General features: G+C 54.7%; 3 protein-coding genes across 8 annotated transcripts; all 3 read right to left on the bottom strand.

Annotated features, from left to right (window-relative positions):
• Positions 1 to 2,513: 2,513 nt before the first annotated feature.
• LOC124246544 (keratin, type I cytoskeletal 13) lies at positions 2,514 to 6,725 on the bottom strand. Its single transcript, XM_046674760.1, has 8 exons — positions 6,219 to 6,725; positions 5,060 to 5,142; positions 4,717 to 4,873; positions 4,371 to 4,532; positions 4,157 to 4,282; positions 3,844 to 4,064; positions 3,144 to 3,169; positions 2,514 to 2,847 (listed from the first exon to the last, which is right to left on the bottom strand). The coding sequence occupies exons 1-8, from the start codon at positions 6,723 to 6,725 to the stop codon at positions 2,786 to 2,788; spliced, it is 1,344 nt and encodes a 447-aa protein (XP_046530716.1). The 3' UTR covers positions 2,514 to 2,785.
• A 7,220-nt stretch (positions 6,726 to 13,945) lies between these two features.
• On the bottom strand, positions 13,946 to 27,907 carry LOC124246542 (keratin, type I cytoskeletal 19). Of its 6 annotated transcripts, none has more exons than XM_046674754.1 (9): positions 27,413 to 27,890; positions 17,025 to 17,107; positions 16,753 to 16,909; positions 16,127 to 16,288; positions 15,915 to 16,040; positions 15,516 to 15,736; positions 15,032 to 15,057; positions 14,402 to 14,467; positions 13,946 to 14,328 (listed from the first exon to the last, which is right to left on the bottom strand). In XM_046674754.1, the coding sequence occupies exons 1-9, from the start codon at positions 27,830 to 27,832 to the stop codon at positions 14,234 to 14,236; spliced, it is 1,356 nt and encodes a 451-aa protein (XP_046530710.1). In that variant the 5' UTR covers positions 27,833 to 27,890; the 3' UTR covers positions 13,946 to 14,233. The 6 variants fall into 6 exon arrangements, with proteins under 6 accessions (XP_046530710.1, XP_046530711.1, XP_046530715.1 ...); XM_046674755.1 differs by lacking the exon at positions 27,413 to 27,890 and adding an exon at positions 18,007 to 18,605; XM_046674759.1 differs by lacking the exon at positions 27,413 to 27,890 and adding an exon at positions 17,706 to 17,995.
• Positions 27,908 to 58,382: 30,475 nt separating this feature from the next.
• Positions 58,383 to 66,441, bottom strand: KRT9 (keratin 9). The gene is given in 10 exon segments (XM_046676315.1): positions 58,383 to 58,683; positions 59,583 to 60,208; positions 60,592 to 60,815; positions 60,939 to 61,009; positions 61,012 to 61,063; positions 61,775 to 61,936; positions 62,218 to 62,374; positions 62,495 to 62,577; positions 64,158 to 64,747; positions 66,420 to 66,441. Coding segments are annotated over 10 exon segments (2,001 nt in total). The 3' UTR covers positions 58,383 to 58,669.
• Positions 66,442 to 69,063: the final 2,622 nt, after the last annotated feature.

Raw genomic sequence — 69,063 nt, forward strand, 5'->3', positions numbered from 1 at the left:
GTTGGGGGCGTCTCCTCCCACCTCCCCGTCAGTCTGCAAATTCCATGAAGACAGAGGCTGCCTTTAGGGGGCCGGCCCCATGGCGGGCGGTTAAGTTTGCACTTTCTGCTCCTGTGGCCCGGGGTTCACCGGTTCAGATCCCGGGTGTGGACGTATGCACCGCTTGTCAAACCATGCTGCAGTAGGTGTCACACATAAAACAGAGGAAGATGGGCACGGATATTAGCTCAGGGCCAGTCTTCCTCAGCAAAAAGAGGAGGATTGGCAGCAGATGTTAGCTCAGGGCTAATCTTCCTCAAAAAAAAAAAAAAAAGACAGAGGCTGCCTTTGGCCTGTCTCTTTCTCTCCAGGACCCATCATAGTGCCTGGTACACAGTGGGTGCTCAATAAATAGCTGCTGACAAAATCGATTCATGAAGAAGGTAAAGCATTCGAGGAGTGGAGGCCATGCCCTGTTTCTCTTTGACGCCTTAGCTCCTGGCCCAGTTCTGGGCAGGTGAACTCGCACTGAGCCCGCCTCCTTCTGTAGTGGGGTAGACGGGAGGATCTGGAATGAGTGGAGGGCGGACACCTTCTCTGACCCAGTGAGCTGGGGGGGCCATGTCTGAGAGACGCCTGTGGGACTAAGCCAACTGCCTGGGGTCCGCAGAGAGGCTTAGGGTGGAGGAGGAGAAGGAAGACAATGAATGAGGGACTAAACTGTGCAGGGAGCTGGAGAGGGAGGGGAGGGTAAATGAGCAGGGAGCTGTTGGCACGTGGCAGAGCCCCGCTACCCTCTCGCCTAAAAGCTCATGACAAAAATCAAGTGGCATCTGAGAAGCATTCCCCAGTTCACACAGTCATCTCTTCCTTCCACAGGCATTGACAGCACCAGCAGGAGGCTGGGCCGCAGAGAGACAGACACAGCCCGCCCCTCCAAGTGCATGGTCGACACTGGTGCAGGCGGGCGCCGACATGCGAACACCTGAGGGCACCCCACACAATCCAGGTGCCACAGAGAAGGGGGTGTTCACCTCAGTCTGAATGTGGAATAAAAACCTGGTCATATCCAAAAGAACAAAGATGGGGGTGCAGAGAGAAAGAGGGAGAGAGGGGAGGAAGGTCAGATCAGACTGCGGTCACTCACTGAACAAGGGCCCAAGGCCCCCGGCCACAAGCCTCAGTCACAGAGAGCAGTGTGGAGAGCAGGACCTCACAGCGGGCCAGGGCAAGGTAGAAGAGCAGGGGCTTGAGTAGAAACCAGGACAAGAGAGGCAGGAAGAGGCCAGCCAAGGTGGCCTCTTGGCCCGTGGGGAGTCTAAGCTTTCCTCTGTGGGGAGAACTCATGCAGCCTCTCTAAGAGGGAGGAAAACTTTCCATCTTCAGCTGTGGCCCCCACTGGAGGGTGGAGCATGGATGATGGGGAAGCTCAAACTGGAGGCAAGGAGGCCAGGGAGGAGGCTGTGGCAACACGCCCAGCAAGTAAAAACAGGGAGGTCGTGAAGACGTTCCAGCTAACAGCATCCACGGGATGGACTTGTGAAGGGGTGAGGGGGAGAGGAGGTCAAGAGGACTCCCAGGCTCCTGGCTTGGGATTCCAGGTCCTCTGGGATAGGGGACCAGGAAGGCACAGATCTGGGAGAAGATGGGTGCTCCTTCGGAGGAAATGGATTTGAGGAGGCGATGGCCAGTGCAGTTGGGCATGTGACTCTGGAGAGGAGGAGAGAGCCCTCACTAGAGAGTCATCAGAATATACTGGTAATTGTGACCACGGACATGTCCCCAGGAACCAAAGGGGAGAGTAAAGAGGAAAAAGAGAAGAGCGCTTATGCCGGAATCCAGGGGACCAGCCAACATGGAAGGAACGAGCTGAGCAAGAGGAGGCTGCCAGTCTGAGCTGGGACATCCAGAGAGGCAGGGGGACAGGGATGCAGAGGGGGCGGGGAGGAAGGTCAGTGCAGACTGAGGTCACTCATTGAGTCATGACATGGCTGGTTCACTGGGTGATTTGGAATGGCAGGGCCTCGGGGTGGCGGGCACTGCCGTCTGGATGCCCATCATCTTGAAAGGCAGTGCTCTCTGCAGGAAGCAGGAGGCAGCAGGCTGGGGCTGGGGTAATTGTGCTATATCCCCTTCTCCCCCGCTCCCAGCCCCTCGCAGCCTGCTCCGGAGCACTCTGTACCTCTTCCCTCTGTCTCCCCTCACCTGACTCTACTAGAACCCCACTGCTGCCTTATTGCTAGACACCCTATAGGGTGTTGAGTTGAACTGGCTCGCTGCCCTGCGTGTCTCTGGTTGGCCCCATTTGCCCACGTTTGCTGGGTGCCATCATCTCTGAGCCACCTGTGTCCCTTGTGTTTGTCATTGCTGCACCTGAGTGCTGATGGTCAGCCCAGGTGCCTTGTGTCCTGGGAGGCCCCCAGGCCGGGCTTTGTCACAGTTGAGCCCCTCGACCCTGCTGCACCCACTCACCCACAACCCCAAATCAGGGTCTTGGCAGATGTCGCCCACAGAAACCAGGCCAGAATCAAAAATACATTTGCAAAAAGGCAAGAAACTTTATTGAGTTTTCTTTTCTTTTGAGTAGAGAAGCTGAGAGGTCAGAGGAGCTGGGTCAGGGGGAAGAGGAAGCCAAGCCAGAGGGAAGAGCATGGAGTGCCCGCTCTTGGGAGAGTGGGGGGCCGGGGTCCTGGGAGCAGGGGGACAGAGCCTCGCGTCCTGCAGCCCCTCGCTCCCTCCTGCAGGGCACTGTCAGCTCTCTCCTCCTCTGGGCGCCGAAGACAAAGGCAGGGGATGCCGGGCACGTTCAAGGCTTACGGGTCTCCGAAGTGCGGCGAATGGAGGTGGTAGTTGTGGTACTGGTGTTTCCTGGGAATGGAGGAAGTGAGAGACACTCAGGCTGGGGAAGACCCCCCTCAGGAGGGCCCCAACCCCTAACTGCTCAGGTGGGGCTGAACTGCCAAAGGTGGCTTACTCCAGACAACCCAGGCTCCACTGGGCAGAACCATCTATTTTGAAAGAAAAACTAACAACTAACGAGCGAATGACCACTCCTGCCCCAGCCCCCTCCCTCCCTACACTGGGGGGCCCAGCCCTGCCCCCCACCCACCCCCCAGGGCAGTGAAAGGAGCCTGCCCACCTCTCACCCCGGGTGGTTTCCTTACCTGCTGAGGAGATGAAGCCGGTCATCCTGGGGGAGAGGAGAGAGGCAGCCATGAGCCGAGGGCAACTGGGACAGGTGCTTATCTGTCCTCCGGATGCAGTGACTCAGACCATCATCTGGAGCCCCTGGGTTGGGTGTTTTTACCTAGCTGTGTTCCCAGCCCAAGCGGCAGCAGCATCAGGTGCCTGCCAGGCCTGCCTGTCTGTCTGTCTGTCTGTCTGTGAGGCTTCGGGAGGAGATATTATTTGCCCCAAGATCCAGGACATTTGCCGGAAGTGTTGTCCTCCTCCTGGTTCGCTCAGCCTCCCCCTACCCCCCCACCCCTGGGCCCACAAGGATGGCCTGGTCTCTGCAAATGGCCTGAAGCAATTAAATCGCCATTTCAATAGCTTCGTTGGGCTGACTTGAACCAAGCGAATGTTGTTCCAATATGAGATGTCCTCTCCGTGGTCCCCACTCATGCCAGTCTAATCCAGAGGCTCAAACGAGAAAGTTTAAAGGTAGTGACTCTGCCTCCTGCTGAGGAAATGCCCCCACAGCCTGGTCCAAGGGGACAGCAGAGCTCTGGTCCTGGAACTTCATCCAGGCTGTTTAAGCCCAGACGGGTCCCTCCCCTCTGGGACACAAAGAGGCTCATCCCAAAGGCCCTTCCCGAGGGTCCTGCAGACACTTTCCCAAGAGAGAGTCCGGTGAGGACCTACTTGGCGTCCTGGCCCTCCAGCAGGCTGCGGTAGGTGGCAATCTCCTGCTCCAGCCGCGTCTTGATGTCCAGCAGCATCTTGTACTCCTGGTTCTGGCACTCCATCTCACTGCGGAGCTCGCTCAGCTGGGCCTCGATGCTGCTGATAAGCCCCTGGATCTGCTGCAGCTGCAGGGCGTAGCGGCACTCGGTCTCCGCCACCGTGCTCTCCAATCCGGCTTTCTGGTGAGGCAACGGAGAAGAAGTTATGAGGGGAGCCAGGCCAGCAGGAGGCCTAGAGGTGGTGGCCGCGGGGCAGGGGTCAGCAGGTGTACCATGCTAAGCTGGGACTGCAGCTCGATCTCCAGGCTCTGGAGAGTGCGCCTGAGCTCCGTGATCTCTGTCTTGCTGGTCTGAATCAAGGCAGTGCTGGTAGACACCTCTTTGTTGAGCTCTGCACTCTGAAATTCAAGCAGGAGGAGGGTGATGGAGGAGCCCGGCTGGAAGGCTCTGCAGCCCCTGGCTACGTAGGGTAAGACGGCCGGGTACCTTGCTGTGGAACCATTCCTCGGCATCCCGGCGGTTCTTCTCCGCCAAGGCCTCGTACTGCTCCCTCATCTCCGCCAGCACGCGGGTCAGGTCAATGCCCGGAGTGGCGTCCATCTCCACGTTGACCTGGCCTACCACCTGGTTGCTGAACTCCTTCATCTCCTGTGGGGATGGGAAGGGAAGATGTGTGAAGCCCCTCATCCTCCCTCTCCTTGGCTCTGAACGCTACTGGAGTGTTCCAGAAAGGGCTTCCAGGTCCCACAGTCCCTAAGTTTGGCTGCAGCAAAAGACTCCTCTTTCTCACTGGGGGTGACTCAGCCATGGCAGGCCCATGATCCCCTCTCACCTCCTCGTGGTTCTTCTTCATGTAGGCCAGCTCCTCGTTCAGGCTCTCGATCTGCATCTCCAGGTCGGACTTGGACAAGGTCAGCTCGTCTAGCACCCGGCGCAGGCCGTTGATGTCGGCCTCCACACTCTGGCGCAGGGTCAGCTCGTTCTCATACCTGAAGGATGTTTTTAGTTGAAAAAGCAACACAGAAATGATATTAGACCTTTCCCTTGCCCCTGCCCTGCACTCAGCTAGTTTTCCAAGACCTTTCACTCCTAGGATGCTCCAGTTTCATTGTTTAGATGAGCATTTGTATAAAACAAAAGACGCTGGGAAAGGTGAATGAGGCGAATAAACTCACTTGAGCCTGAAGTCGTCCGCAGCCAGCCTGGCATTGTCAATCTCCAGGATGACCCGGTTGTTGTCGATGGTGGCCGCCAGGATCTGCAAAATACAGAAGGTGGCTGCTGGAGTGGAGGGATCCACAAGCTTGGGGAGGAGGACCGAGAATACATGGGCAGGACTGGTTGTCGTCAGCCTCTGCCCCTTCGCTGTCCCCATGAGCTGGGCCTCGGTTCCTCTTCTGTCAAGTGAGGGGCGGGGCTGGAGCCCTTCCGTGTACTGTCACTCTAGCATTCTAGGTCTGGTGGTGATGGGGAAGACAGGGATTCACATTTCAAAGGAACAACCCCCCTGAGGACATCCTTGGCTACTCATGTCTCCACAGCCCCAGACTAGAACCTCTCCAGGCCACTGTCTTGAGAGCCTTCTCCTTCAGGTCGGGAGGGAGTCAGCCTTGCTCCACTGTTCATAATAACCTCACGGGAGCTGGCCTCCCAGCTGAGAAGAGGGGAAAACCAACAAATACTCCCATCCATTTGATTCCTTGTTTAAACTCTTATATTCCAAGGCACTTAAAATCCATCCCACATAGCTGGGACTCAGCCTAGGCAAGTGGACTTCTGTTCTAACAAGCTGGCATCACAGCGTGATGGACAGGCCCTGACGGAAGGAGTCTCCATTTAGCGCTGCCTGAGCCCCCACCGCCATCTCCCCAACCTGGTCATAGCCGATTGAGAATATCGATTTAAATGGGGCCCCTACCAAACAAACTAGTATTCCCAGAGCCGTGCGTGAAAATGTATCCCTTTCTCTGTTGATTTTAGACGTTCTTAGTGGCTTTTAAAACTGTCATGGTTTCCAAATAACTCAGGAGGTTAGGATTATAGGGATTGAGTCACTAATAACATAACTGTTTAGCAAGCAGTAAAAATGTTGACATGAGTAATAACAACAATAAAAATGAATAGCGAGAGGAAAGGCACTTAGGAAGTATGGGCAAGAGAAAGCCCATCAGAAGTAGAGATGCTCAGCAGTAAAAGGCTAGAACTTTCCCCAGCAGGAAGGGTGAGAATCCCATCCACACTGCCTCTTCTGGCCCCCTGGAATACTGTGTTGTCTCCTGGCCTTTGTGGCTCTGCCCTGCACAGAGGAGCCCTCCTTGACAACGAAGGTCTCACCTTGTCCCGCAGCTCCTCGATGGTCTTGAAGTAGGGGCTGTAGTCACGCTCCGGGCTGGTGGGGCTCTGCTTCAGGTGCCAGTCTCGGATCTTCACCTCCAGGTCGGCATTGGCCTCCTCCAGGGCGCGCACCTTGTCCAGGTAGGAGGCCAGGCGGTCGTTGAGGTTCTGCATAGTGATCTTCTCGTTGCCGGAGAGGAGGCCACCATCGCCACCACGGAAGTCACCAAAGCCACCGCCAAAACCCCCACCACAGCCACCTCCAAAGCCACCTCCAAAGCCACCTCCAAAGCCACCGCCGAAGCCACCGCCGAAACCACCGCCGAAACCACTACCAGCCCCTCCACCGAAGCCGCAGCTCACGCCACCCCCGTAGCCTCCAGCTGATCCCCCGGAGACACAGCGGGTTGAGCAGGTAGAGACACTGCGGCCCCCTCCCAGCTGGCAAGAGCCACCCCCGAAACCGCCCCCATAGCTGGCGGCAGAGCTCTGCAGGCGACTGGCCATGGTGATAGCAAGATGGAGAGCAGGAGTGGACACGAGCTTGGCTTGGCCTGGGCCGAGGACTGTGGCTCTGCCTAGAGCGGATGCCTTTTATACAGCCTCCACGGGGGGTTGGACAACTGCCCCATCTTCTCTCCTCCCTTCCCCACCCTCTGACTGGTGCCAACTGCATTTTTTTCTTTCCCACAAGCCCAGTCACCTCTGCTCTCCAGGGTGGGTTGTGCCTTTGGTGGGGTGGCTTTTTTTTTTAAGCCTTAACAAAAAGGATGATTCAGAGGGAACAGAGTTCTGCCTGAGACTCTCCTTTTGACAGGTGAATTCTGTTTCACCTCTCCACTTAGGGAACTCACTCCCACAGCCTCTCAGCCCAACCCAGTGTCCAAGGGGGATCGAGCTGCACGGGTCTGCCCAGGAGCCTCTCGAAGGAAGGGCTGGCTGCAAAGTGGCCCAGTGTTTGGCGAGGTCTCTGCAGCCCTCAGCCTCCCTTCTTTCTACTCCTAAAAGAAGACTGGAATGTTCTGCATCCTTCTTAGCATTTCGTCTACTCCACTGCTCCTAGAGACCCTGATGACAAATTTCACTTGGTCCTGTGGAATCAACTACCTTGAAAGTGTTTAGGCTGAGAAGAAAATGGCTCCAAGAACATCAGATAAAATCACAGTGGCAAGGAACCTTAGAGACCATCCAACACAGCTGGGGAAAATGAGGCATAGAAAGAGGAAACCCCCTGCACATTATAATAGCTATCCTCTCAGATGCCCCACTACAGGCAGACACTGGGCTCGAGCTTTACACGCACCATCTCACTTCATCTTTGCAGCAGCCCACTGGGGTCCTACTATCATCCCCATGTTACATGTAGAGAAACAGAGCCTTAAAGTATGGGACTGGAACCCAAGTCTGGTTCTGTCTGACACCAAGGCTCATGTTTTAGGTGTATGTTTCATACGTGAAAATGTACAACTCACGTGTCCAGCTTAATGCATTGTACCTCTGCATGAAGTACTCAGCGTGTGTCCACCCATGAAACCACCACCGGGCACATTCCCAGCACCCATAAAGCTCCTTGTACCTTTCCCCAGTCAGTTACCCACACCCGAGGCCCCTAACATAACCCTGATTCCAACTTCTGTCACCACAGATCTATTCAGAGGCTCTCAGCCAGGGACTATTTTGCTCCCCAGGGGACATCTGACAATGTCTGGAGACACTTTGGTTGTCACAACGGGAGATGCTACTGGTATGTGGAGGATAGAGACCAGGGATGCTGCTTCACGTCCTACCATGCACAGGACAGCCCCCAAAACAGGGAATTCTCTAGGCCGAAAGGTCAAGGATGCCCTGGTTGGGCAGCCCTGAATCAGCCTGACCTACGTGTGTAATCACCCCTCTACATCAGCTGCCTCAGAGGCACAGCAAGTCCAGAGAGAAAGTCTTGCAATACCTGAGCGGGGCCCCTTCTAGCCCCCAACCACATGACATCTGTCTTAGCTCATGCGTGTTTGACCAAGAGACCATGTAGGAGACTATGACCCAGGGTCTCTGCCGAGGAGCCTGGGACGTGGCTGAAACTCAGGCACTGCTCAGTAACCCTGCCAGAGGAGGCCTCAGCACTCAGGCAGGAAGAAAGGGGCCTAGAGGTGGCCTCTCAGAGCCCAGGATGGAAGGAGAAGTTTCCAGGGTTGAGAATGGGGGGCCTGGACTCAGGCTCCCAGTCTCCATTCACCAAGGGGGCCAGGGTTGCCATGAATGGCCTTCCAGGAGCAGCCTTCTGGCCTCGAGCAGCCGTGAGGGTCCAGATGGGACCAGACCAGGGGCTGGGGTGAGGTGGCACAGGCTTGAGGTTATCCTAGAAACCACTTCACTGATTCAGCAAGCAAGACCAGAAAGGAGGGCTCTGAGTCAGGGCTTCCTTGTCCTTTGTTTTCCAAGGATAGAAAGCAGGCCTGTGCTTTGCCCCGCGGGTGTCAGCACCAGGAAGAAAGCCAGGGCCTGCTGCGGGTGCTCAAGGACCACGGCGAGGCTGGGACTCGGGCTGACCCCAACCCTGCCCGGCCCTCCTGCTGCAAACTGATGGCTCAGCTCTCTCTCCAAAAAGCTGTGATTCAGCCCAAAGCAGGAGAGCTGTCTTTCAATAGAGGATCAAAACTGACAAGAATTGACAAGAATTTGATTGATGGAACCAGCCAGGCCTGGAGTGATGATCCTCCTGGGGCTGACGAGCAGGTTCAGGCCAACGCCTCTTAGAGGAACAATGCCACAGATCCTCTAAAGCCCCAGCAGTGCAAACACGGGTGGCCGTGACATGGCAGTACAAAACAGAGTAGCCGTGGCATGCTCCCCCTGGCGGGGTCAGGGCACGGCCCCTCCCCACCCCGCCCAAGCAGGGACTCGTGGTGCCTTGACACAGGAATGCCTTCCTCTGACCCAAGGTGAACCCCGGGGCCCACGGGGCTGGGGGACACATGCCAGGCCCCCTAGAGGGAGCTGGGTATAGACCGGACCTGGAGACCCAGTTCCCTTCCTCCGGCCCTGTCCCAATGGAGACAGGACAGAGGGCTGGGCCTGAGGCACCGCCGGCTCCTCCTGAGCTTCCTTCTTTGCTTTCTGGCAAAATCACGTCAAACGCAGTCCCCTCCACAATTTCCAGGGAAGGTGGGGGAAGCTGCACCCATGAGCGCCCCCTGCAGAGGAGGCTGCGCTGAACACACTGTCGGCACCACAATGGAAGAGGGGGTTTGGGACCCATTGTATAGATGAGGCAGTTGAGGTTCGGAAAGGCCGAGTCACTTGCCCAAGATCACTGTGAAGTCGAGATTTAAACCCAGCCCCCAGCTCTCTCTTGCCCACCTGATGGTGTCTTGGAACCTTGCTGTGAATTCAGGGTACGATCTCTGAGCGTTCCCTCCTATATGTGCTAAATGATAAGAAAATAACCCTAGCTCACATCTCCTGAACACTGTGTTAAACGCTCTGCATGCGCTACTTCATTTGGTCCTCAAAATAACTCTACGGTTTTTATCATACCCTTTTTTCAGATGAGGAAACTGAGGCCCAGAGAAGTCAAATACATCGCCCAAACTCAATTGTGTCAGAGCCCAGATTCAGAACTCTGCCTCCGGGTCTGCGCCCTTACCTACTGCCCAGTAAATCCCGCTCAGGCCAGGGCTAGCACCATCCCCATCTGAGCAAGGGCGTCCTCTGTTGCCCTCTCCATTCTCAGGCCTCTTGTCACCACAGGCCTGGCCGATGGATGGTCCCGCTTCCCACAGTGGCTGGGTGTGCACAGCTGATGGCCTGACGGCTCAGCCTATCCACTGTCTGTCCTGGTGTGAGCTCCAAGTCTCGCGGGCTTGCCGGGGTACTCACTCAACGCAGAACGTCAGAGCCGGAATCCTCGTAGAAATTCTCCCACCCAACCCTTTTATTTCCCATGTGGGGAAACCGAGCACAGAATGCCAAGGCCCAGGGCAGTGGGAAGCAAGGAGAAAGGCATGGATTTCTAGCTCTGCCATCAACCCATCCTGGGCCTTGTGTTGAAATGACTTCTAAGTGTCCTTCAGCAATGCTTTTCTGAGTCGCTGCTTCTCAAAGATCTGTCCAGAGTCACCAGACTGTTCATCTGCGGAGCAGAGGCTTAGATCCTTGCCCCCAGCTCCTAACCCAGGGCTCCTCACTTGGATCTTGGATCAGGCTCCTCCCGCCTTCCCTCTCTACCTGGACCACAAGGGGCCTGGAGCCCAAGATGGCTGACCCACCTTTCAAAGGGTCTCAAAGCTCCCCCACAGGGGAGGGGCCTCTTGTGAAAGGCAGCACTCCCCAGACAGGGGATTCAGACCCTCTGGGCAGCCCCCCACCCTCAGAGGCACCTGCTTGACACAGCTGTCCTCAGGAGCCTTCTCCAGAGCTGCCTCAGTGTCCCAGGTCCTTCCCTTCCCATAGTACCCAGCTTCCTAAAGTCTCTGTCATACCACCCGGGAGTCCTGAAACCCAGCAAGGTCAGCAAAGGCTTTGAATCAGGTGTTTCAACCCTACATATGCCATCGACTGGCTGTGTGACCTCGGGAAATTTACTCAACCTTTCAGTGCCCTGGTGGCCGCAACTGGGAAACAGGCACTAGATGAGTTGGTACTGGAAAAACACCTGACACACAGGAGCACGTGGCAGGTGGGAGGTTACTGTTCCCTCCCTTTTGCAGATGAGGAAATGCAAGCTCATCCTCGTTAAGGGGCCTGTCCAAGAATTCTTCTGGGCCTCCATCCTGTGCCAACTTGCCTTGCCTCCCTCTCTGGTCCCTGCAGCTGGCATGGTGCCCACAGCAAACAGACAAGTGACGAGTAGTGGTATTCCTATCTTATTTCCCCTACTCAGCTTTCCGCCCCCTGAAGACAGGGTCTTTATCTACCACCAAATACTGCTGCCGACAGAGGAGAGCTCTCCATGAATGCCGAGAAGCTACTCCAGGGTACTGTGTCTGCTGGCTCTGGGTGAGAAAGAATGGCAGACAAGAGTCATATCCAATGGGGTCGCCCCAGCTGCAAATCTCATGGGAAAAGCTGCCAACTCCTTATTTCCCCTTGTGCTGCTGGCTGCTCAGAGGGACAGGTGACCACCAGGAGGGCACTCGCCCAAGATGCTGGTGAACATCCAGAGCTGTGCCTAGGGCAGGAAAAAGCAAAGGAGAAGTAGGTTCATGCATAATTCAACACATATTTACTTAGCTCCCAATCTGAGGACTCGGCAGCATGTGGAGTGACACAGCCCCTGCTGCCACAGATCTCAGGGCACAGGTTCCCCTCTGAGGTCCTGGAATACAGATGAACTCAGAGAGAACCTCGAGATCATCTCATCCAGCCAGATTCCTCAATTTAAAGATGGGGAAACTGAGACCCAGAGAAGCACAGGGACCAGCCAAAGTCCTCAGGGAGATGGCGGCAGGCAAGACCCATGCTTGCTCTGGGAAGCGCAGCCTGAGCAGAGGACACACCCAAGACCCTAATCCCTAGTCCCAAAGGCACCCTCTCTCTGGGGTGAGAAGGGAGGCCTGCCCCTGCTTCCCGGATTGGCTGGAAACCAAGCCCAACCTCAGCCCAGGGGCAGGCAGAAGGCGGGCCTTCTCGGCCCAGAGACTATTTAACGGCTCAGTCAGGTGTGAACTATTCCTGGGCGCAGGTTCCTCACTCCAGGGTCGGGAGGGGACAGGACTTGGCAAGTTCCAAAGACCTCTGTGCCTCTCTCACAGCCCCTGCCGGAAGCCCAGGAGAGCAGGAACAGGCACTCCTGGGAGAGAGCCGCAGCTCCCCCCTCCCCAGCCCCGGCTCCTGCCCTGCCTTCCGGCACCATTGCAGAGGTGGTTACTTTTGCAAACCGAAGCCTGAGAAAACCAACCTTTGTGGGCTGCTTAGAAGGCCTGAGAAAACCAACCTTTGTGGGCTGCTTAGAAGGCCTGAGACTCCTGGACAGAGGCCCGGAGGTCAGTGAGGCAGGAGCAGCGGCCAGGCCATTGGGTCCGAGAGTCTCAGGAAGGGGCCTAGCTGTTCCCAGGATGTCACCTGGTGCTTTGGGCCTCAGCAGGAGAGACCAAGGCTAGATGTGCGGAGAGTCTTTCTGACTGGGATGGCCACATGATGTTTGTACAGGCTGCCCACACAGGTTAAGAAAAGGGTTTCCAATGAGCAAACCCTCGTAAGAAAGGTGTTGCCCGCTTCCGTCATCCTCATGACGTCGAGGGGAAGCACAGGCCCGGAGTCAGAGACACTGATCCCAGACCTAGTCTCACTGTTCCCAGCTTGTGGCTCCATTCATATTATTTAACTTCCCGGGGACTCGTCTCCTCTTCGGGAAACGGGCGCTGGAGTCTTCACCCCAGTGCAGCTGCCTTCACAGAGCTGCAGGAGAGTAAACGAGATGCGGAGCGCTGAGTGCCCCGCCCGGAGCCTGGTAGACGTAAATCCGCTTCCTTCCTCCGGCCCCGGGGGGAGTCTGGCTCCAAGTGTGGACTCAGGAGACGTGTTCTAGGTCAAATCTCCTCGGAAATAACGAGTGCCACCTTCTCTCCAACCAGGGCTGCTGGCAAGGAGTTTCACCCAGCGAGCGCCATGGGGGCCCTCTCAGAGGGCCCACTCTCCCTGCAAATGACCTCCTCCAGCCTGCTCTTCCCAGCAGGACTAAGAAACCGGTTTTCCCTCTCCCCTAGTCCTCACCCGAGCCCAGCCCAGCCACAGCACCCAGAGTTCTCCACTTCCTCCTTCCCTGCCCTCCGTCTGGGGCTGTGAATCCCAGAGGACTCAGCCCCAAACCAGGGGCCACCAATCAAGTGTGCATGGATGTGGCTGCTCCAGTGAGCCCGAGAGTGGAGAGGCAGGCGATGGGGAGCAGGAGCAGCATTTGGACTGAGGAGGCCAATAGGGGTTGGTGTTGCTTTGGATTTAAGCTTGGAGAAATCAGGGAGGGCTTCCTGAAGCTGGTGTCTTCCCCTCTGGGCACTTTAAGTGCCTTGTTGGGAGGAGATGGCAGCTTCAGGGGGGATGGAGGCCAGCTTTGCAGGGATGGGAACAGGCTCCGCAACCCTGAAGTTCAGGTGTGCCCAGCTGGGAAGAAGGCAAGGTTCAAGGGGAACAGGTGGTGAGGGCCAGAGCAAGGAGGAGGGCCCTGGCAATGAACTGTGAAGGGCTAGGGCCTGGGGTCCTGGAACAAGCCCTGGTCTTGGAGTCATACAGCTGTGGGGCCCCGTCCCAGCCCTGCTGCTTACTATCCATCCATGAGGCCACTGGGCAAGTCACTCACCTCCCTGACGTTGTCATCTCCACGTTTCTTCATCTCCAAGATGAGTGTAATAAACCCTGGCTGCCCACTGTCGTCAGTACTAAATGAGACCCATGGGGGGTGTGCCGAGCCCGGTGCCGACCGTACAGTGGTGACCCAGCACCATCCATGTGGTCAGTCATTCGGTGAACAATTAGTCCACGTGTCAAGTTCTGTGCCAGGTGCGCCAAACTGCCTTAAGGAAATCCCCCGTCCCCTGCTCCCACGATCGCTGAACAGGGTTAGCCAGAGAGCAAGTCACCCGAGCAGCCTGGGTCTGTCCCAGCTGCCCGAGGCACCCCAAAGAATGAGTTATGACCACGCAGGGAAGGGGCCAAAGTCGGGGGAGACATCACGTGTGGGTTCTGGTCCTCCTCAGAGGGTGCCAACAAGATAAACGGGATGTACTACCAAGAGATATTTGCAAAAGGAAAAGCAATTCTTTATTGCATGGACAGACACGGTACAAATGAGCTTCTTACACGATACAGCTGCTTCCTTCACCTCCCTGCTCTAAAGGAAGCAGGAAGAGCCGGAGAGGGGAGGGAGGAAGAGTGGGAGAAGGAGGGACCCTCCTGAGCCTGAGCGGGACACCCTCCGAGGGCGAGGGCGGGGACTGCAGCTTGCTCTCCCGCCCCTCTGGCCAGCTGTCGGCTCAGCCTGGGGAGGGTGGGGTGGTGAGGGACGTCTCTCCTGCCCTGGGTATTTAGACTTCTCTCTTGCGGGAAGAAACCACCTTTCCGTCCACTGACTCCTCAATGTTGATGCGGACTTTGCCGCCGCTGCCGCCTCCCAGGGAGACTGTAGAGAGAAGGAGCAAGCTTTAGAGTGGGGGACCCTCCCCATCCGCCCTCCCTCCCAGGGAGGCCAGGACCTTGGGTGAGTTCCAGGAGAACTGAACAGCATCCCTGAGAACAGCCATTGGCCAATCCTTCAAGAGCTGCCAGGAGAGCCGGTGTCGAATTACTCATCACAGAGATGGGTGCTGGCCGCGCAGGCATGCCCCGCAGTGAGCAAGAACCTCAGGGTTTTAACTGCACGCGAGCAGGCGGTAATTGTAGGCATCTGAGCATAAGTGCATGGAGGTGGGGCCTGTGGGGAGCGATGCCCCGGACAAAGCCTGCTCAGCCTGGAAGCTTCTCTATAAACCTTCAACCCCGGCTCTGCTGAAGCTGATAAGGAGCCCAATGGGGAAGAGGCATCGACTGGAATGGCCTGTCCCCGCCCTGCTGGGATGTTTAGCCTCTTCCTCCTTCCTCCTCTGAAGGCAGGGACTGCAGCTTGCTCTACCGGCCCCTCTGGCCAGCTGTCGGCTCAGCCTGGGGAGGGTAGGGTGGTGAGGGATGCCTCTCCTGACCTGGGCGTTTAGATTCTGTCTTGTGGGAAGAAACCACCTTTCTGTCCACTGAATCCTTGACATTGATGCGGACTTCCCAAGGGGAGTGGTGGCTTCATCAGCTCCGAAACGCGCCCCCCCCCCCAAGAAAGAGTTAAGCTTTCCTACCTTCTCCAGTGCCAATGCCAGCCAACCTGAAAGAGAGGGGGAAGCAGATGTAAGCAAAGGGCAGAAACTCAGGCCTCTCAAGGGGAGAGCCCAGCGGCTGGCTAAGCGGTCCTCCCCAGCCTGCACACCATCACCACCCCCACATGTGACTTCTGTAGAGGCTGGGACATCCTGAGAGCCTGTCCTGACCGGCCACCCCGAGTAGGTAGATTCTGACCTACCTACAGTAACACCCTATCCATTTCATGCAGGGAAGGGAACCAGCATGAGCCCAACCACTGCCATTTACAGAAGAAACACAGGCCCAGAGAGGTGATGCGACCTGCCCAGGGTAACAGCCAAAGACAAGAGTGCAGGGTACAGAGCGCCTTCCTTCTTGCTCAGTTCTCTTCTCACTGTACCACACTGCCGTTCTCCTAAGATGACTCTCCATCCTGACAACACCGACCGCTCCCACCTTCCTCCCTCTGCTCCCTGCCCGTACCTGGCATCCTGGCCCTCCAGCAGGCTGCGATAGGTGGCGATCTCCTGCTCCAGCCGCGTCTTGATGTCCAGCAGCGTCTTGTACTCCTGGTTCTGAGCTTCCATCTCACAGCGGAGCTCACTCAGCTGGGTCTCCAGGCCGCTGATGAGCCCCTGGATCTGCTGCAGCTGTGTGGCGTAGCGGCACTCAACCTCTGCCAGTGAGTTCTCCAGGCCAGCTTTCTGGTGGGGCAACAGACCAAGAGACACCACATCAGCTAGAAAGGAAGCCGCTGAGGGCATGAGGAGAGGCATTGAGTGGACGCAGGGAATCCCCTCTACAGGGGCTTGGGAACCCCAAGGCTTAACCAGCCATGGAGGATGGGAGAGGCTGAGGTGGGGGGTGTGCAGGTAGCCATACCATGCTGAGCTGGGACTGCAGCTCAATCTCCAGCCCCTGCATTGTGCGTCTTAGCTCTGTTATCTCCGTCTTGCTGGTCTGGATCATCTCTGTGTTGGAGGCCACCTCCTTGTTTAGCTCCTCCGTCTGTAGGACACACACAAGAGAAGTGAGACCCACAGGCCTCCTGGGAGACCTGGGGAGCTGGGGCGGGGCTGGGAGGTCAGGCCCACCTTACTGAAGAACCAGGCTTCAGCATCCCGGCGGTTCTTCTCCGCCATACCCTCGTACTGCTCTCTCATCTCCGACAGCACGCGGGTCAGGTCCACGCCCGGTGCCGCATCCATCTCCACGTTGACCTGGCCGGCCAGCTGGCTGCTGAACTCCTTCATCTCCTGCAGGGTGGGTGGGGCCCAAACCAGTCAGAAAGCAGAAGAGAGAGCCGAGAGTCTGGGGCCCCACATGTCAATCCTGGCTCCATCCCTAACTCACTGCATGACCTGGGCTCTCCCCCGTACCCCTATGCCCAACCTCTGTTTCCCAGTGCACATGAACGGGTTTGATCACATGGGCCCCTCAGCTCTGGGGGTCTCACTTCCTCTCTAGGTCCTGCCAAGGGAGGACCTCAGACAGCAGGGCCCTTATGTGAGCTCATGTAGCAAATCGGGACAGCAGTTCACAGTGGCCACCTGGCTTAGCTATGGATCAGAGGACAGTACCCCTTCTTCCCCATGAGGCCCCCTGTTTTGGTGTGTGTATGCGCTGTGTTTCTGAACCACTAAGCCTTTCAGCCAACTCTGAGGAGACAGCAGCGGCCCCACTCTGCCTCCCACCACCCCAGGCCCTGCCCAGCTCTCACCTCCTCATGGTTCTTCTTCAGGTAGGCCAGCTCCTCGTTCAGGCTCTCGATCTGCATCTCCAGGTCGGTCTTGGACAAGGTCAGCTCGTCCAACACCCGGCGCAGGCCGTTGATGTCAGCCTCCACGCTCTGGCGCAGGGTCAGCTCATTCTCATACCTGGGAACAAAGAAAGAACTCAAAGTGAAGGAGGGTGAAGGGTCTGGGCAGCTTGAGGTGGGGGAGGGAGAAAAAGCCAAGAGAGAGGGGAATGCAGAAGAGGAGAGGAGCACACTTGAGTCTGAAGTCATCTGCAGCCAGCCTGGCATTGTCGATCTCCAAGATGACCCGGGAGTTGTCAATGGTGGCCGCCAGGATCTGCAGGAGACAGGGAGTTAGTGCCTAGAGGACCCCTCTCTCTTCCCTGCTGCTCTCCCCACCTGTGCCCCGTCGGACCCCTCACCGACAATCCCCCAGCTGACACCACCAACGGAATCCTGTAGGGTCCCCAGGGCAGAGTCTAGCCTACCCTTGAGTGCCACTCCTTAGTCTACCCCACACCACCCTCTCTGTTACCAGGGTGTGAAAAGCTCAGGAGCCAGGATTGCCTGGACTCCCCTGTTGGAACTGCCTGGCCAGGAGTGGCATGGGTGAGTTGTGAGGGTCTCTGATAATACCCCTCTGGGGGATACCCCCCCAGCCTCCCATGTGGACAGGTCGTGTTCACTGCACACTTGGACACAGCCATGAATCTACAGAACATTCCAGCCAGTAGGAACCTGGAGGGCAGCTGAGGAAGGCATTTAACAGCTGAGAAAACTGGTCCAGGTGAGTGAAAGGATGAATGAGTGTGTGGCAGAGCCTCTGACGAGTTCCAGGTATCCTAAGTTTCAGTAGTGATTTGGCACCAAAGACATGCTCAGACTTTGGCGAAGCAGGAGGTCCCCACACTCCGGGCGCCTGAGGCCACACTCACCATTCTTGCAAAATAAGCAGAGGAACACTTTAGGCAGAGCCCTGCAGGGTGTGTCAATTGCCCCCCTCGGCCCCCACGGGTCCCGACAGGACCAAATGCCCAGGATCCCCCGGCACCGCCAAGTCGAGCAGATGTCTGCCGGCCTCCGCACCTGGAAAGCATTGCCCACACTCCAAGTTTGCCGAGGTTACACCCCGACAGCCATCGCCTGGGCAGGAAAGGATTTCCTTGAGGCAGCAGGAACACTAACACTAGAGACGTGTGCAGGGCACCAGCCACCTGCTCCCCTCTCTCAGCTCACCTTGTCCCGTAGCTCCTCGATGGTCTTGAAGTAGGGGCTGTAGTCACGCTCCGGGCTGGCCGGGCTCTGCTTCTGGTACCAGTCTCGGATCTTCACCTCCAGGTCAGCGTTGGCCTCCTCCAGGGCGCGCACCTTGTCCAGGTAGGAGGCCAGGCGGTCGTTGAGGTTCTGCATGGTGGTCTTCTCATTGCCGGAGAGGAGGCCACCATCGCCACCACCAATGTCACCAAAGCCACCGCCAAAACCCCCACCATAGCCACCTCCAAAGCCACCTCCGAAGCCACCTCCGAGGCCACCTCCCAGGCCTCCACTGAAACCACTACCAGCCCCTCCACCGAAGCCACAGCTCAAGCCACCCCTGTAGCCCCCTCCTGACCCCGAGGAGACAAACCTAGCAGAAGAAGCAGAGATGCTGCGGCTTCCACCTCCCCCATAGAGACTCCCACCACCAAGGCCGCCACCCCCAGCCCAGAGGGACGCCCCCTGGGTAGAGCCACCCCCAAAGGTGGAGGAAGAAGTCTGCAGAAAGGCGGTGCTCATGGCCAGGCAGCAGCCACGAGTCCTCAGTGAGCGCGAGAGAGGCCGGACAGAGGCGCGGGCTGGACAGAAACCACAGAGCTGCGCCTGTCACCCCCCAGCCTGAGGCTCCTTATATCCCCCTGGGAGGGTGTTGTGGGACCATGTCTCCTCCCCCAAAGGGAAGCCAACTCCTCTGCGTTCCTGACAAACCCTGTTGCCTGCACATCTTGACACGGCTGCTTTTTCTTTTCTTTCTTTTTTTTTTTAATGCAACAAAAGAGATGATTCAGATGAACGGTGTTTTGCCCCAGGGCCATGATTTTAACACTTGGATTACGGGGTTCGTCTCTACCTTATGGGAGAATGCGGAGAGCAGCAGGCAGCAGGCAGCAAACTGCATCACGCCCGGCTCCCAGGCCTCCACACGGTACACTGGGGGAGCAGCTCCGGGCATCTCTGCCCTCGGCCGGGCTGCTCTGCTGCCCCCAGCCCAGGACCCCCCCCCAAGGTGGCCAGCTCCCTGCTGTTAGTTTGGAAGTCTAATTCCCATCACTGCTCTGTGTGGGAGCCGCCAGGGCTCGGGGAGAGGGGCGGCCTCCGGGGATCAGTGGACAGAGAAACCTGGAGGGATGCAGGGCCGATGGGGACAAGCTGAGGACACGAGAGGGATCTTGAGTCAAGTTCCTGCTGAGGTGACACAAGAGGCCAGCATCTGTCAGCTCTCTGAACCTGCAAATGAACTCTCCTCCTCATCCCTCCCCACTCCTCCCCCCTGCAGCCCCCTGCTTCTCCAGCTGCCCCCAGCCCCAGCCCCATTGCACTGGCACTCTCACAAAAGCCAGCAGGCTCAGGGCTGACAAGGAGTTGATTGATAATCCCACCACCTGCCAACTGCACATGTCACCGAACCCTTCCTTGCTCCTGGAACACGTTGGGGCAGACTCTGCAGATAAAACCGGAGCGTGTTCCAGGAAGCCCCTGCCTTCTGCAGGGAGAGGCACGTCGCTGCACTGCAGGGCCACATTAACCCCACTCGTCCTGTCAAGCGATGCGGGGCTGGAGAGGGACCCAGCCCAGAAGGCTTTACGTGCCTGAGCATTGTGGGGAGGGAGGAGATAGGGAGGCCTGGTGGGCAGACTGGAACACACATCAGAGATCTTGAAGGCCAAGGCACCACGTCACAGAGTAGGATGCTGAGGCCAGAGAGGGGAATCGAACACTCAGGACAGCACTTTTCTCTGCCACCAGCTCAGGGGCCAGCTTTCCAAGGGTACCTGGTACCTGTGGGCAGCGCCACATGGAGGCGTGAGGTTGGGGAGGTGAGCAAGATTGAGCTGGAGGTGGAGGAGGAGGATTCCCGGACCAGGGCTGCAGCACGGTGAAGCGGACAGGGCTCTGGAGTCTCTCAGGCCTGGGTTCGGATCCTGGCTCTGTCAGTCACTGCTTGTGAAACCTCGGACTTGTTACCTATACGTCTCAGCTTCCTTGTGGCAATGGGCACCCTCAGCTCTCACTTACGGAGAAGCCCTGAGGCCCAAGAGCCCCCAGCCTGCCTCCGCCTGGCTACCCATCTCTGAGGGGCTAGATAACGGGGTGCATATCCAGGACCTGAGACTTCCAACTACCCTCACCAGGAGGGACTTTTGTCCTTAGGCATCAGAAGATGCCCTGTGAGCAACATTGTTCTTCCATAGTCTGCCACAGCTAGTACCCAGGTGGTTGTCATTATTGCTGTAATAACTAATCCCTTACTTCCACCCGCACTTCACGGTTTACAAAGCACTTTTGCATCCATTGCCTCCACTAATCTTCACCACACAGAAGATGATCCCAGCCCTTGTTTCAGAAGGAATGAAATTGGAGCTCAGAGAGGGGGAGCAATTTATGCAAGGTGGCACAGCTAGTAAGGGGCATCACCAGGGCCTCCAAAGGGTCCTCTGACCCCACTTCAAACAGGGTACAGAAAAAGAGGGTTCCTCCCACAGACCCTAGATTCCTGCGTCTGAGCTGGGGTGGTGGGAGGGGTCTGCAAGCCTAGGGGGCTGGGGGTGGACTCTTCCTCACCTAGCATCGCAGTGAACCGGGCCTCAGAGTGCTGGACCCAGACAGTGCTGTATTGTCTCATGGGTGGGAGGATATTGTGTTTTCCTCTGAAAGAAAAATAATCAAAGTCAGATCAGCCATAGCTCATTAAAGCCACTGTAGACATTACGGCCCCAGCAATTAACACGGAAAGAATTATGCCCATCACCCAGGAGTGAGGCAGGGCTGGACCCCAGCAAGCCCCTCTTCTGCACCCTGACTCCCCTCCAGAGGCCCCTCGAGGTGGCCCATGCCTGAGGCGGCAGCTGCCCCAGTCGCAAATCCCTGGCTTCCGTCCAAACACGTCCTGTGAGCTCAAGGCCTGGGCAGGGCTCCCGGCCTGCTCATTAGCACCAGGTGGGGGCGGCTGCAAAGGCAGAGACCCAGCTCCATTTGGCCCCAGCCTAGGCTGCAGGGCCTTCCTCTGGCAGCCTGCCCAGGAGGCTGTGCCAGTTTCTGTCCTTTGCCCGCTGCAGACAGACAGGCCATCCCCAGAGCCCGCCTTCTCTCCTTGGGATGGGACGATGCAGCCCAGTGGAAAGAGCCTGGGCTGGACCCCACCTCTGGGTTTGACAACCTCTCCGAGCCAGGTTTCCGACTTAAAAATTGCATCATTTTCCCACTTAGATAGGTACTTAGCGTAGTCAAACTCACAAAGACGGAAAGTGAAACGGCGGCTGCCAGGGCCTAGGGGAGTGAGTTACTGTTTAACAGGCAGAGTTTCACTTTGACACGATGGGGAGAGTTATGAGGATGGACAGAGGCGATGGTTGCACGACAACGTGAATGTTCTTAATGCCAACAGGACCGTACACTTAAAAACGATTGCACTGGTAAATTTTATGGTATATATTTTACCACAATTTGAAAAAAAGAAAAAAAACATGGTCACTAACACTGACCCCAGCTACAGGGCCACAATGAGCATTTGGTGGCACACGGGGAGGGGGTGTCCATAACGTGAGGATCCACCCGCCCCTCCCCCACTCCCCAGGGATGTGCTAGGGACAGAGAGGTCCTGGAGAATTCCTCCTTTCTCATTTATTAGGTGTGGGTCCTCCCCTCTCTGAGCCTCAGTCTGCCAGTCCAGAAAATGGAAATAAGTCCTGCCCAGTGTGACTCACAGAGATGGAGCGAGATGCCGGACAGAAAATGCTTTGCAAACTGAAGCGGTCTCGATGACCAGCAAGGATGGAAAGACCTCACTCCCCAGTCCCCCCTCTCCTTTTCTCCCTCTCCCTTCCCTCTATCCCAGCTGTTTCTGTCAACAGAACACCCCTGGTTTCAGTCCTCAGACTGAGACAGGAAAGTGTCCTCGCCCCTACCCCACCCCCCAACCCACACACACAAAGGAGGGCTTCATTCCTGACACCCAAACCTGTCACCTGCCCCACCTGTGTGGCCCAGCGCCCGCCCCACAGCCACATTCCAGGAGCCTCTGGGGCAAAGGGGAACGTTTCACCTGTGACAACAGAGGCTTTCATGAACAGGGGACAAATATCCCTGGGCAGTCCCAGCCTGGCTGTGCGGCCGGGCCTCTGGCCTCCAACTCCAAGGCCTCCTGAGAGGTTCAGTGGCAGAAGGAGGCTGTGGGTGCTGGAGGCCAGAGCACGACAGCTGGGGAGGTGGCAGAAGGGGCTCCGGCCCAGGGCTGCAGCGGGGAGAGGGCAGAGCTGGGCTCTGGGGTCACCCGTCTGATTTGGAGCAAGCTAATAAAGCTCTCCAAGGCCCGGGGAAACGGCAGAAAGAGCACCTCCTTCAGGACCAGCGTCACAGGCCTCCTTAGCACGGTGCTGGGCACACGCAGTGTGAGCGTCCATCTGTTCCCCTAGAGACCTTCTCAGGGCACGGGACAGTGTCCCTCACAGGGTCAGCCTGCTGTCACACACATCCGTGGGGCCTGAACAGACGCACTCAGACTGAACCTCTCAGGCAGGGGTAAGTAGGGCTTATTTACCTTTAATTGGCCTCAGTTCTTGGCAGCTGAGCTGTAAACCACAGGGGCAAGACCATACCCCCCAGGGCAGAGCTGTACCAGGAAGCTGGGACCGGGCCCAGGACCAGCCCCAGGCAGGCCAGTTTGGGGGTCTGTGTGGGAGGTCTGGGTCACAGCTGGGTCCCATTCCGGGCTCTGGGCCCAGGTGCGTAGGGGTTCACGCAGGGCTGCCAGGGTCGTGGATGACTGGTAGCGCACACACACAGACACACAGCGATGTGCTCCAGCCTTGCTCTGAACGGATGCCTGGCCCCCGGTTACAAGCTCTGACCCCAAAGCCCCAGTTTCTCCTTCAGTTAGGTGGAGAAACGTGTCAGGAAGAACTGCCTCAGGGGTTCCCCGTCCCAGATCTTCCCATGGAACAAGACTGGAAGGTACTGAGGACTGGCACAAGCAGTGTCCATCCAAGGAGACAGGGGTGCAGGTGGCACTGTGGGTTAAGAATCAGGAACCTTAGGGGCCAGCCCGGTGGCTCAGAGGTTAAGTTCACATATTCCACTTCAGCGGCCCAGGGTTCGCCGGTTGGGATCCCAAGTGCAGACCTACACACCACTTGTCAAGCCATGCTGTGGCAGGCATCCCACATATAAGGTAGCGGAAGATGGGCACGGATGTTAGCTCAGGGCCAATCTTCCTCAGCAAAAAGAGGAGGATTGGCAGCAGATGTTAGCTCATGGCTAATATTCTCAAAAAAAAAAGAATCAGGAACCCTAGATTCTGGTCCTGGCTCTGCCATACAGTCACTGTATGGCCTTGGACAAGTTGCTTAACCTCTCTGAGCCTGTTTCCTGCTCTCTAAGATGTAACTTATACTATCTACTTTTTTGTGTTGATTAAATGGCACATAGTAGGTAGAGAGTAAACATTAATTTCAGACACACACAACACACCAACACTTGGGGGAACACAGTGTGAAGAAAACTAAATCTCGCAGTAAAAACCACAGCTTCAAATCCCACCTCTGCCGTGTGTTAGAACAGTTATACACACAACAAGCCACTTCACCTCTCCGACCTCAGTTTACCCCTCTGTAAAATGGAAGTGATGCTTATTTCGCAAGGTTGCTTTAGGGAACAGGTCAGATAAAGGAAGACTTCTGCCAACAGGAATTCCCCTAACAGTCAGTCTGTGAGCACACTCTCCTCCCTCTCCCGGGACAGGGTGGACTCTGGTACAAATGAAACCTGAACAGTGCCAAGGCCTGGCCCATCTCCATGGGCTGAAATAACAAAGCCAATGTCCTTCCTCCCTTGGGCCATAAAATTTTATTGGCAGATCAGGGGGAGAGCCAGGGTAAGGGTCCCTCCCCTCTATGCCCCTACCCATGGCCATCCTTCCACAGGAGGGCGGGAAGCCCAAGAGGCTGCTGGACTCAGTGGGCATTGGGGGGTGGCGGGTGGACGAAGCGGCCGTCCTTGTGCTCCAGCACGATTTGACGGGTGACGTCCTGGGCCTCCAGCAGGCTTCGGTAGGTGGCGATCTCCTGCTCCAGCCGAGTCTTGACGTCCAGGAGCAGCTGGTACTCCTGGTTCTGCCGCTCGGTGTCAGCACGCACGTCACTCAGCTGGGCTTCGATGCTACTGATCAGCGCCTGGATCTGTGCCAGCTGAGCTCCGAAGCGAGCCTCCGTTTCCGCCAGCGTGCCTTCCAGGGCGGCTTTCTGGGGGCAGGGAGAGGGAAGGAGACTCAGTGGAGCCTGGTTCCCAGAGGGGGCATGGGCACGCCACAACCCAGGCTGCCATGCAAGGACATGAGTGTGCATCCCACAGGACAGAGGGCACAGACCATGCTGAGCTGAGACTGCAGCTCGATCTCCAGGCCCTGGAGGGTGCGCCGCAGGTCGGTGATCTCCGTCTTGCTAATCTGCAGCTGCTCCGTGTGGCCAGCGACCTCCCGGTTCAGCTCCTCAGTCTGCAATAAGACATGAGGCAGAGGGAATGAGCCCTCAGCCACAACTTTGCCTGGGAGCATCAAGCCCTCCCTCCTTGCCACCTCCCCAAAGGGCACCTGCTTGCATCTTCATACCTTGGTGGTGAACCAGGCTTCAGCATCCTTCCTGTTCTTCTCAGCCATGACCTCATATTGGCTTCTCATGTCGCTCAGGATCTTGGCTAGGTCAATGCCTGGAGCGGAATCCACCTCCACAGTGACCTGGCCACCCACCTGGCCCCTCAAGACACTGATTTCCTGGAAAGATATAGCAGAGTGGGCATGTCAGAGCCCAGAGCCTGCTGGGTCTGGGCCAGGTCACTCCTCTGCCCCACATGCCAAAGGGGGCTGGTTTTTAGATACAGACCTAGGAGCCAGAACAGGGGGACAGACTGGGTTGCCACCATCCCCTGCTGGAACCCTGGGAGCCGTGCTCCACACCCCAGGCCATGCCGAGGGTACAAGTGTGGCCACGGTCAGAGGACACAGGATAAAAAACATCGTCAGCCCTGGGAAGCCAGGGTGGAAAGGACAGAAGGCCCAGCTTGAACCCACCTCCTCGTGATTTTTCTTCAGGTAGGCCAGCTCCTCCTTCAGGCCTTCGATCTGCATCTCCAGGTCAGTCCTGGCCAGGGTCAGCTCGTCTAGCACCCTGCGCAGGCCATTGATGTCGGCCTCCACACTCAAGCGCAGAGCCTGCTCAGTCTCGAACCTTTCAGAGGAAATGGTTGCAGTCAGGCCAGCATTTCCTCTGCACTTCTGAAGACTTCCCCACCTCCCCAGGGTTTAGGAGTTCCCGGGGTGGGGGGGAAGTTACTTCAGACCAGCTGGGGCGGGTGAGGGCAGAGTCCAGTCCCCCCGCTGCACTGAGCCCCAGAAGGGCTGGGATGGCCCCTCCCCCTGCCCTGCCCTGCCCTCACTTCTGCAGCCCTGCGGGGCACAGATGCTCACTTGGTTCGGAAATCGTCTGCAGCCAGACGGGCATTGTCGATCTGCAGAACAATCTTGGAGTTCTCAATGGTGGCCCCAAGTATCTGAAAGACAGGAGGCAGGTTTCTAGCACTGCCCACCCACTTTCTCCCCAGAAGAGGAGGGGAACAAATGAGTATGCCCTCGCTCCCTAGAGACCAAAGCCCCAGCTACCTCCAGGCTGCCCATCGGCCTGCTCCCTAAGAGGTCCTAGTGTCAGTCCATGCCCAGGGGCTGGAGCAGGAGGAAACACTGCCAGGGAGGCTGAGCCGGGGGTAGGGAATGGGCGAGGGAGGGCAGGGAGGTAAACAGGGGGAAAAGCCTCTGAGACATGTGCCCAGGAAGCTCTAAACGTCTTAAGAGAGGCGGCCTCAAAGTGGTCCGCAGACCCGATGCAGAGAAGTGTAGGGGTCGCCTTTGTCTACACCCCACTCAAAGCACACTCTGCCTCAGGGAAGGGAATGCCAGTCCATAGAATGTTGAGCATCTATTATGTGGGGGCACCCTGCACCTCATCTTTCATGCCAGGTCAGTGGGTGCCCGTGTTTTACAGAGGTGAGAACTCAAGTTCAGGATTTCTGGTCCCAGTTCACCCCAATCTGAGGTCCCTCTGACATGAGGGGCGTATTCACACCATTGATTAAGACACTTGGTTTAGTGTTTTCCGAAGAGCAGGTCATGACTCATTAGTCATTGTACTCCGTGGTGATTTGCATAGTTTTTTAATGAAACAGAACAGAATGTAAAATATCAGAAGGGATCGCACACAGGTAAAAATTGTTTCAAGCTTTTGCTTCCATTTTGTGTGTGTGTGTGTGTGCGTGTGTGTGTGTGTATGAGAGAACGTGTGAGGGTACATAGTAAAATGTGACTTATCGTAGGTCACAGTTTTAAAGGTGTGAAAGCAGTATCTTGGATGCTGGTTGTCATCTCTCGCTTGCTCTCCTTGTCTACAGGGTTCGGTTCCATCTATGCCCCCAACACCCAGCGCCATGCCAGGCACATGGGGGGCACAGGGCAATGTTATGGGGAGCTGTGTTTGGAGACCCAGCATGTGGGGACGTTAAATGTCCCACTGGCTTCTGTAACGGAGCTCTGAGCTGTTCCCTGTGGGTGGAGACCAAGTCCCCCCCTGCATGCGCCTTAGGGCCTCCCTCTAAGACCTATGGCTCAGCCCCAGGGTCTCCACCCACAGAGAACGCTGCTGCACCTGGTCCTCCGACGGAGATATTCACAGGCAAAGGACCCCCGGGGCCTCTGCCTAAGCCCCTCCTTTACCCGGCCAGGGGCCACGGCACATGCCCCTCTTTAACCGACCAGTGACACCGCTGGCCTCTCCCATTCTTCCTGGGGCTCCTCTTAAGTCTGGTGGGGCCTTCTGGGCGGGGGAGGAGGGGCTTCAGCCTGAGCGTGATGGAAACCAGACCTGCCCCGCCAGAGAGAAGGAATGCAGAGGGGTGCACGGCGGGGGCAGCAGGGGGCAGGCCTGGCCCAGATTCCTCCCAGGCCAAACTCTTGCATTTCACTGCTGCGACTGCGGCCCCCGGCCTAGACGGGTGGGCAGACCACAGCTGTGTCCCATCTCCGCCCACTCCTCCGGACCTCCTTCCCCCGATCTCCCCCGCCCTCCGTTCCCCAGCCTCCCAGCGCCGCCACCTGCCCCACCCCCTCGCCCGGGCCCCGCCCCCTACCTGCCCCCTTCCCGCCGCCCCGGCCTTCACTTCCTGCCCCATTGTCCTGCCCCTCCTCACCTGCCCCGCTCTCCGCCCCACCCTGCGGGCCTCCCGCGTCCCAGCCGGCTCGCCCCCGCCCGGGCCGGGAGGTGCCCGCCGCCCCCGCCTCGGCCTCGCCCGGCCCGCGGGGCTGGGTTTCCGCGGCAGGTGCACTTCCCGCGGCCAGGCCGCCGCCCACCTTGTCCCGCAGCTCCTCGATGGTCTTGAAGTAGTGGCTGTAGTCGCGGGCGGGCCCGGGCCCCTGCTTCAGGTACCAGTCGCGGATCTTCACCTCCAGGTCGCCGTTGGCCTGCTCCAGGGCGCGCACCTTGTCCAGGTAGGAGGCCAGGCGGTCGTTGAGGTTCTGCATGGTCTCCTTCTCGTTGCCCGCCAGCAGCCCGTCGGACCCGGCCAGGGTGCCCGCATAACCACCGCCGTAGCTCCCGGAGGAGGACGAGGTCACGAAGCGGGCAGAGGACACCGACACACCGCGGCCGCCCGAGCCCCCGTGGATGCTGGGCGCGCGGAAGCTGCCTCCGGCCCCGAAGCGCAGGGAGCCACTGCCCAGGCCCCCGAAGGACGAGGTGGCCGAGGACTGGCGATAGCTGTAGGAAGTCATGGCGAAGGAGGACGCGGCGACAAGGGTCGGAGGAGCTGCGGTTGGCAGGAGGAGTGGCGAGGCCCTCACCTGGCGCTTTTTATGCTTAAGGCGGGCAGGGGGCGGGGGCTGGTGTAGGGCGGACATCTGAGCCCCGAGGAATTTGCAGGCTCCTGAGTGCAAATACGGGCGCTTTCCCTATTGGTCAGTTCCTGGCAGTCCCGCTCCAACTCTCCGATCCCTGGGCCTGCAGAAAGCGGCCCCACCCCAGAACTCTCGGGAGCCGGGAGGCCCCCCCCCCATCACGCACTCAGACGCCCCCAATTCACATGCCTGTCCTCCCCCGTTCAGGTCTCCCAGAGTTTGACACCTCCGGAGATAGAGTCCCTCTGAGAGGACAGTCCACCCTCCTCCCGCAGTGATCTCTCTCTCAGAGCCGCCTCTGGAATCACTTTCGGAGCCCCTTCCTTGTGCCTATAATTAACACCCCCTAAGGCACATTCAGGAGATTTCTACACCCCCTCAAATTACTGCCTCTCAGAGCCCGCCCCTTGAGGATCACCCACACCCTGACTCCCGCTAAGTCTGCCGGTGAGGGTGTTCTGAGCTGCACGCTTGCTGGCCTCCTGAGACAAAGCTGCCCACCGCCCTGCTGGGGCCACACAGTCCCAAGGTGACAATAGGCCCCTGGGAACAGCTGCTGGGAGCGGATCTGCAGCTGCACGACATACGGCACCTTCACAATCCCAAACTCAAGCCCGACCCCAACGTGGGGGCTGACCCCCCCACCCCCACTGGGACAACCCCTACCCTCCAGCCCCCAAAGCGCATTCATTCAACATAGATTTATTGAAGTGTTTTAATGGTGGCCTGATCAGGCATCTGAGCCTGAGGGAGGCAAGTAACTTGCCCAGGAGACATTTGGCACCTGCCACCCGGAGACAAAAATGGGATGGCATCCCTCCCTCCTTGTAAGCGTCTTGAAGGAGGGTGTCAGAGGCTGAATCCTTGTGCCTCATGGTCCTGTACCGGATGAATGCGTTGCTGGGCAGGACTCCACAAAGTCCCCACGCACAAAGGGAAGAGTTTTGATAACAGAGGAAGGAGCCCCTCCTCCACACGCAGCCCCCAGCCCCGCTCTTCATCCAGCACAATTCCAGCTGCCTTTTTTGCTCACTTTAGAGGGCCAGGCCCCCTGCCAGACACCGCAGGGCACTGCAAACACCCGAGTTCCTGTCCCCTGGGCCCTCACTGCTCCTCAGAATCGTCCCCATGGTTCCTTCTTGTCCTTATGGCAGAACAGCCACCCACTCTGAGGACAGAGGCCTGTGTCCTTTTCAGAGGGTGTTAGGGAAATGGGCCAGTCACTCCCCATTGCCAGGACTCAGTTTACCCCCGTGAAATCTCAGCCCTCCTCTCTGCGTATTATCACGTAGGTCACCTGAGGCTAAATGAAGACTTGTCCCCAGCCTCTGAAATCTAAGTCCCAGTAAATTGTCTTCCAGCCACCAGCTTATCCAGTAACAGGGGCAGGAAACCACACACACACACCCCCCTAACCCACCAGGAGCAGCTCTGAGCCAGTAGGAAGGGCAGCTTGAGGCTGTTAAAACTAGTGAATCAGACCCACAAGCGGGCCAGGGGCCCCATAACGGGAAGAAGGCGTGACCCGAGGCAGGCTGTGAAAGGGGAGCGGCTAGGCCTTCACAAAGGTTGACATGAGTCACTCCCTTTATTTGGCCCTGAGGAGGAGGCTCGCTCCTTGTGGGGGAAGGGGGAGACTGGCCAGATAGTTGCTATGCACACAAGCCCCAGCCCGAATCTGGTTTTCTGACCCGACAGGAGGGTCTGGGAAGGGACATTGTGTTAGGAAACAAAGAACAGGATCAACAGTTCTCCCCCAAAGATTAAGGAGCTGTGAGCTCCCTAACATCAGAGGAACTTAGAGTCCTGCCCCCTCCCCCGGGGCCGTAGTTATAAGAACAATTGACTGTGGGGTAGGATGGTTTCAGATCTCAAAAGCCTTTTCAGATCTCACTGGGTCTTCACAGCAGCCTGGCAGAAAGGGTATTCTTATTCCCATTTTACAGATAAGGAAACAGAGGCTCCAAGAGGAGCAATGACTTGCCAGAGGTTCACAAACGGGAGTGTCCCATTCTGGCTTCCAGCCTCTTGACCCTCAGCCCCACGGTCTGGGTTCCTGAGTGTGACAGAGGCTCTGCTCTCCCTTCCAAGGAGCTCCCAGGTCCAGCACAACTTCTCTGAGTCCCTCCCCCCCAAATCTTGTGCTAACACCGAGGGCAGTCAGCCCCAGACCGAATGGCAGGCAGGGGTTGGGGAGAATCCCCAGCTCCCGCCCTCTGGCCAAAACAGCGCCTAGCACCTTCCGCCGTGAGCTGTGTGGCTTTTGACCACTTCTCTGGTACATCAAGAACTCAGAACAGTCTGTGCAGGCTGCCCTCCCCAGAGGTGGAACTGAGGGCTCAAGCTGCTGTTCCCACTCCCTGAACAGACTGCGCGCAAGCTGGAGGTTTCCTTCTGCCTCTGGCTGCACGAGGGCAGGACCTGACCCGAGGAGCTCCCTTCCTGAGGAGGATCCAGGTCTCCAGGGGAGGGGCACACGGGGCAGGAGGGACAGGAGGGAACCTTGGAGCACGACAGGATCCTAGAGAGGACTCTGCTCAGCCTTCCCCCAGCTCACATCCGCCCAGCACCACGAGATCCCTGGGAGAAAGGGGCTCTGTCATCCGATGAGATCAGAAACACGGCTTGTTCCTACTCCCTTGTGGAGAGTCACGATGCACAGTCCCAGAGGCTCCGAAGACCTCAGTCCCTCATTTGTAAAATACAGATACTAATAAAATGATAACCACAACCTATTTTGTGGAGTTGTTTCAAGGGGTAAATGAGATGGTGCTTATAAAGAGTTTATCGTGGTGCCTGGCAAATAGTGAGCACTCGTACAATACTACGATTTTATTGTGTAATGTCATTAGTGTTAAATATCGTGTTATTACTAGAACGATAAGTGTTATTTAACTTTGTTTAACCAACATGTCCCAAATACACTGGACCATGGAATCCTTTGTCGGGTAACACCTGTTAATAATCCATACCCTAAATTAACCCAATCCCTCTTACTGGATTTTAGATTGTTAGCAATTTTTCTACTATATGCTGTGCTAGGATGACCATCTTTATAGGTTAATTTTTCTTCACCTTTTAATATTTATTTTCCTATACAATAAATCTAAAATTCTTTTCCTAATATATGGATGTGGAATTACTCGGGGAAAAAAATAATCCTTATATTATAGGCCTATCCAGTCCAAGGAAGCTCAGAGAGGTCAAGTGACTTGCCTGAGGTCACATGGCTAACTGAGGCAGAGCCGGGGTTAGTTTCCAAGTCCTGAGGCCAAGGGCTCTCCCTGCAAGGTGGAGACCTTGACCTACACTAGAAGCCCCCCCTTTTTTTTTTCTCCCCGAAGCCCCAGTACACAGTTGTATATCTTAGTTGTAGGTACTTCTAGTTCTTCTGTGTGGGATGCCGCCACAGCAGGGCCTGATGAGTGGTGTGCAGGTCCAAACCCAGGATCCCAACTGACAAACCCCAGACCGCCGAAGCAGAGCGCACCACGGGGCCGGCTCCAGAAGCTTCTTACACTTAGCAAATGCAGCTTGCACTTCCCCGAGGGGAGAGGTTAAGAGTAGCGGAGTCTTCATCATCCTTGAGGAAATGACACAGGGGGTGGAGACCACGGCAAAGAAGCTGAGAGTGAGAGTCCTAGTCCCGGGATGGAATGAAGTGGTGCGATGATGCCGATGACGATAATGACAGAGATCATGATGACAAAGGCGATGATGATGATAGCCAACATCTACTCTGCCAGCCACCATGTTCAACACTTTGTATACTTTGTCTCAGTGATTCCTGTGAGTTATGTTATCATCCCCATTTTACAGACAAGGAAACTGAGGCTCAAAAAGGTTAATAACTTGACCAAGGTCACTCAAGTACGTGGTGGACCCGGGATTCAAGCCCAGATCTTTAACTCTCCAAAGCCACAGTCCCAACCACTAATGCCGTTCCTCCTCTCACGGGATGGGGGTCAAAGTGCCTTCCTCCATTGGCCTGGAGAAAGTCATCAAGTTGAGACAGGCATAGTGTCACCTACCACAGTCCTAATTTGTCCTCCCTGCTTGCACAAACAATTATTAATTTGGTCAGTCAGTGGGTCATTCAAGCAAGGCTCAGAGTTCAGCCCAGCAGAAGAGACAGACACAAGTATGTGAACAGAGCAGAATTCGTAAGCTGGAGGAGAGAAGGGTAAAAGTGTGCAGGACTTCAAGAACTTGCTTGTCATGTGCTGGGTAACCCCTACCTAGACACCATCCATCCCCTTCTCCAGGGCCCATCAGCGCCAGATGCTCAAGGTACTTCCTCACCCGCTCCTCCACTAAGGGGCATGTACCAGCCCCTTCTCCTGGGTGCCAGGCCTGGTGCTGATGCTGGGGTCCAGAAGCAAATTCAAGCCCTTCTTGCTTCTAAGAGGCTGACAGTCTGCCAGGGTATTGTAGAGACATTCGTTTCAATGAAATATGGTAGATTGGATCCCCACATTAATTTTCGCTCCTTCCTAAAACCCTGTTATGCTGACTGTTAAGGAATACTTAAAGAGAATAAGAGACAACAGAAGATGAGAAATGTCCACAAAAATTTTAAAGCTCAAAAATGGCAACTAACGGCAGACGAGAGGAAGCTGAGACCTAGGGTAGAGAGGGGAGGGCAGGAAGCCACCACGAGCAAGCTGATTCTCAGCACAAACCCGGGAAGCTCAGGAACCAGGGCACCAGATACCCTGGGGGGAGAAGCAGAAGATGAGACTATGAACACAGCTGGCTGGAAGTTTCTACAAACAGCTCCAGTCTGCCCTGCCAGACCCCCAACTCAATCAAGGGCAGCCAGGAGAAGACGGGAGAGTCACTCGCCCCCATTAAATTGGCAAAATTACAAAGTTTGATAATGTCAAGCGTTGGGAAGCCATGGGTTGTAGGCGCCATCTTGCAGGGCGGTTTGGCAGTGTCTTCCGTAAAAAACCTTCACACACGCTATAAGCCCCTGCCCGCTCCTTCTTTCTTACGCCCGAAGAACCCCTTGCCCATATGTTCAGGGAGGCATAAAAAAGGGTGCCCCTAAAGCTTTATTTGTAATAGTGGAAAGATGGAAACAACCACTGGTGGGGGGACCGTTGAGTAAGCCATGTAATAGCCACATGATGAAGGGCTAGAAGCAGAAATCAAAGGAGCAATGTCAATATACGGTGACATGAAAACCCCTAAAGAATCAGTTGTTGGGTAAAATAAAAGCAGCAGGAGAGCAAAACACATAATACGATAAATTAGTGCCGACCTACACCTAAAAGGTGACTCATTTCTCCAGACACTGTGGCTGTGCAAGGAGACACACAGATGAGAAGGAACCAGCCCGGACAGACAGCAGAGATTTCCTTGGAGAGAAAGCTGATTGAAGGATAGTTGTCATGGGGACCCACGCTCCTCTCTGCTGTACTAGTTTTTACAAGAATGTATTTGTGTGTTACTTGTTAATTAAAACTAAATAATTTCTTAAGAAACACTACATGATGGACATTGAGAACTGGACGCACTTAACAGAGTGATTCCCCCTTCCTCTTCCTGCACACACCACCGACATCTTTGTCCCACTCACACACGCTCACCCTCCCGTCTTGAATTAGGAAAAGAAAGAGGATGTTGTAGAGAGGGGAGCGGCAGAGTGGAGAGAAGAGAGCCCACCGAAAAGGTTTCCAGCCTCCTGCCCTAGCCCTGGGTCCTGTGCCCTCATTTTCCCTCTTGATGAAGTTTGCCCTCTTTATGAGGGAAGAGAAGGTGGCAAAACTTTTCCAGAGGGACTTGGAAAGAGGCTGGGTGCATGAGGGCTCCTTCAGCCCAATAACTTGGACCTGGGGGGAGAGCCTCTCCTGCTCTGATCCCCAAGGATTGGAAGCTTTAGGAGCATCCAGAGTTGGCCCTATTGGCACCGACATGGGCGTTCTCAGGACGGGCAGCGAGCGCCCCCAGGGTATACACAGGGACCAGAGTGGCTGGAGCAGGAGGGAGAGCAGAGTGTACCCCATGGTAGCCTGCAGCCAGCAGCCCCCTTGTCAGCACCTGGGAGGCATTCCCTGGGGACTTTCTGAAATAACTAGGGGATTTCTAAGGGTGCTGGAGCCAGTAGCCACTATGTGGACCACCATTCTACAGTCACCGAGCCAGTAGGCGTATAAGCCTCAAACAACTCAGAATAATCAAGTGTGTAGGTACTGGGATTGTGTTTGCACAGGAGTAAGTGGGGGCAAACGGAGGGAGTGCTCAGTCCTGCCTGGAAGCATCCAGAGATGTTTCATAGAGGGTGTGACCCTCGAGCAGGAGGCTGAAAGGCCAGTAGGTGTTTATCAGGCAGGGGGGGCACAAAGAAAGGGACTGGAAGAGTAGAATTGAGGGACCGTTAGTCATTCAGGACAGCTGGGGCACGTGGGGGAGGGGCAGGGGCCAGGGAAGATGGTGTGGGGGCAGCGGGTGGTGGCTGTGAGCTCAGCCAAGGAGTTGGGCTCTATCCTGAAGAAAACGGAAAGTCATTTGCATCAGGGATGTGATGTGGTCAAATTTATATTTTAGAAATTGCCGTGGGTTCCGTGTGGGGAGTGGGTTGGTGGGACGAGAGAGGTGAGCATAGCGAGGGATCAGAGACCTGTTTAGGGTCTGCTGAAATAGCCCATCTTAGGGATAAAGAGGGTCTGAGCTTAGTCCTGGTAGTGAGGATGCGGAGTGAAGGACAGAGACAAGAAGTACTGGCCATGCTCTGAGCAGCTCATGGCCTTGCCCAGGTCGGGTGGGTGGTGTCATGGGGACCCAAAGCCAGCAGTGGGAGCTGGAGCTCCCCCCAGCCCAGGTCTGGCCCTCTCTGTGGCAGCAGGGATCCAGGAAAGGTGAGGCAGGGCTGGCTGGGTCAGGATGGCCCCTGGTGTTCCTCTTGGAGTCCCCAGGGGAGGAAAAACCAGCCTGACAGGAACCAGGGCCAATCATTGGGGAGGGAGGGAGCACTGAGTCCTAGGCCACTGCCCCTTGTCCAGCCTGTGGGGGAAGGGAGAGGGTCAGCTTCCCCCACCCCCAGGGCCGCATTTCACACCAGGGAAGACAGGACTGGCCTCTGGCTCCCCCAGCCCTCCCTCAGCCCTCCCTCAGGGCTGAGCATACGTGACCAGGCTCAGGCTCCTCTCCGTGCGGGGAGGGCCTGCTGGCCACCTAGCCAGAGGTGGCTCTCTCTGCCTCCACCCTGACCCTGGGCAATTTGGAGCCCATTCGAATCCCTGTGCCGAGCCTGGGCCAGCCGTACCACCTGGGCTGGGGCATAGGAGGGCCAGACACAGGACAGAGAGAAAGAAAAACGTCCCAGAGCCCGTCCTGATTGCCTAGAGCCCATCGTGGTCCCTGGGTGGTCCTTGCCCCCTTTCTAGCCAGCTAACTCCCCTCCCTCCAGGATCCTCAAGGGGAAACGGGGCTGCTTCCCTCAGAGACAAAGACTCTAGAACACCAGACTCTTCCCGCTGCATAACTCGTCTGATCTGTGAGTCCACAGGTGAGCCCTGCAGAGCACTTACCAACTTCACCCTGCACGGTCCTTGTCCAGGACCTAAACATGTCTTCCTCAAAACCAGCCGTGGCTCCGGAACACTCGCCATCCCGACTGTTTTGCTGAATACCTACTGTGTGCCAAAGGCTGACCCATGACCATGAGGGCAACATCCCTGCCTTCCACAAGGAACCAGGCCCCTCCTCAGGCCTGCAGCATCCTCGCTCCTCACCTGCCTCCTCCCTTTACCTGGATGCCTGCAACTCCAGTTCCTCTTTGCGCCTCAGCTTGGGCCTCACCTCGGTACTCACCTCCTCGGGGATGTCCACCCTGATCCACTCAGGCTGGGCCAGTTTCCCCCACACACAGCCCCTGGACTTCCCTATCGCAGGCCACAGGTCTGTCTCCCCAGCTAGACTTCAGCTTCACGGCTGTATCTAGCCCCAGGGCAGACTCCAGCACTGGGAAATGCTCAATCATTGCTGAGAAAGAGGAAGGAAAGAGAGAAGCCCTTTTGTTTCATTCAACAAGTAATTATGGACCACCCTCTATGTGCCAGGCACCTTTTAGATTCTGGGCTTCTAGAACAAACGGTCGAAAACTCCCTGCCCTCCTGAGCTATCATTCCAGGTGGGGCAGATGCAATGTAATTCTAGGCATGAGAGGTGAAGGGGAACAGTGCAGGGAAGGGGTGAAAGGTGATCACCAGGGAGAGGCCTTTGAAGGAGAGCCAGGGAGGGCACCTGAGGAGGGGGCGCGTGGACAGAGACCTGAATGAGGCAAAGGAGCCTTCCAGCCCCTGGGGGATGCAGGCAGAGGGCTCAGCAGAGGCAAAGTCCCTGAGGAAGAAGGAGCTTGGTGTGTTCCAGGAACACCCAGCAGCCCCAAGGCTGAGTGGGGTGTGCCAGGGCAGGGGTGCGCAGGAGAGGAGAGCTGGAGGAGGCCAGCCCAGAGCACATGGGTCTGCAGTCTTCCTAGGGAGCAGGCTCTATCCTGAGAGCACCAGGGCTTTGATGGAAGAACACTGGGGGCCTCTGGCCACTCTCTGGAGAATAGACTGGGGGCCAAGGGTGGCAGCTGGAGATCTGATAAGAGTTTTTGTAAAGTGCAGGCGAGAGACACTGGAGGCTCGTTCTGGGGAGATGTGAGGGGCCTCGGTGAGAAGCGGCCTGATGTGGGGTATGTTCTGAAGGCAGAGCCAACACATCGAGCTGATGGAGTCACGCAGAGCACGAGGGCAGGAGCGGAATCCAGGGTGACTCCTAGCTTGAGGCCTGAGCCTGGCATTTGCACTGCATTCAGGGGACTGGTCTGGGGCTGTGATCCCTTCTGGAAGGATAGCGGTCACCCCCTGGGTCATCTCTGGATCCGCTTTGGAAGAAGTCCTGGCAGAATTAGGTTCTAATTGGGTTCTACTCACCAAGCACTCACTGTGCCCATGTCTGTTAGTGCTGATGCCCCCCAACGGAGGGGGAGGGACACAGGCTGTGTCCACCCACGCCTTACCCTCATGGAGCCCACAGGCGTGGGGGGAGTAGGGAGGTGACATCTGACTAGGACCTGTGTTTTCCAAATTTTCAACAAAGCAACAATGCACGTATGTCACCTCTATAACCGGGAGTGGAGGGTGTTTGTATATTTTCAATTCTGACTTGCCCCAGGCTGCACTAGTTTCAAACTGGCAAGTGGGGCCCAGTAAACTTGGGAGAGGGGTGGTCAGCTGAGCCGAGTTTTTGGAAAAGCTGCTTCTTCCTCAGAGAGGAAGGCAGGTAGAGGCTGGCCTGGAGGGGTGGGGGACATTCTTGAGTGCAGCTGGAATTCAGAGCTGCTCTGGAGACAGAATGCTGAGCCCCGGCCCCTCCTGGCTCCTCCTGGCTCCAGCCGGCTGCAGGATAAACATTCATTAGGCAGAGACCGCAAAGAATCCCATAACAAGGTGGGCTGCCAGAAGCTGGGGACAGCAGGAGCACCCTGGGTCTGCAGTCTGATGGGGGAGATGCCCTTTACCCAGAGAAAGAGAAGCTGAGGCCCCACCCTCTGCCAGGGGCCTGGTATCCAAGGGGCATTCTGATAATGGATGGTCGATTGGGAGGAAATACACACCCCGCCCTAGACACACACACACACACACACGTGCACGTGTGCACGCACACAGAGCATGAATGGAAGACAAAACCTTATTGGCTCCCCTGGGCACCTCATTGCCATTCCAGGCAGGACCTATCAGATGCCAGCCCCAGCCCTCCAGTGGGGGGTGGTACACGATTAGGGTGCCCGAGCACCAGTATGAGGCCTCCCAGATGTGCCAGCACCAGGGAGGGCTAAGAAATCAGCGATGGAGCCAGAGTGCCAGGAAGCCCTCCCTCCTCCCTGCCGGAGACCCAGCCCCCCTCCAGAGGAATGTGTGGGAGTTGGGGAGGGGGTACTTCCTCGCAGGCCTTGTCCAGGATTAGGGTGGGGGCCGCTGGAGACCAGAACAACCTAGCTCAGTAAACACAGAGCTAGGACTCGGCACACAGGAACCAAACAAACACCCTCAGACAGAGAGATCTGTATCTGGCATTTCAGAAGGAAGGGTCTGGGCTCAGCGAGGGGGAGGGGAGGCTTCAGGAACCCGAAACTTGCCATTCCTGCCAGGCCAATCCTACCTGTTCTTATCCTCCTCTTGACCACTAAGAAGCACAGTAAGCATCTACTCTAAGCCCAGCAGGATGAATCAGACAAAACGCCTACACTTGCAGGATGGGGGTGGAGAAAACTCCTTGCCCAGGGGTCTTCAAGCCTGGCCTGCCGGGTCCTCAGCAGAGAGGTACGAGGTGAGCAGACCTGCCGCTGGCCACCCACACGCACACACGCACAACTCACACGTGCACACACACACACACACATATTCACACACTCCATCCAAAGCAGCTCTGCTCTCCTTGGCTTACATACCCAGCTTTCTGTAAGATTTCGCTGAAGCAGAGGGCTCTCCCTCTTTTAAAGCTCCATCACTGGTGCTTTAGCCCCACTCTGCCAGTTTGTAGATCAGAAAACTGAGACAGAAGTGGGGACTCAGGCTGCCTGAGGTCACACAGCTGGTCTCCTGCTGAGCTGAGACCAGGAGGCAGGTGCGCTGAATCCTGGCTGTCTGCCCCCAGGGGAAGATCTGAGCTCACAGAAGAGAAAGAGGTGAACACTACAGGTTCCTGACAGAGCAGGTGGCAGGCCAGGGTCAGGGGAGGGACACGGAACTGAAGGCCAGAGCTCAGGGAAGGAGAGCACCCTGAGCGAGGCCTAGGGTGAGCAGGGAGGTCCTCCTGGAGGAGGAGGGCCTTGAGCAGAGCCCAGGGTGAGCTGCAATAAGTGGTGAAGGGAAGGAGGACATGGAGGTGGAAAGTTCCAGTAACAAAGGATCCTGTAAAAACAGTCCAAATGTATGGAGCCCTCACTGGATGCCTGGCTCTGTTCAAGTGTGTGGCATACACTAACTTGTTTCCATCATCAAAGCTCCCTGTGCTGGAGATACTGCTGCAGATAGCAATATCCCCATTTTACTGACTAGGAAACTGAGGGCAACTTGCTTAAGCTTAAAGTTTGGTAAGTGGCAGAGCTAGGATTTGAACCCAGGAGGTCTGGCCCTGTGCCTCATGGGTTAACCTCTGTGCCAAAGGAGAATCAGGGCAGCAGAGGCTGCAGAGCTGGCTAGACTCAGACAGGGAAGGCCTTGCAGGCCAGGACACTGGATTTGATTTTTTCTCCCCCCACTGCAGAAGCCAATGATGATTTTTGAGTCAGGAGGTGATACACACAAAGTGTCAGATGAGTCAGACAGCTCAGAGCAGAGTGCCCTGAAGCTGGGAACACAGGGCAGTCATCCCAGCTGGGTGCCCCAATGCCCCCTTCATTCCTTCCCTCTGCCTCCCCCACAATACTGGCCTTATCGCTTCAAAACCAAACAACTTTGGTGCCTCCCTCCCAGCCAATCTCCTGTGCTTTCTGAGCTCCAGGCTCATCCATCTCAAGCCAGCTTTCATCTCTCTGCTCACAAACCTTCAGTGACAGCCTGTTCTCCACAGCAGTGAATCTCAGCATGTGGAACACACTGTGGGACAGCATCACCCAGGGAGCTTGCTTAAGACTCTGATCCTTGGGTTCCACCCCAGGGTTACTGAATCAAATCTCTGTGGGTGAGACTACACTTTTGATGTCTGCATTTTCAATATGCTCCCCAGGTGTTTCTGGGGCTCACTAAAGTTTAAGAACCACTAGCCTAAGAATGAGATCTATCAAACTCCTGTGTTGAAACCATGCAGGAGGAGTGGGAGAGACACAAAGATAAATCAGCCTCAAGAAGCCTAGTCACAGGCAGCTTACCTGCTAGCAGGGGAAAGCTATGCTGACTTGGCCAAAACAACCTACACCTTTTATTAGCAGAAAGAAATTAGAACAGTCATCACCCTATATCCCTCAAGATTAAGGAATGAACACCAAAAAGGGGGTATTTGTGACCGCAGGCCCTCCAGGACCGGTTCAACTGACCCTATCTCTCATCGACAGAGTGATTAACAATTGTCTTTCAGAAAAACTGCAAAGTCACATCGCCAGGGCATGCGCAAAAGAAGAAATCATGACCTGAAATGACCTCCAAACCAAAGATCCTCCTCCTCACAGAACCCAAGGACCAGGACATGATCGGGACTTGAAAATCAGACTCTTATCACAAGTGAGGGATCCCTCGTTCAGGAAAATCTGGTGTTAAAGTTCCTTCTCTCATCAAAAATGTTTAGAACCCCATCATAAATGTTTAGAACCCTGTCGTAAATGTTTAGAACCTCACCATAAATGCTCAAAGCCCACCAATCAAAACCCATCCCACCACGTTTCCGTGTGCCAACCTGTTCTCCCTAACCTCTTAAATTTCACCCCAAATCCTGAATCAGGGAGACAGATCTGAGGGCACATGCCCCTGTCTCCCTGCAGATCAATCTCGCAGAATAAAAGCTGATTTCTCCCCACAAAGGCTGATGCCACAATTAATTGGCTTGTTTATGCACATTGGGCAGAGAACCCCAATTTTGCACAGTAACAAAAACTTGAGGTGCGAAGTAAGAGACCTAGTTTGAGGCCCAGTTTTGCTTCTTTCTATCTGGGTGACCTTGGGCTCAGGTGATCAAAGATTTTGCCCAGCTGCCAAACTGTCAAGAACTGTAAGGGTCTGAGATTTACTCTTTTTGCAAGCTAAGTTAGCCTGCCACAGTTTTATGGATGCTGGCAGAAGACCGGAGACCCCTGGGTCAGAGACAAAGGCCCTCACAACTCACAGGCACAGCAAGCAGCTCAAGCTTCCTGTTTGCATTGATTCCTCTTGGCCTCCCCCTCAAGTACTAAGGGGACATTGTAAAGCTGGACCCAGCTGGGAGCTACATATGCAATGGGTTTTGCATCACAGCTGAGAAACTCCAAGCTTTGGGAAACCAAATCTTCCATAATGAGCTGCAAGAAAACCTATCTGATCTTTGCTCCAGGTGGAAGCATCATCATTATTATGCAGAACAGTAAAAAAAACTGCCTCTGCTCCAGAGGCAGACACTATCTTTCTCTTCCAATGCAGTTCACTACTAAAACACCCTCGAAAAGATAGACCAGAACAAAGCTGCCAGTGCCTCCGGTCACAAGTGCAGAAATGCAAGACATCCGTGGAGAAGTCTGTCTCAACACAAATGAGAATATCAATATTCATCTTGCATGGAGGTGATAAGCTTTAAATAAGGTCACGGAGGGGAAGTTACTGGGAATATGGGGGGTAATAACAGAGGATTTACGACAAGCAGGCAAATATGTAGAGTGGAAGATGGCAGTGATCAGCAGGGAGCATTTTACAACAGAACTTGTGGCAACAAAAAGGGGAAAATATTTGCAACCTATATCATGGACCAAAGGCTAATAACCTTAACACCTATAGAGAGTTCCTATGAATAACGAAGTAAGAGACCAACAACCCAGGAGGAAAACGGGCAAAGAATATGAGCAAACAGTTTCCAGAAAAGGATATGCAAATTGCACTTAGACATATGAAAATGTTCAACCCCACTCAAAATAGGAGAAATGCAAATTTAGACTATCGTGAAATCTTGTGTTTTACGTGTCAGATTCGTAAAGACGAAAAGGGTTGATAACTTACTATTTGCTGGGAATACGGGGAACTGGGCAATCCGCACGTTGCTGGTAGCAGTAAAATCAATATAAAGTCTATGAATGGTGATTTCCAAGATCCAACAAAAGTTTAAATAGAATTCTTTCACCCACCAACTTCTCTTACAGGTATTTACCTTTCAGGTGTAACTGCACGTGCGCAAAATGACGTGCTGTACGAGAATCTTCACTGCAGGGTGATTTATAATGGCAAAAGACTGGAAACACCTAAATACCCATTATAGGATTCCTCTGCACAATAGAATACTGTGCAGTCATCAAAAAGAATGAGGCAGTTCTATATGGGACTGATAGGAAAGATTTTCAAAATATTTTATTAAATGGAAAAGTAAGGTTGCAGAGGAATGTTAATAGTTTGCTACCATTTGTATGACTGCTCCAGGGAAGGCCGTGTACATGTGTACATTTACAAATGCACAGGATCTCTTTAGAAAACTACACAAGAACATGATAGCAAAGGATGCTCACTGGCAGGGGAGCTGGGAGACTGGAGTCCAAGGATGCAGCCAGATTGCTTTGTGGGGTGTCCTTTGTACTTTTAAATTTTGTACTGTATTATGGGCGTATTACCTCTTCCAAAAACTACATATAAAATACATTTGTAAGAAAAAAACCAAACTTGGGCATTCAGATCTGCCAAGAAATTTGGATGGGCTGGGACCCCAAGCCTGAACCCAGCAGGGCCTCACAACCTGCTATATCTTGGTGGCTGCAGGTGGTGTCCCTGGGCACTTCCCCGCTTTGCCCAGAGCCATGCCCAGGCAGCATCATTCATTCCCTCATTCACTCGTCTGAGGCATGCTCTCAGAGCCAGGCCCTGTGACAGGTGCAGAATGCAGAGATAAAAGGGGCCCAGGCCCAGTCCGGAGCCAGCTCCCTGGACAGTGGGCAAGGTGGAGGTGGGGCAGCAGAAGATCCGTACAAACATCCACAAAACAGAGGCCAAGTGGCGTAGTGTGGCAGTAAAGGTTAATGGGTGACCATGGAGTGAGAGGCCGATTGGGCTTTGAAACGAGCCACACCTCAGTTTGAGAGCCACTCATTAGCCTGGCCCAGTTATTTCACCTCCCCGAGCTTCGGTTTCCTCCCCTATAAAACGTGGCCTGGCTTTGATCCACGAATCCACTATCTATTTGAAAGCTGTGTCATTCAAGCCCAGTTAACCTCTCAGAGCTTCAGTTTCCTAATCTCTGAAATGGGGCTGATAACACCAACCTCCGAGGGTTTAGGAGGACAAATAAAAATCATCTGTAAAGAACAGTGCCTGGCCCTCAGTAGGTCTCCTCACCAACAGGATTTCGTGTGATGCGGCCACCATGCCTGCATGGGACTCAGCGGGTGCAGGTTTTCGTAGAAGCTCCCTTGGGAGCCTCTCACTGCCTCTGAGTTTGGTGGAGAGGAGGGAAGGGGGAGGCGTTCTTCCAAGAGCTCAGGATCAAAGGCTGAGGAGAGGGAGGGGGAGGCAGCGAATTTCTGGCCCAGAGAAAACTACATGTGAACGAATATGGGCACTCAGGAGCAGGGGGCGGTTTGTGTGGCTGGGGAGGAAAGATGGAGGGGAGAATGGGAGGCGTGGAGGCGGGGGGAGGCTGTGGAGGGGAGACGAGCCTAGGCCTGTGCCTCAGCAGGGGCCGGGGGCGGCGGGGGGCACCGACTCTGAGGCTGTCAGCAGAGGGGGTCGCGTGGAGCCAGGGCAGGGCTAGATGGAGGACACCACTGAGGAGACGATTACAAGGGCCAAGCCTGGCCAAGATGGAATACAGCAGCACAGTGAACGCTCAACAGGGATGCGTCCCGAATCCAGCAGGCCCCGCAGCCCCACCACCCCTCAGGGGCAACGTTGGTTTGTTTGGCAATGGAGCAGCCCTGGCCTCTCAGCCTTCCCAGGCCTGTTCCCCAAAACCACACCTCCTGCAACCACACACCAGGTGCTAGCAGTGCCGCTTCTGTCCTCACAGCCTTGCCTCTGTGCCCTCCGGCTGCAGTGTCCTTACCCTCAGCCACCACATGTCGAAGCCCCACCCCATCTCCAGTGCCACCTGTGGGAGGCAGATAATGGCCCTCCAAAGACGTGAGTCCTAATCACCAGAACCTGGGAACATGCTCCTTCCAGGGCAGAAGGGACTCTGCATTTGTGGGTGGATTGAGTGAAGGCTCTTAAGACGGAGAGATTATCCTGGATTATCCAAAGGGGCTCAGTGTAGTCACAAGGGTCCTCATAAGAGGGAGGAAGATGGTCAAAGTCAGAGAGAGGAGCCATGACCACACAACAGAGGCTGGAAGGAGGCACTTTGAAGGAGGAAGGGGCCACGAGCCGAGGAACGCAGGCGGCCTCTACAAGCTGGAAAAGAAGGAAACAGATTCCCCCCTAGAACTTCCAGAAGGAACACAGTTCTGCCAATGCCGTGACTTTAGCCCACAGGACCCATTTCAGACTTCTGATCTCTACAACTGTAAGATTCTAATATCATGTTGTTTTAAGCCCCTAAGTTTGGGGTGACTTGTTACAGCAGCCGTAGGAAACCAATACAGCACTTCTTCCCTAAAGCCTCTGTGACCCCTGCGCCCTCCCCTCCAACCCCTTCCCTCCTCTGAGCCTGTGCGGTGTTATCTGAAGCTCTCTGGGGCTGTCCTCTCCCCACCTCTGAGTTCTCTCTTATCTCCTCTACTAGACGGTGAGCTCCTGGAGGGCAAGGTCTGGCTATTTGTCTTGTGTCTCCATCACCCTAGTAATTCTTCTGGGTCCTTCCAGATCCATTCTCTACCATTCTCTGCCCTGCTCCGGGCCCTGGAGGCTGATCTCTGGCTGCCCCATTCAATCAGCCAATGGGAGGCAGCTGTGGGAGATGGGCGGAGGGTAGGGAGAGGCCGGCTGTCTATTCCCCCCCCCCCCCCCCCCCCCCCCCCCCCCCCCCCCACCCCCCGGGCGCCCGGGGCGGCGGGCCGGGCGCGGCCCGCTCTCCCCCCCCCCCCCCCCCCCCCCCCCGCAGGGCAGCAGTCACTGCTCCTACCCAGCAGCCATCCCCGGCCACAGCCCTCACCAGCTGTGTCACCTGCTCCCTCCTCTACTGTCCCTTCAGCTTCCCGTTGCTCCTCCCTGCATGCAACCCTATCCTTGCTCCTGTCCACACCTCCAAAAGCAATTCTTTCTCCAAAGTCCATTCAGTTGACCCTGAGAGTCCATCATATCCCATGGGGACCCAGGCCCATGCAGGTGTAGCTAAAGTGCGAGCGGATGGTCAGCTGCAATGGGCCTGGTACACGTGTGGACACTGCCTTGGTCTGTCTGTCTTAAAGGGTAACCCCACGCGGCCTGGGAGAGACTCAGGGAGCATTCTCCTCCACCCCTGGCCATACAGGGAGGAAGAAAGGCTTTAGCAAGGGGCAGGTGTGGTGCAGCAGGGGAAGATGACACGACAGGACCGCGGGGGGCAGACTGACCCTCACCCCCACCGGGTTCTCTGGATCCCACTCCCCACACAGACCCACACAGTGGAGGGTCCCAGGCCACATTTCTCCTTGGCCCCACCCCCGCTCCTGGAGCACACCTAGCAGGACTCCGGCTGTGTGGGGTTGGGGAGGCCACACCCTCTCCTCCCACAAGGCTGCCTCCCTACTGGGTATCTTGGTGCCTGGTGCCACCAGGCCTGGCCAGCCTCCGGCCCCCACACTCCTTGCCCTTCACTCCACAGCTTCTGAGCTGGTAAATGAGTCATCCCACATCCCTCACACCCTGCCCTGCCCCTGACCCCACCAGAACCGCCCCTCTCAGCTCTGTCTCTGCAGTGGCTCCAACAGCCTGAGCAATGCCCTCCTACACAGCTCACCCCACCTCAGGGAAGCACAGCAGGGCTCTGACATTCCCAGCCAGGACCCCGCAGCCCCCACATTTACAACACTCGCTACCCCAGACCAGGTGCCCAGACATAATCCTTTATGCCCATTTCTTACAACCACCTTCCAAGGGAGATGACTACCACCCATTTTACAGATGAGGAGACTGAGAGGCAGAGAGGTTAAGTGACTTGCTTGAGGTCACATAGGCAGGTAGCGGTGGAGCTGACTCCAGACCACCCCCACCCCCAACTGCCTCAGGACACCTTCCCTTTTACGGGAGGCAGACGCAGGGGAGGCCGCCAGCGTGTGGACAAGGGTGCTGGGTGTAGAGTCAAAGCCCTGGATCGAGTCCGGTTCCATCCTTAGCAGCTGGTTGGCCTCCCCGAAACGTTTCCCAGCCCAGTACAGGGACAATGATCCTGCCTGCCCGCCTCCCCGCATCCCCGCCTCCCCGCCGTGCAGGGGCTCAGGGAGACGAGGCAGCGTCTGGAAAGTGTAGTTTCTCAGATCAGAGGCCAGGCATCCGAGGCACGGAAACAGGCGGTGCTGTCCGCTTGGAGCCACCCACGGCTCCGGACCCAGCAGGTGCCACCCCGGGTCGGCCCTGCGCGCTCCGCAGGCCCGCTGCACGCGCACCCGCTGTCCGCGCACTGGGCTCGCTCGCCGTGCAGCGGCGCCACAGCGCCCCCTGGCGGCCGCACGGGGACTCGCTGCCCTGCCACCAGGCGGGCCCTTTGCCGCTGCCGCCCTCCTTTCTGTACCCCTGACCCCGCTCGATTCTGAGAGGAGAGGAAGGATCAGAGGGGGCCTGTCTGGGCAAGGGCAGGCCCTACACTCCAGACTACTCCCTGGCTTCCCTACGGACAGCAAAGGGGGTTGAGCTGAGAGTGATGCAGGAGAAAGAGCCCCAGGAGGGCTAGAAGTCCAAAGACCCGGATTCTAGCTGTGTGATCCTGGGCATGTGTCTTTCCCTCTCTGGACAACAAAGGAGTGGAGGTGGCCATCTCTCTATGGAAAGGTACTTCCCCTCCTAGCTCTAAAACTGTGATTTATCACTCACTTTCCTCCTGTGTAAAATGGCCACAAGGGGCCGCTGCAGCCACAGCTGTGAAGGGAGCTGGAGGCCTGCCCACACCTTCCCAGACGAACTACCTGCCCCCGCCACGCCCCTGCGGGCGTTCCGCCAGCCTCCCTCCTCCCAGTACCAGGCCTGCTGGGATTGTAATGTAACCCAAATGTTTTAACACTTCCCGGAACAGGACAGTGCCCTCAATTCACAGTTCTATTGGGCGTGGAGTTTAGTGGGACCCTTGGAGATCGAGCTTTGGAAAGCTGGGCAGACGAGGAGCATCTATCCAGTGAGACCTAGAAACATCCCTAAATCCCTTGCAAGGTCCTGAGACGGGATGCCGAAAGGAAATCCCACCAGCCATGGAATCCCATGCATGTGGGCTCGAATCCAGGAAGGCAGAGAGACCTCCACTAGCTGTTGATCCTTAGACAAGTCACTGAGCCTCTCTGAACTTCAGTTTCCTGCTGGAACTCCCAGATGGTTGGGAACACTCTGGGGGATGGGTCAGTGTTTGGACTGCAGGCCATACAGCACCCTTCCTGGGTCCCACCTTTCCAGTATGACTTTCAAAACCCTTCATGATCCAGCCCAGCCTACCTCTCCAGCTCCACCCTCGGCACCCTCTCCCTCCCACCATTCCAAATTTCTTTCATTTCTTGAAAGTGCCCAGCTGGCTCTTACCTCCAGGTCTTGGCATGTGCCCTCTCCACCACCAACTCGGTCACCATTCCATTCCACCACCACCAGCACCTGCACTTTTCTCCTATCCCAGCTGCTTCTCCTTCAGCCTCTCCCTGATCCTCCCCCAAGTCCAGATTGTGTGTCCCTGCTCTGAGCTCCCTGGACTGTATGCCTCCCCCGTCACAGCCCTTAGCTCAGTGGACGTGGTTTCTGCTTACCTGTGTGTCCCTGATGGGGGTGAGGTCCATGGGGACAGGGACCATGTGCTCATAGAATACTGCTGGCTTCATGAATGACCTGGGAAGGGGACTAAGGGTGGGCTCGCTGGCAGGAGCAGCTTTGGAGACAGCAACTCTTTTTTTCCTTTATTTCTAGTCCCACAAGCTTCACTCAATCTCATGGGGTCTTACAGACTCTAAATACTCCTTGTTCATTTCCATAAAGTCTTCCCTGGGCTTGCCAAACTTTTCCTCTGGAAATGCCGAAGCCTCTCAGAGGTAACCAAGAAGAGAAGGGAAAGGAAGAAAACCAAGGGGAGAGAAAAGAGAACTTTGTTGTGTTAGTGTTTGGACCTAAGAGAAAGCTGGAACAGCTTTCCCCTGCGGCTGAGGGGAGCCGTGACACTGGAGAGAGACGAGAGGCCCCGCGGGGAGGGGAAAGCTTGAGGCATGCAGGTTTTCTCTGAGGCTGATGAGTCGGAATCATGAATCAGGAGAGCCAGAGGGTCCTCAGTGGTGGTCCTGGTTTTTCCATAGGTCACACTGGAACACTTGTGTTCATCAAGCACAGACCTCAGCCTCTCTGTAGGAGGGGAGGGGCTTGTTGAGAAGTTAGCACAGCTAGTTCTCGCCTGTCTGAACCTCCGTCATCTGAGAATTGATGGGAGGTCTTCTCTGCCACGCTGGAGCCAGGCCAGCCTCCCTATCCAATCCAGGCCCTGTCACTTACACACTGTGTGACCTTGGGCACGTCATTGAACCTCTAAGACTCAGGATCTTGAAACAGTAAGACCTTCCTCAAATTGTGGTTGTGAGCATTAGTGAAGCAGCATATCTGACGTGCCTGGGACCTTGCAGAAGCTCGACCAGTGGGAATCCTTAAACTCTGAATCTTCCTTATTAGTAGTACGGTTCTTGCAGCACACATTGCAAGGGAGAAGGTCTGCAGCCCAGGGGCATAATGCGCATGATGGTGAAGACATCAGTGAAAACAGGGTGTGATGAACTGGCACAGGCATCTGTTGGGACAGTGACAAGGCCCTGCCCTGAGAGTTGCTGGAGGTGGTCCTGGAGGCAGCAACTCTCCCTGCCATGCCTCGTGCTCCACTTCTCAGACCAGAAGAGAGACACACTCTGCTTTCCCTCCTCCCGTCTGCCCTGGGGCTAGAGCTTCTCAGAAACTCTGTGATGACCTCTGTCCATCTTCAGGGCCCCCCTCCCCCGAGAAGTTCTCTGCCCCGCTGAGGAAGGTGCGTCAGGGGGCCCCAGCCGCCGCGGCAGAGATCCCCAGCGCTCCCCACTGTGGATTCAGCAAATTGGTCAGGGAATTCTGGGGACTGTAGCCTCCTCTTGGAAACTCAGAAAGCACATTAAGAAAAGAAAGACTTTGAAAAGTCCTGCAAATAAAGAACATTGTTTGGCTTGTTTACTTCTCTGTTTCCCACTGGATTTGATCACAAGAGTTTTGGTTTTGAGAGACAGAAGAAAAAACCTAGGGAACCTATACTGGGAAATCCGGGGGCCCAAAGGATCCAGGAAGGCCTCCACTTAGGAGCTATTAAGAAAAAGAGGCTTTAGGCAAGCCCCCACACACTCACTCACACACACACACTTTTTTGTACCTCAAACATGATTATTTGCTGTGGATCTGGAATTGTTTGTGTGTTTCCTTTGCATTTACCACGGTGTCCAGCAGGGCTGACAAAAGTTCCCCTGGAAAACCCCAGCATGTCCTGGTCATGTCGAAGGGCATAGAGGGAAGGGGTTTGGTTTTGTTCGTGGGTGGGCCTGAGAGAAGGGAGAATGGTGTGGCCCTGAGGTTGAGGGGGCTGGTGACAGAAGAGGTGGATGTGAGACCCCAGAGGCAGACAAAATTCAGAGAGATTACGGATTTCCGTGGCTCAGAGAGTCCACGGAGACCGCCTACCCCAGCACCCTCATTCCTTCATTGTCACTCCATTTGTTCCACACACGGAGGACCTCAAGCAAGGAAACTGAGGCCCAGAGATAAGAAATAACTGGGATACGGACAAGTTCCTTCTGACAACCCTACACATGTCTTCGTCATGCTGAGGGGAGAGATGAAAGGGATCGTGTTTAGTGGGTTTGCTCAGAGTTGAGGTGAGAATGGCAGGTCCCTGCAGCTGGGGGTGCTCGTAGCAGCAAAGATGGATGGAAAGATTCCTGGGCAAGAGAGAGATTCTGGAAAGCTCAGGAAGATCAAGCCCCCTGAAGGTATCTGAGTGTCCGAACCAGACAGCGCTGGGGCGGAGGGCTCCTAGGGACCGTGTGGTCCAAGGCCCTCATTCCTTCCTTAGTTGTTCCCTCATCCAACCCTCTAAGAAGCTCAGACAAAGTGCCTTCATGGGGAAAGCAGAGGCCAGAGCTCACTCTTAGTTGTTTGCACGGTTGTCTCAAAACAGCTCTTCTCTGCTCTCAGAAGCCCGTCTCTGACCTTAGGAAGTGCTAACAGTTGTTAGAGGCCAGGTGGGTGGTGTTGGGAGGGCAAGATCTGGAGGCAGGACCACCCTGGTACGTGTGACTTGGGCAAGTCACTTCTTTTCTCTGGGTCTCAGTTTCCTCATCTGCCAATGGAATCAACAGTATCTACCTCTCACGGTTGTGAGAAATAAACAAGATGACATACGGCATCTGTCCCGTACCTGTCACTCCAGGAAGCCTCCACGGCCAGGTCAGGAGGCCCATAGGCTTTCCTGGCCCCCGTCCCCTCCTGTCACTGACAGCACTCACCACACTGTTCGACAATTACCAACATGCTTCTCTGCCTGCGGACTAGACCGTGAGCCCCATGGGGACAGACAACTCATCTGTTTTGTTCACAATTTTATTTATTTCCAATCCCTGACAGAGGAGGAAAGGCACCAATGAATATTTATTGAATGAATGAACAGATGAATGAATGATCTGAAGAAGGGATTAAAATAGATGGAGACTCCAGTTAGAGATTTTCGTCAAGAGGGGGTTTCAAGGACCCTCCACCCCCACCTCTACTCTCCTTTAACTTCACATGGTACTGTTTCTCCTGGTGGTGGAGGTTCATTTCCTTGAACTTTCCTTTTGGTTTCATGAGAATCCCCGCAGATGGCCCCAGTGGCCTCAGTCTAGTAAGAGGAACATTTCTGAGCATGCTTTTTGCTCCTGTTTGGGCCTGAGAGAGGGAGAGAGCATCAGAGCCCCGGGGCCGAGAGGGCCAGCAGCAGCCTCGACACATCGGAGAGACTCGAAGGGGTGGCGAAACTCAGAGATCAAAGCGCTCCAGGTTTACGAGTGTTGGGATAATAAATATTGGAGCCAAAGGATTCTCAGAGACCATCCAGCTGTTACTGTCATTCCTCCACGTTCACTCACTTGCCCATTCCTCCTTTTGACAAACACAGATCCAAGGCCTCTTGGGGGGGAAATTAAGGTCCCAAAGAGTCTACATGTGTGAAGTCACCTGTCTTTTTCTCAGCTCTTTGTAGAGTCAGCCTGGTACAGTACAGCTTCCCACCCAGGTCATGTCTGACAGGCCTCTGCTTATGGCAATTGCTTGTCTCTATTCAGTGGGGGCTCAATAATTGTTTGAGGTCAGAGAGGACAGGGAGGGCACCAGCTTTCAAGCCAGGCTGAGCTGGATTTGAATCTTTGCTTAGTCACTTATCAGCTGTGTCACCTCAGACAAGTTACTGAACCTCTCTGAGCTCGAGTCCTGTCATCTATAACATGGGCATATTAACTCCTGCTTTGTTGGATCAGACTTCCTAGATTCAAACCCTGGCTTCACTGCTTAGGAACTGTGTGATCTTTTTGGCAAGTCATTTACTCCCTCTGAGCAAGTTGCCTCGTGTAGGAAATGAAAATATGAACAGCACTATATAAGGTTGCTGTGACAACTGCATAAGGTAATATTTATAAAGTGCTTCGCACCGTGCCTGGCACGTGGGAAGTACTCAGTAGATGTTTGTCCCTGCCCCTTCCTCTTGTGGCCAATTGTTCTTATTCTTGGTCACCCAGCTCCTTTGAAAAGGAGTTCTCCATCTGGTGGCTGTGCCTCCCCAGTGTAGAAGCCAGAGGTCAGCCTTCCAGCCTCCCCTGCGGCTGCAGCGCAGACTCGTGACCCCAACCACCCACGGCGCATGAACCGGCAAGCTGGGAGCTAGTGTCCTGGAGATGGACGTGCCCCATGGAATCCATTCTGGCAGGAGTGGCCACCGAGAACATGCAGCTTCTAGAAGCCACAATGCCAGAGATCCATTTAAGACATCACGCAGCTGGTGCTGCCTCTCTGCTCGAAGCCCTGTGTGTCGGTCACGATCATCAACGCTGGCTCATCAATGTGACAACCTCAAAAACCTCAGGGGCCTAACACGATGACTTTGTTACTTGCTCACGTAAGGACTGGTGTGGTGGTTCCTGGCTGGGCAGCTCTCCTGACGGCCGCCCTCCAGGCGGTGAACTCAGGCATCTGGGCTCCTTCCTCCTCTGTCATCTGCCATCTTGGAGTCCTTCACTTTCAACTGCGCTTTCAGGGGCTCCCCATTTCACTGAGCGTAAAGGCAAGTGCCTTAGCGCCCCGCAAAGCCCTGTGCGATGTAGCCACTCCTCCCTCTCTGGCCTCATCTTCCACCACTTGGTTCCTCGCCCACTCTGCTCCGATGACACTGGCCTCCTTACTCGTCTTTGAACATTCCCAAGTGTTCCCACCTTAGGACCTTCACACACCCAAGCCCTGTGCCTGGGACCATCTCCCACACACACCTGCCTGACTTCCTCCCTCGCTCCGTCGGGTCATTGCTTATATTTCACCTTCTTGATGACCCCGACCTTGGCCACCATGTTTAACATTGCAGTCCCCCCACCCTGCCACAGCACTCTCGTTCCCCGATCACTCCCTACTTCTCTTTGCATTTATCACCTTCAAATATGTTATAATTTATTTAATTATTACACTTATTGTTTTCTCCTCCTCCTATCTAGAATGTAAGCTCCACATGAGCAGGAATCTTCATCTCTTTTGTTCATTGAATAGCGTCTGGTTAGAAAGAAATACATATTTATCCAATAAAGGTTGTTGTATGAGTGAATGACATGAGAATCAGAAGAGTTACCTGGCCTAAATGGGCCTGCAGGCAGCAGAAATATAGCTATTATTAAAATGTGGGATTCTAGAAGCCCATGGCATGCAGAGACAAAATAGGGGTTGTCTGCTTTCTTCTAACTGTGCTGGAGAGCTTACAGACAGAGTAGTATATTCAGAGTCATCATTCTGGACTCTATGGGCAGACAGAGGACCAGGGACCTTGCATGATTATGCTAAAAAGAGGCCCTTATTTCTTGTACTTATAAGGCTGACGTAGCTAACAGTTCATCTCAAAGTTGAATTCTCCAGGCTGCCAAGTCACAGCATCAGCTGAAAGCGAAACCTTGCCATGTCCCTTACGTGAAAGTTAGACCGTTGATCAGGAAAGAGGGGCACCCACGGCGCTGGAGCAGAGCTATACGAGAGGATTTCATTGACTTATTGCACCCCCAAACTCCAAATTATCCTCACACGCCACCCTACCACCCATTATTGCCTCCAAAATTATAAATAAGTCAGATCCCTGGGAGAGGAGACTGATTACAAGATTGTAAGTCAAAGCTCAGAGAAGAAGGCCTCCACGCCAGGAGGAGTTCAAGATGTTGCTAACCCGTATCAGCAGAAATGTGAAGACTGGGCTTGGGAGCGGCTTCTCATTTTTGATCAGGCTGAGTTAATCAATACAGAGGCATTCACCAGGGACCTGCAGTTCAGCCGGCGGCTGGAGTGTGTGGGAGTGGGCCTAAGTTTGTTCAGCTGGGTGGCAGAAACGGAACTCAGTGGTGGCCTGAACAAAATAAAGTTGAGTTTCCAGAAAATCCTTGTCGTAATAAAGAGGAAGGAATGCAACCAGCTAGGGAAGCAGGAATGTTGGAATAGAGTTATCGGGTGGAAGCCATTCAACCATTCCCCAGCTGCGAGAGCCCGGAAGACACTATCTAGACTCTGACAATTAAGAAATGCCTGACGAGGGGGAGCACGGCATCTTTGAGAAGCACAGCGGCAGTTGTTCTCTGGGGATGTGGATGGGAGATGCTACAGTTGATTTAGGCTCCCTGATTTCGGTAAACGTGGGCCCCAGGTGGCAGAGGGCAAGCAGGGGCACTTCGATGCTAGAGGGCTAAAATAGTCAGCAGAATGATAAAATCTCTAGGGATCCGTGAGGGTGGTCAGTTGAGCGTGGGTCTCTAGGACCAAAACATATGAGCAGCACCCCCAGATCCTGATTCAGTCAGGATTCCATTCTAAGTAACAGAAACAAATCTCACTTTCTTAACAGAAAGGAATTTAATACAGAGCATTAGCTGCTTACAAAATCATTAGAAGGCCTGGGGAGCAGACTCTAAATTGGGCCTCTGGGAATAGCTCCCAGATTAATAGAACAGAACCAGGCCCAAGGGAACTCGTAGCTTGCCATGGTCAGAAAGTCCGGGAATCAGGAAGCCACTACCCAGCTGTTGGCCCCAGGACTTATAGTACCAGTAGATCAACACCAACAGAAACAGTTCCCACTTCCAGAGGTCTCCCCACTCAACATCTGTCCCACAGAAGTGCATCTGCTTGGAAAAACCTGAATCACACCTAGACCCATGGCTGCAAGGGGGTCTGGAAAAGGTAGATTTAAGATTATTAGCCTCCAGAGCACAGGAAAGCTCACCAGAAGTGTGTGGAAACTGATACGAGTAAGTCAGTCTTCCATATCTGCCACAGTTCCCTACTCCACACCACATAAAGAAAACTTTAGGTCAGGAAGAGGCCTGTCTTAAGCCCTGTGATAGAGAATGGTAGGCTCTTATCCAATTCCAAAACCAGAATCAGCTCACAGACCCAGAGGACTTTGCATAAAGGGCAGTCCAGGTACCCTCGAGGAAGGACTCAGCAATAACATCTCGAGTGCGTACTGTCCGTCTACCTCCTGACCTTCCCCGTAGAATCCTGTGGGCATTTACAAGAGTCACTGAGTACTGGGGAAAGGGAAATAGCCAGACCTTCAGGGATTATTGGATCCTAGCTCCAAATTAACTCTAATCTCTGAAACTTAGAGATTGGCCGAACAACACTGTGGCTCACCACTTAGACTGGAAGCTTATGTGGGTGTATGTTATATCTGCCGTTTTCACCAGCGTTCTTTCTTAGATAGATCCCCAAACTATATTTCCCAGCCTCCTTTGCCACTAAGATGAACCACGTGATTTAGTTTCTACCAATCAGATGCACCATGTGAGACTTAATTTAGACAGGAGGTATGTGAGGAAGTGGACTCCATTTGGGGCATCCAGTTTGCTGGCATGGATGGCACAGACAGCGTGGTTCTCAAGTCCAAGCAGCAGAAGCTGTTTCTGAATCAGCAGGCCACATCCTGATGTGGAAAGTTCATAGTCTCAGCAGAGGCAGCAGTTCCCTTGGCAGACCCATTCTGCAGTGTCATTCCAGGAGATGTTAGAAATTCAGCCTAGGTTTCATTTTTCTAGCCCTCCTAAGGATCTTTGAGTTATCTAGAACTTTTATGTATCCCTCACTTGTGAAAATAGCCAGAGTAGCTTGTGTTGGTTGCAACTCAGAATCTGAGCAATAAAGAGGAAAAAAATGGCAAGTGGAGTTCTGACCTAAGTCTGCCTCTCATGAGCCCCATAGTACCCGGGACCCATCCTCTGGTTATTTCCCAGCATCCAAAATGGACTAGATATTGTCAATAAATGGCTCCCTGATCCATGGAGGAAAGATAGGTAAGAAGAGCCAACAACACTACATCTGGAAGAGAATGACAGAGATTAGCACCACATAAAAGATCTGACAAATTCAGGTTGATGACTCTGAACAGTTCCCAATTAACTTGCTGTTTTTCCTGTGCAGAATACACAAGACGGTAGGGAATGATTATTTGACAAGTTAGCATGTGGTTATCCCAATAGCAACTACTGAGCCAAGTTTGGTGTACTTACTAAAACAGATCACCATAATACCTGGCACCAGATGTGGAAAATTCTTTTTCCTCTATCCTGATAAGTGAAGACCACCAGAATATGTTTGCTTTCATCTACAGAGACGGAAGTACATCTTTTCCAGGATATGCAGAGAATCAGACTTGGGGGATATGCAAACAAAAACATTGCCCAAATCACACTAAAGCACTGATGCAGGAGGGCCCCACTGCTGCCATTGCTGGCCACAGATATTACAGCTCAAACCGTTGGTGTTGGGTACTACCTATTCCTGCAGAACCACCACTACTGTTGCCTCAATAAACTGTGTGTCTCCACCCCAGCCCTGTTCCTGCCATATTAATTCCCCTCACCACTTCCTTCACATCCAAATCAAAGTCTTGTGTGGGAGCACCTGATTGGCAGAGCTGTTCACATGCCCATGCCCTAGCTGCAAGGGATGCTGGGAAAGCAAGTTTCTGGCTTCTCCCTTGGTGAGCCTCAGACTCAAGATGGAGAATTCCCCAAATAGAGGTATAGAGAGGACACAGAGTAGTGGAAGGGGAAGACAGCTGGTAGCAGGAAGAGGACCAAAGAGAGTAGCCAGTTGTAGATTAAGGGTGGCACACTAGAGAAAGGATCACAAACTCTCACTGCTCAGGCATCGTGTTAGAGCCATCTTGGACCCAGAGACACCACCCAGCTTCCATCTCCGTAAATCCCAGGATCTTGGGTTTTCCTGAGTTTCTGTGTCACTTGATGTCCTAAGTTTACCCTTATGTAACCCCTCCCCCAATGATTTGGCCAATTCGTAGCAAATTGTGTTTTCCGAAGATCACTATATCCCATTCCACGTGCTGTTCTTCAACATGACATTGACACTCCTCCATCTTGAGATGAGGTCTATATTTGTTTTCTATTTCTGCTTAACAAGTTACTGCAAATATAGCAGCTTAAAATAGCATCCAAGGGCTGACCCGTGGCCTAGTGGTTAAGTTTGACGTGCTCCACTTCAGCAGCCCAGGTTCAGTTCCCAGGCGTGACCTATTCCACTCACTGGCAGCCATGCTGTGGCAGTGACCCACATACAAAATAGAAGAGAATTGGCACAGATCTTAGCTCAGGGCAAATCTTCCTCAGCAAAAAAAAACAAAAACAAAAACAAAAACAAACCCAGCACCATGTATTAGCTCATGGTTCTTCAGGTGTGACTGGGTTCTCTGTGCAGGGTGTCACAAGGCTGAAACCAAGGTGTCAGCCAGACCAAGTTCTCATCTAGAGACTCTGGGGAAAAATCTGCTGCCAAACTCTTTCTTGTTCTTGGAAATAGTCAATTCTTTGCAGCTGGAGAACTGAGTTCCCCTTTTCCTTAGTGTCTGTCATCTCCTAGAGGCCACCCACATTCCTTGCCACATGCCCCCTTCCATCTTCAAGCCAGCAACGGCATCTCAAAATCTTCTCATGCTTCAGATCTCTGACCTCGTCTGTGACCAGCTAGAGAAAACCCTCTGCCTTTCAAGGACTCACATGATTATGTCAGGCCCACCAGATAATCTCCCTATCTTAAGATCAACACGTTTGAGACTTCAATTACTTCCCTAAAATCCCTTCACAGCAGCACCTAGCTTTGTGTTTGATCAAATAACCGGAATCATCTTAGAATTCTGCCTACTGCAAGGTGTGTTTCCTCCTCTTGAGTCCAGGCAGACCTATGACTGCAGCAGAAGTGACACTGCATGACTTCCTAGTCTAGGTAATACAGCAAAACAGCTTCTTCCTGCCTCTTCCTTACTTAGGATATATGTCTTAGGAGCTCTGAGGCGGCATGTGAGTAGTCTGGCTACCCTGAAGCTGCCCTGCTGGAGAGATCACACTCAGAGTCTTCATAGAGAGATGCCTCAGGAGCCCCTACAGGGCCAGCTCCCAGGTTTGAGTCCTTCCAGCCCAGGCACCAGACATGTGAGTGAGCGAGGCTTCGGATGACTCCAGCCCCAGCTTGTGAGGGGCAGTGACACCAAGTGGAGCAGAGGTGAGCTGTCTCCACCGAGCCCCCAAATCAAGGTTGTTATAAGCCTCTCAGCTTTGAGGAGGTTTCAAATGCAGCTGTAGTATCTGGAACACAGGCTGAGGGGCTGTCTGTCCCCAGTCCTAGCCCGGAGAAGGAATTTTGTCTAAGGCCCAATCTAATCCTTGGAGAACATTATTGGCTGCTGTCTTGTGGAATGTTCCTTCCTCTGCCTTGGAGCACTTTATTTGTGCCAGTATTTTTCACCATCTGTGAAGTCTTTCAAAGCAAAAACCACATCAGTTTTGTCTTGTTTCCCTCTGTAGCTGACACATGACCTGCTAAGAGACTATGCCAGACTGTTTGCAAAAACTGGCCTCGATTATCATCCTCCCTATATTCACATGCTTGCCAAGTGACTTGGCAGCTCCTCCATCAAGAGAAGGATCTATTCCCCCTGCTCTTGAATCTGGCCAGGGCTGTGGCTTGCTTTGGCCAATATGTTGCAGCCAAAGTGACTGCTCTGAGCCTAAACCTCATGAGGCCTTGCACGCTCGTGCCCATTGTCTTGGAACACTTGCTTGAACCAGCTAGCTGGAGGATGACAGTCATGTGGCCCCTTCACCCCCAGCCAGCACGCAGCCAAACCCCAGAGGCAGAGCCACCTAGCTGATGTGAGCTGACCACAGGGCCACAAAGGAACTGCCCAGTCTAAACTGCCAACTGCAGAATCTGAGCTAAAGAAATGGTTGTTATTTTAAGCCACTAAATTAAGGGTTGTTTTATTACACACAAAAGTTAACTGATAGAAAAGCTAACCCACACTTTTAGAGTGGATTCAATTGATTCTCCCTTCACCTCCTTTCTGTCCCTTCTTAATCCCAAAGAACAAATAAGTCAAAGTCCAATTTGGATTTGCAGTAGGAAGGCTTTATTAGGAAGTCGAGATAAGGCAGGGAGTGGGGTCACCCCCAGACCAGACAGAGGAAGAGAGGTCTCCCCAATCCTGCCTGAGGAGGGAGCCAATGGGCACCCAGAGGCACACCCCCCATCAGCCCAGTCCCAACTGGACCCTGGGGCTTGTGGCCAGCTATTCCTGATGTCAGAATGCAACGAGCAGGCTTCATCCAGGGTCTGCCCATCTCGGGGATGCTTAGCTGGGGTGGGGCCAGGATAGTTGACAGGGGCTCTGGTATCACATCTGGTAGTCTGTGGAAAGATGGAAGGGAGGTGAGAGTGAGAAGAGAGGATTCAGAGCAGGAGACCAAGAGACTGGGACTTGGAGAAAGATGGGCAAACTGGGAGCAGGAAGACTGGAGTTCAAAGAGCTGGAGAATCCTGAGATGGAAGGACCCTGGGGTCTTAGTGGCCCCCATCCAATCCTGAAGCTCACCTGCAGCAGCCCTGGCCGATATGCTCCCATTTCTGAGGGAAATGGGGGCTCATGAAGCTGCACCCCTCTTCCATTCATCAGCTTTATTAGTAAATTCTTCAGATACTGAGGCAAAGATGGCCCCAGCCTCTCCCCCTAGATGCACATCCATGGCCCTGCACTGCTGCTTGACACAGTAAACAACACCAGATGCCCCGGAGGAGGACAGCTCCCAGGCCCCTCAAGGCTTCTCTGAGCTGAACATTCCCAGTCACATCACCCAGCCTTTGACCACAAGTTCATATTGAATTTTTGCTTCATAAAATTCAACCCGCACAAGGGGAAACTTCCTCTGACCTAGAGACGACTTCACCTGTGTGACTCTTTCTCTTACTTATCTTCTCTGAACCTCATTTTCCTTACCTCTAAAATGGGGATATAACAATACCCACCTCATAGGGTAAGGGGGGAAATATGTAAGATGATGCACAATTTCTGACCCATCTCCTATGCTATTGAGACTCAGGCCGTGTGTAGATTTGGTCCTAGCTTCACCCAAGGCTCTGTCAAAAACAACAACCAATCCAGAAACAAGGGCCATCCTATGGCACCTTGCTAGAGGCCTCCCTAAAATCCAGTTCTGTTCAGAGAGGCTCAAAAATGCTTTAAAAGGGGTGGTGCCTTGACAAGTAACACCTGTGCCTCCCCTACCCCACAGCCTCAAGTTGTCCCTTACCGTGTGTGTCACCGCAGGCACCAGAGTTTGAGGAAGAGGACTGGGACTGGAATGACCTTCCACTTCCTCCTCCGTAGCTGCCTCCACTTCGCCCTCCACATCCTCTTCCTCCTCCGTAGCCGCTTCCACCTCCTCCTCCAGAACTGCTTCCTCCACCACAGCGCCCTCCACCTCCTCCCCTATAGCTGCCTCCACTCCCTCCCCCGGACCCACTTCCTCCACCACAGCCCCCTCCACCTCCTCCTTCATAGCTGCCTCCACTCCCTCCCCTGGATCCACTTCCTCCACCACAGCGCCCTCCACCTCCTCCCCCACAGCTGCCTCCACTCCCTCCCCTGGACCCACTTCCTCCACCGCAGCCCCCTCCACCTCCTCCCCCACAGCTGCCTCCACTCCCTCCCCTGGATCCACTTCCTCCACCACAGCCCCCTCCACTTCCTCCCCCATAGCTGCCTCCACTTCCTTCTCCAGAACCACTTCCTCCGCCACAGCTGCCTCCACTTCCTCTTCCGTGGCTACCCCCACTTCCTCCCCTGGATCCTCTTCCATGACTGCCTCCACTTCCACCTTGAGATCCACTTCCTGTGCCACCTCCAAAGCCAATCTGTCCAGCTCCACAAGATTCACTGAGAAGGGAAGAAAACACAGAGATAAAATGAGTGACTCCTTGTACATACACAAGGATGAATCTGGACAGAGTCAAGACCCAAATGTGATTCTCCCCAAGTTTTCCTTCCTGAAGAGCAGAGGACATAGACTGGGCTGGCGCCACAGCTGGGAGGGGAGAGCCTTCCTCTCCCTGGAGCAAGGAGCAGTCGCTTCTCTCATTATTACCGTCCTCCCTTCCCAAAGCCCAAACCTCCTGAGATTCCCCACAGGATGAACAAGTCCTCAACCCATCAGACCCTTGGGTTCAGGAACTTTCCCAGCTGCCTCTCTCCGGAGGGACAGAAGTAGTGTCAGGGGCTTAGGAATTCCTAGGGACTACACAGAGTCCCGGGGCACCTGCAAGTCTTCCCGGCCTCCTTCAAGGAGGCTGCAGTAGGTCTCAATTTCCTGCTCCAGCTGTGTCTTGATGCCGAGCAGAAGGCTGTATTCCTGATTCTGGCACTCAGTCTCTGCCCAGGTCTCAGTGAGCTCGGCCTCCAGAGTACTGATCTGCTCCTGGACCTCCTTCAGCTGGCCGTAGTAGCGGTTCTTGGTGTCTTCCAAGGACTTCTCCAGGCCTGATTTCTATGGGCCGGGAGGAGGCTCTGAGAGGGACGCCACATCTTGGTTCCTCCCCTTCCCTCCCCTGGGGATCATGGTCAGCCTCCTGTGCCCCACCCTGGCAGAGTCTAGAGCAGGACTACCAACCGTGCTGAGCTGAGACTGCAGCTCCATCTCCAACTCCTGGATGCTGTGCCGGAGCTGGCTCATCTCCTGTTGTTGAGCTCCATTTCTTGGCTTCTATTCGTCACCTCCTGCTCGATCTGGCTCATCTACAAACCCAAAAGCTCAGTGAGGACCAGGCTTGGCCAGAGGCTGCAAAGGGCAAGGTTCTGCCCCACTCACCAGGACCTTCCCCTCCAGGGCCAAGACTGACCCAAAGACAAGTTGTTCTGACTTCTGGGTCCCTCCAGCCAGGCTGGGCTGTTCAGTTCTCTCAGCTTAATATTCCTTCTCAGCAGGGCTTCAGGACTCTTCACACTTTGTCCCTAAACCACCTTTCTCATCCTTTTTTGAACTGACCCCCAAAACACACACACACACACACACTCACACACAGTACAGACCATGCCCTCACATGCCAGGCTCTACGCTAGGTGCTGGAGCCCCAGGGAGGAAGGGAGTCATCAAGGAGTTCAGTGTAGTGTGAGAAGCACACTGTTTCTCTACTAGAATCTGATAGCACATCACCTTGTGTAAGCTGTTCGTGCTCTGCCTTTGTTAACACTTGTGATAAACTGTGAGCTTCTCAAGGGCAGCAATCTTATTTGACTCATCTCTGAGACGTCAAGATTTCACCTAAAACCTGGCATTGAGAAGTTACTTAAGACTTACGTTTGTGGGCAATGAATGAATTGGAAGATGGATGACTGACAGCCGGCCTGAGAGATGGAGTGGTAAGAGAATAGAGAGGTGGGGTGGAGGAATGGAGGGACACATGGACAGAGGGAAAGAAGGTTGAATGGGCAGCCCACCCTGCTCACCTGACTCTCATATTGCAGCTCGATGTCCTCATGGCTCTTAGCACTGAGCTGCTCGTACTCCTGGCGCATGTCATTGAGGATCTTAGTTAGATCTTTGCCAGGAGCAGCGTTCATCTCCACACTGACATCCCCAGTGCTCTGACCAGTCTGCTGGCTCATCTCCTGCCAGGGAAGAAGGGGATATGTGGTCAGAGGAGTGGGATCCTCTCCACAACCTTTCAGCCCTCTCCCTCTGCTCCCCCCGGGGTACAAAAAAGGGACACAGTTATAGAGCCAAAGCCCAACCACCACCATAGGCCATGCTAAGGAGGTGCTGGGAGTGTCCTCAAGAGTAAAGGAGAGCATGCCTCCCAGACAATGCTCCATAGCCCCCCCATCCCCTGCTGTCTCTGCACTCCTGTTCCTCCCTCTCCCAAACAAGCCGTAAGTAGCCGGAACCCTACATCTTCATGATTCTTCTTGAGGGTTACCAGATCCTCCTGCAGAGACTCATACTGCATCTCCAGGTCAGACTTTTGCATGGTCAGGTCATCCAGCACACCACGCAAGCCATTGATGTCAGCATCCACGGCTTGTCGCAGGCTCTGCTCCATCTCAAACCTGCAGACCAGCCATGGGTAGGGAATGAGAAAGAGAGAACCAGTCCCTCGAGGGACCTCAAGAGCACTGGGGCATGGAGGAAGGATTGATGACAGGATAGGGAGAGAGAGCAAGACTCACTTCATCCTGAAGTCATCCAGTGTCATGCAAGTGTTGTCAACGTCCATGAGAGTTTTGCTGTTGCCCACTGTTGCGTCCATAACCTAAAAAAGAGGAAAGAGCATGGAATCTATGCTCCCCTGCTATGACCCACTGATGGAGGGCAAGGGGCCAAGCAAAGCCACAGGAAGTGAGGACTCAATCCAGGAAGATGCTCAAGAGGTAGGAAGAGCTTCCAACAACTGGTACATGATACAGACCCCTCACAGCCTTCAGCAAGGATTTTCAGTATGGCCTCCATGTTTGAAGATCCACTACACAGGACACTGTGGAGTTTAAAGGTCAATAAGGCACCGCTCCTCAAGGAGCCCACAGTTGACTACAACATCCAAAGCATACTAGACAAGTTCAAGGAAAGGAAAGATGATTTATGGCTATGGGAGTTCAAGAAAGACTTAAGGGAGCAGGTGGCAATTGAATTGGTTCCTGAAGGATGGCTAAGATTGCACTTGAATAAATAGATGAAAGAGGTTTTTGGTAGAAGAAACAGGATGTCCAAAGTCAGTTCACCAGAATGTGTGAAGGTAAGGAGAACAGGTGGGAACACTGAATTAGCTAGACTGTGAGCTCCTCAAGAGCAGAGACCAAGTCTGATATATCACTGTGTCTGCTCAGAGCAACACTGAGGGTAGTCACTCATTAAACTCAGTGGATGAATAAATGGAAAGATGGAAACGTAGATGGATGGATGGATGGGTGGATGAGTGAATGGGTGGATGGGTGGGTGGGTGGATGGATGGATGGAGGGATGGAGGGAGGGGTGGGTGAATGGGAGGATTGGTAGGTGGATAGATCAGTGGATAGATGACTTCCATCCCCAGAATTCTAGATCCTCCCTATCATTTGAACAACTAGCATGTGTATCTGGGTCCAACAAAACTGAAAAGATCAAGATAGACCCCTATAGGAGCCCAGGAGAAGCAGAAAGGGAGAGATAGCATTTCTGGTTTTCTAAACTAGAAAACTCTGAAGTCCTAGTGGGTGAGAGGAGAGACAGGCATAGATGCTTTCCTCACCTGAGCCATATGATCCATCTGGTTTTGGCCCACCACACTCTCATCTGGTTTTGTTTTGGTTTTTTTTAATAAAATCACAGAAGTTTTAAACCAACAGTGACCTGAGAGCTAGTCTCCCTGTCCTCTGCATTAAATGGTTAGGAGAACAGGTCCAGAGAGGGCATCAGGTTTCCCAAGGTCACACAGTGAATTGGTGGCAGACCCGGGACCAGAATCCTGGCTCCCAAGAGAGCAATCCCCTCACTATGCTCCCTCCACACTGCCTCTGCATTCCTAACCTGAGGCCAGGCCAAGAGGAGGCTCCCACACCCAGTGCCAGGCCTGCCCATGTTAAGCCAGGCCTCTTCCCTGTTCTGCCTAGACTCTGAAAGTTGGGGATGTGGAAATGAAAGCCCAGAGCACAGGCCAAAGTCCCAGCGCTTGGACCATGAGGAGCCAAACATAAGTTTGTTTCTGATGGAAGTTTAAGGATTCTAAAAGATGGGTTCCCTGGCTATTGTCTAAGCCTGGAATCTAGCATCCTACCTTTTTATTAGATAAGGCAAGTGAGTGCGTGTGTATGTGAGAGAGACAGAGACAGAGACCAAGATGGCAGTGCCCTCACCTACCCGGTTCTGGAGATCCTTGATAGTGTCGTAATAACAAGAGTAATCCTTGCGGAGGGTCCTGGGCCCCTGCCTGTCCTGCCACTCCCAGATCTTATCCTCCAGGGCCTTCACCTTATCCAAGAAGGACGCCAGATGGGTGTTGAGGTCCTGCATGGTGGTCTTCTCATCAGCAGGCAGAATGCCACCATCCCCACCTCCAGCACCACCCCCGAAGCCCCCAGACCCACCAAAGCCTCCTCCGGCACCACCGCTGAAGCCCCCGGAAGCACCACCGAAGCTCCCGCCGAAACTACCAGCACTGAAACCACCCGCAGACCCTCTGCCGTAGCTGGAGCCAAAATTACTGCCGCCTCCCCACCCTCAGGCCCCAGAGCTCCCCTCACCATAGCTACCAGAAGAGCCGAATCGGTCCCCTCCTCCGGCAGCCTGTGAGGAGCTGAAGCGGCTGAAGGACGACCCCATGCTGTCCCCACTGCCCCCACCCGCCCCGCAGCTGCTGCGGTGCTGGTAGGACGCCGAAAACTGTCTGCAACTCACGGCGCTGCCCGCAGCTCGTCGGATGGGAAGCAATTGTAGGAGTGCTGCTGGCTCTGGAGTGCAGGATACAGAGCCATCCCCAGGGCTGCCTACTTATACCCCTACCTGCAGGTGGCACGCCTGGGTGTGCCCTCTATCTGTGCAGCCTCCCCCACAGACTCAAAGGAGGTCTGGGACACAGGAGGCGGCAGAGCCGCCCCAGGCTCAGAGTCCTTTGGTGACTGCCTGGAGACAGCCCGGCCTCTCCCCATTGTATGGAGTAATGTGATGATATCAGGCTGTCAGGGGCACCATAAATCAGCTCTGCTGCCAAGGGGGTGAACTAGATCCTGGGGTTTGGTCTCCTGCTGGCCCGACAGCAGGTCTGAGACTTAGCCATTCTGGGCTAGAAACTCCCAGGAGCAGTCACTCTCCCATTGATGATTATTACTGTCCACAACCCTCCCTGCTCCCGCCTCGTGCCCACTGTGGGCTGAGCTGGGACCAGGGTACCGAGGAGTTACTATAGACGATGAGGGATGCACAAGCCCTGCCCACAGGGAGCTGCCAATGCGGGTGGGAAACCCAGCCGCTGCCCTCGTGGAGCCGCACTCTGATGGGGAGCCTTGTCCTTGCTCTCAGATGCTCCAGTCTGATGGAGATGAGTGACATGGCAGAAAGACTGAGATGGTTACAAAGCAACGTGCCCACCAGCACACAGAAACAGCAAGCAGAGTCCACACGAAGAACTCAGGGAGAAAGTGGACTGAATAAATAAAGTGGCGCTAATACTGGCTGACCTTAGAGCAGGAACACAAGCAACTCGGCTGTCCTGGTCCTTCAGCAGCGCCCGGTGGTGGGTATGGAATTGACCTTGGTCAATTGCCTAGCCCGTCCGGACCCTGGGAGGGATACAGGGATGTGTGGTTTATCCTGCCCTCCTGGAAGTTAGAAGCCCCTTGCTCTTGGCAGAAACTCGGAACACATTCTAGTGAGCAAGGCCAGAAGAAAGTGGTAAAGAAGGCAGTGGGCTCTGGTGCCAGACTACCTGAGCTCCATCCCAGCTCCACACTCACTAGCTATGTGACTTTGGTAAGTTACTTAACTACTCTGTCCCTCTGTTCCCTCCTCTGTAAAAATGACGATATTAATAGTTTTGCCCATCTCCTATTAAGAGATGAGTGAGAAGCACTGGAGAAATGTTAGACCACCTCTGATCATGCAACCCCCTGAGGCCCCTCTTGACTCTGCCCTCATCTGGACCACCAGCTCCTTGCTCTTCTCCCTGCCTCTCTCGGTCTTTCTCCACGCGAGAGGCGGAGTGGTCTTTCCAATCCATCTGACCATCACTCCACTGACTTCTTTTCACCCCCAAGTTAAGGTTACATTCCTGGCATTCAAGGCCCATCCCAGTCATTCCATCCCGGCCCCATCTCCCACCATTCCCCAGGCACCCTAACCCAATCATACAACGCTCCAGAACACCCTTCACACCTTGGAGAAGGCTCAGCGCTTGCAGTTCTCTCCACCTGAAAGGCCCCTGTTCATCTTTTCTTCCCAGAAAACCCCTGCTCATCTTGGCTGACCCCTCCATGCGCCCCCTCCTCCGTGAAGCCTTTCTGGGTTCTCTCCCTCTGAGTTTACACTTTGCTCCATTACAGTTTCTCAGATCATATCTCCACCCCCGCCCCCAACTCCATGTCCACACTGGGAGCCCCTCTGCCCCTGCGCCTGCTCATCTTGTACTCGCCTCAGTGCCCAACACCATGTCTGGTCCCAACACAGGGAGGATCCCGCCACAAATGGGATGAAGGAGAGAGAGCCAGCCATTCCAGTAGGAGATGCTAAGAGCCAAAAAAGAGCTACAGGTAAGAAGAGAGAGGCCAGAGTGGTCAACAACGACCGCTGGAAGGGGCAATGACCTCTGGGCTGAAGCTAAAGGATGTTTGGGCTTCATAAAGGACCAGTGTTTCCTCAGCTGCTTTTAGATGGTGCAAAGACTGTGTTAAATAATATTGAGTCACTTGGTGAGAAAAATATTTCCTTTCTCTGTTTTTCAATCTTCTGATCAGTCAAGGAGAAAATCTCAGTCAGACTCTAGAGCCTCTCCAGCGCCCCCCACACTGCCGATCACCCCACTTAACAAAACAGGAGCCCGTCTCGGGTTCAGAACTTTCAGGAAGCAACAGAATCTAGTTAGAAGTTAAGTATTTATTTATATCATTTCCCTCTATTTCTGGAAAATGGTTCTGATTTTCCTTTTTTGTTAGAAATAGTGTAATATGGGATTTCCTTCATAAATATATCTTTGTTGAAATGAAAGGTACACCAAAACGTGCTAAATAAATATTTAAACAGGTAGTACAACGTTTATGTTAAGTAAAAAATTAAACAGGTAATATGAAAAATACTGAAAGCATTTTGGGAATGCCTAACCCACGGAAAACTCTTGGACCAAGGTTGGCGGCAAGTATATTCGTTGTAAACCCTTCCCCAGGCTCCTGCTAGGCTAGGCGGGTGAGCCCAAAATCTGCCTGCGTGCAATTTGAGACCAGGGAAGCGTCAATCCTTCTCCTTCCCTGGCCCCCCAGTGCTGACGCTGCCACTCTGGGAGGTAAATCCGGGCCCTGGGTGTGTGTGCTGGATGGAGAAGAAGTTGGCAGAGCTGCGGTAAGCCTGCAAGGGGGCAGCTGGCAGAGCAGCGTCTCTGGGGCCCCTCACGCGCCTTCTCTGCAAATGCATTCACGTGGGGGACCCTGAGGACCCGGGCCTGACTGCCTCAGGGCAGCTGAGACCTGCCTGCCTGACCAGAGCTCCCAGCTCGGGCATCCCTGCACCGCTGGCTGTCTGAGAGACGGCTCATTTCCAGCCCTGGTCCCAAGCCCTCCAACCCTGCCCTCAGCCACCTCCTCAACTTGCCCCCTCCGGGGCCTGCCCTGACTCTCGCTTAGCTCCCAGCAGCAGGCTGCAGGCCTCAGAACTGCAGCTGCCCGGGATGGCTGAGGTGCCGACAGGGCCCACTGCACGGCCGGCCCTCTCCCCAAACCTGCCTCCCGGGGGCCAGCGAGGTGAGAACTTGACAGTCCATGTGCTCCAGGTTGGTTGTCAAATCTGGCTCTCCCCTGAATTTTGGACTTGTCTGGCCCATTCTCCCCCTGGGTTGAGGGAACCCTGATCGCTGCCAGCTCCCCTCCCTTCTCTGAGTGATGAGAAGGCACAGGCTTTTCTCCCCATATCTGCACATCTGCACATCTGCTCCAAAGCCTCATGGGGTCAGGGGCGCAGTGGAGTGGAGAGAGAAGGGCTGCCTCCCAGCGCCCCCTCCCTGCCCCGGGGCCTCGATCTCAGTTTCCTCTTGAGAAGCCCCTTTGTGTGGAGCTGTCAGGGGCCATAAAGATAGCGTGTGAGGTCTTGTCTGGAGCGGTCTCTGGATGGATGCCCCAGGCTCCCATGTGCGGCCGTGCTCCCCACATCTGCCAGTCCTCTCCACTCTGGCCCTGCTTCCAGTACGAAGAAAAGCTTGCAGTGTCGGACGACTCCCACAGCCAGGTCTTACTCCAGTCGCACCTGGGTGCCATCCTTTCCCTTCCTCCAAGTTCTCTGTAGCACAGGGAAGACTGGGCAAGATGGGTTCAGAGATGAGAGGTCAATTTCTTCCAGGCCATGTGACACGGCTCCGTCTTCTGCCCTCTCAGGGCTCGTGGGCCTCCCTCTGAGCTGCGCCTCCAACACCTCCTGGGGGACCCCTGCAAAGCGTGAGTGAGGAACAGAGCGCTCTCTCCTGAGTGCGGAGAGCCAGCGCTGCCTCTCCGAGACCCACAGTGCCAGCATCCACCATGCAGGCCCTGCCCGTGCAGGAGGGAGAAGTGGGAGAGAAGGTACCATGAGGACTCGGGCAGACAGAGGAACACAGAGACATCTGAGATTCCACCCACGAGGTGTCCCCAAAGGGCAAGGGCACAGGGACGTGGGGGGTTAAGGACAGCCTTCCTCTGACCATGGAGTCCTGTTGCTTGCCTATAACCAGCTGCTCATCGCCCACCGCCCCGCACACCCCACCCCCTCGTGCTGTCCGTCATTGAGCCCCAGGTGGGGCCCTGGGAGGGTCCTGAGTCTTCATGTGACTGGCTGCTGGGGAAGGGAAGGCAGGTGTGGCGCGGGACCCACCCCTCCGTTAGCGATCTAGACAGATCTAGACAGTGCTGCCCACTGACTCAGGGCCGAGACGCCTGCCTCGTCTGTCGACACTGGTTCTTTCCTCACAGGATAGGCGCCTGCCACCACCCTACTGAGGCAGAGCCCACCAGACCAAGTGGCATGGGTGAGGGTGGGGGCTGAGGTGGGCCCTCAGGAGGCTCCTCCATGAGTCTGGACACCCCAGCCTTGTGTC

This window comes from Equus quagga, chromosome 11, assembly GCF_021613505.1.
Source record: "Equus quagga isolate Etosha38 chromosome 11, UCLA_HA_Equagga_1.0, whole genome shotgun sequence".
Taxonomy (NCBI): domain Eukaryota; kingdom Metazoa; phylum Chordata; class Mammalia; order Perissodactyla; family Equidae; genus Equus; species Equus quagga.

What these genes read in the sequence shown, in the direction of transcription:
- LOC124246544 (XM_046674760.1), bottom strand. Translation starts at nt 6,725, where the DNA reads ATGGCCAGTCGCCTGCAGAGCTCTGCCGCCAGCTATGGGGGCGGTTTC. An exon ending in TGAAGAAGAACCACGAGGAG is followed by an intron (nt 4,533 to 4,716) that starts GTGAGAGGGGAT and finishes CCATCCCCACAG; the next exon opens with GAGATGAAGGAGTTCAGCAA. An exon ending in TGCAGTCCCAGCTTAGCATG is followed by an intron (nt 4,065 to 4,156) that starts GTACACCTGCTG and finishes TTGCCTCACCAG; the next exon opens with AAAGCCGGATTGGAGAGCAC.
- LOC124246542 (XM_046674755.1), bottom strand. Translation starts at nt 18,546, where the DNA reads ATGAGCACCGCCTTTCTGCAGACTTCTTCCTCCACCTTTGGGGGTGGC. An exon ending in GCAGATGACTTCAGACTCAA is followed by an intron (nt 16,910 to 17,024) that starts GTGTGCTCCTCT and finishes CTTTGTTCCCAG; the next exon opens with GTATGAGAATGAGCTGACCC. An exon ending in TGGCATTGGCACTGGAGAAG is followed by an intron (nt 14,468 to 15,031) that starts GTAGGAAAGCTT and finishes CTCTCCTGGCAG; the next exon opens with CTCTTGAAGGATTGGCCAAT.